A 72,089-nucleotide genomic window follows, 5' to 3' on the forward strand; every position below is an offset into this window, starting at 1 on the left:
CCAGTAAACTTGTTTGTGGAGGTCTGGGGAATTTCTTCAGGCCCCCAATAAAACTTGTTTGGGTCCTGTTAAGAATTCCTTCATTATCTTGTCATAGACCCATTTCAAGACCCAGGAAAGACCTGGGCAAAACTCTTGGTGGGCGTTTGTTACATTCCAGACTTTGTAAGGGCACTGGGTCTATCAGCTTTTAATATTTAACTTCACCACTCAGTCAATGCTAAAACAGTTGTTACAGAGGCCTGCATTAGTGAGACGTGACCTGCCACACTCATTCTTTCTTCATAGAATTGTTACAGGAAGTGACAAATATGTAAATCATGAAGCATTTATTAACTAATCAAAACCACTGACTAGTATTACTATTTTAAAAGGTTGTACTTCCAAGGCTGTAAAAGAGAAATTTATCTTCTTTATCTTCATTTCTTCACCTAATTTTTATTTATCTTTCAGTTCTCAGCTCAGCTATCATTTCCTCATTTGCTCTGCAATCTCTATCACCTAATATGCTTTAAGATCTTTTTTTTTTTTTTTGAGACGAAGTCTCACTCTGTCACCCAGGCTGGAGTGCAGTGGTGTGATCTCAGCTCACTGCAAGCTCTGCCTCCCGGGTTCATGCCATTCTCCTGCCTCAGTCTCCCGAGTAGCTGGGACTACAGGTGCCCGCCACCATGCCTGGCTAATTGTGTGTGTGTGTGTGTGTGTGTGTGTGTGTGTATTTTTAGTAGAGACAGAGTTTCACCGTGTTAGCCAGGATGGTCTCGATTTCCTGCCACTGTGATCTACCCACCTCGGCCTCCCAAAGTGATGCTGAGATTACAGGCATGAGCCACTGTGCCGGCCAGCTTTAATGTACTACACCTTCCCTTTCAGATTCTTTATCAAGCACATATCATACTGTATTAAAGTTACCTATTTACTGTCTATCTTTACAGCTAGTATATAAAACACCTTAGGTTACAGAATGTGTGTTAGTCACCATTATATCACCAGGAGATAGAACATCATGGCATGCAGTAGTGCCCAATAAGTACTTATAGACTAAATGAATGAACAAACTTCATAAAATACCACCTCACCTCAGAAAAAAATTATATTGGGAAATGTAGTTCCGTAAGAAAAATAGAAGCAAGTTCCATCTAAATGTCACTAATTATCACATTCTGGTTGAATTAAAACCACTATTTTCTCCTTCAGGAGTGTTTCTGATTAACTGTGTGACTTTAGCCCAGGAGTCACCAAGCAGAAAAGCAAAAGTTAAAGTAGGTTTGTAAACTTTATCTAACAGATGACAAAATTATTTGCTTTTGCTGTGTCTTCATTTTCAAGAGTAGCCAAGATTCCCACTAAGAAAGAGAATTCAGGAGTTTATATTTCACCTTTGTGAGCAACTTCCACCTCCTCCATCAAAGCTCCATGGTGTCACTGTAAATACCCACTTCCTGATGCAGGCAGCTTCTCACTCATTGTTTCTATTTTGTTAAGTTTAGAGGTCATGAAGTTCTCACTTGCGGGCTTTGTGTTGGGCATGCAAGGTGCAAGAAAAAACAGCAGACTTACTTCCACGAAGAGCTTTTTGCCATTTGTAAAAACCCTCTTTGTGAAGACCAACAAAAGAGGCCATGACTTTGAAGTGATGTTAGTCTTTTAAATATTCAATACCATATTTGTCCAACAGGAAGGCTATTAGAGGTTTTCTAGAAGTAAATGAGTAGAATGCTTCACTGACTCATACTCAAACTTTTCCCCAGCTACCTTACCTTAGGTTGAAATAACTTGCAAAATGGGGAGACAGAGTACTGGGCCAAAGACAATGGACAATGTATGTATTTCCTGGCCGGGCGCGGTGGCTCAAGCCTGTAATCCCAGCACTTTGGGAGGCCGAGACGGGCGGATCACGAGGTCAGGAGATCGAGACCATCCTGGCTAACACGATGAAACCCCGTCTCTACTAAAAAGATACAAAAAACTAGCCGGGCGTGGTGGCGGGCGCCTGTAGTCCCAGCTACTCCGGAGGCTGAGGCAGGAGAATGGCGTGAACCCGGGAGGCGGAGCTTGCAGTGAGCCGAGATCGGGCCACTGCAATCCAGCCTGGGCGACAGAGCGAGACTCCGTCTCAAAAAAAAAAAAAAAACAAGACAATGTATGTATTTCCTAATCAGGCATGCGGTAAAGATAGGACATGCTATAAAGATGGCCCGTAACGCTGCCTGATTACATGCACCCACCACTCATGCTAATTGTAGAGCAATCCATATCGCCACTATCAGGGTTAGTGGGCAGCAACAGCCCTACTACAAGGTCAGACTTTCTCAAGCATGTGCAGAGCTCAGTGTGAACTATAATTCTGACTTGTATTTTTATCTTTTCTCTTGGAAAAGACAGTCACGAAGCAGTTCCTATGACTTTGTCATCCCCATATCCTACTCAAAATGATTTAATAGACTGGTTATGCAAATACTAAAGGTTGGATTAAAATATATGAGAAGTGCTTTGCAGTCATTTCTATAACATTCATTGCTGGTGTTTTAAAATTCTTCTCTCTGAAGAATTCAAGCCATATTGCTGGCATTACCTAATTCAACCTGCCAGTGCTGAGGGAGATATCAGGTTAATATCATTCTTTTCTGTTTCATCTCAAGGGAAACTGAAGCATGGAACATTGTCCAGAATGTACATGAATCCATAATACACAAAAACTAAATCAGAGAAACCCTGGAACCCTACCCAGAAAGTTCAACTAGAATGCCTCATGTAAAATTGTTATCAATGTCCTAACTGAATGTTGCAACATTACAGCACAGAGCTTACACTACCCTCATAATATAAAATTGCAGCACCCTTATTTGGTAAATAAGAGAGGCTCTCAAAGCTCTCAAAGTAGGTTGCGAATCAGTTCTAGGGTTGAGGCAGTGCCTCAGGGCACAGCAATGTTATAATGCAGTGTTTTCCAGAGTGTGTTCTAGAAAAAAAACTCAAACGATATTTTACAAGAAAAGGTCAAATAAATATAGGAATTGCCACATGTATTACTCCCTTTGAATATTTACACTAGCATACAAAAGAACTTTGAGAAACCCTGCAGAAACCCTGCAGTACAAGAAATATGCCAATAAGATACGTATCATTTTTCTTTGTAAACAATGGAAGTAGGCTTTCGTTAACCAGAAAGAAATTTTTTGGAAGGATATTGGACAGATTGCTCATGGATTCTGCTTGGGAATGAAGAAGCCCTCTAGAAGGACAAGAACCAGTCAAGGCTCACATGGGCATTATAACCAAAATTTATGGATCTTCTTTAGGCCACGTCTGTCAAATAACATGACTCCAGATTTCTTCCCCCTTCCATGCCCGTGTTTATCGTTACTTTACTTTAGTTGACTAGAGAGTCTGGCTGGTTTATTGGGGAATGGGAAAAAAAAAACCCACCTTTGACAAGAATATGTCACTGAATTACAGTTTGACCTCAAGTAAATCACTAAATGAAGTGATTACTATGCATAATGCACAAAATTACTTCAACAATTGTTTATAGCTCCAATATTATCATCCAAGTTGAATTTTAAGCCTTTAACATGTCTTAATGGTCTTAAGAAACCTCCCGAATGTTTCTTTGGTTATTTTCCCAAACCTCTTTTTAAACTGTGCTGCACTGTGAGGCTCAAAGCAGTTTAGTTTTATTTTTCTTTTTAGTGTTTTCTCTGGGAAATCTGAAATGTGGTCAAAATAAAGCAAAGAGGGACCTGACCTCTAAAATGGAAACTTTTCACTAAAAATTCCTCTTACCATAAAAACCAGTAACAAAAAATAGGTGAAAAAACAAAGATGGAACTTTATTTTAGATTTTGATTCTAAGTTCCAAAACTATATGCTTCCATAAGATGGCCATGCCCCAACATTTGCTTGCTGTCACACATGATAAAAAGATTAGTTGCTTCTTTGGCCAGTTTAGGCTTAATATTCCCTATAAATCTCTAATGAAAATAAAATCGTAGTCAGAAAGAAGGAAGCTCTCTCTTCAACCTCTCCTTTTTACCCCCCAAAAAAGGAATATTTGTCATGTTTCAAGTCACCAGTTGAGAGGCATTTCCAAACTGTAGGTTATCAGTGCATTAAAAATGAAATAAATGGGCCGGGTGCAGTGGCTCACACCTGTAATCCCAGCAGTTTGGGAGGTCGAGGTGGGCGGATCACCTGAGGTCGGGAGTTCCAGACCAGCCTGACCAACAAGAAAAAACCCCGTCTCTACTAAAAATACAAAAATCAGCCAGGTGTGGTGGAGCATAACTGTAATCCCAGCTACTCGGGAGGCTAAGGCAGGAGAATCATTTGAACTCGGGAGATGGAGGCTGCAGTGAGCCGAGATCGTGCCATTGCACTCCAGCTTGGGCAACAGAGTAAAACTCAAAAATAAAAATTAAATAAATAAATAAATAAATAAATAAATAAATAAATGTGACACTTTTCTTTTCAACTTTTATCCACACAGTCATTGCAACAAAATGACCCATGACCTTTTTTTATTTGCAAGGAAGCTCAGCCATGCCTTTGATATTCTCTGTCTCCTGTACCCTTTGTGTATCTTATAAGTTTTTCCCTTTTGCCATAAACGTTCTTATCTCTTTCTTCTTTCTATGCAGATAAAGACAAAAGACGACCATGGCCTTTTCCCCTGAAAACAGGCTTAAAGTTACATAAGATTCTAATATTAGGATAAGTGGTAGAAATAGGTTGCCTCCAAGTCAAACAACCCACTCTAATTGAGTTTACGATATTTCTACTTGGAAGATTGGATTCAATGTACTAACAGTGAACTCTGAATTTGTTTCCCTTTGCTGTGATTTCTGTATGAAATATGATATACAGAATGGTGTCATTCTGGTTCAGAATTCTAAAATGGATTTGGGTAGCACTCATTCTAAGAAAGACTGCCTGCACAACCTGCAACCTTGAAAAAAAACAGTAACTTTGTTGAACCATTGAACTGGACCAAACTGCCACAACACCAACATCTGAAAAATAGCTGAATTTCAGCAGTGCTGCAACTCTTGAATAGCAAAAACCAACAAACTATGGACTTATGTTTAAGCCAGTTGCCTTCACCAATAACAGTTCTTTCAAAACAAGCTTATGCAATCACCCTCTGCTTCCTTTTAAAAATCCCTGCCCCATTCCCTCTCTTCAGAAAACAATTTGGCTTCCAGCCAAGTCTGTGCCTCCCAAATTGCAGTTCCTAACACCCCAATAAATGCCTTGTCTTATTCATTTGCAGTCTGTTCTTTCACCTCTTCTTAGTTGACACTTGTTTGTATATTCATTTCTTCAAAAATTCTTATTAATAAAGTACACTAATGTGAACTAGGAGATACAATAGTATAACAAAAACCTGACTATTGACCTTGGAGAGCTTGAAATTCTATAGACGATTCAAAAATCAACCATATGTGGAAAGATAATATTTTGCTAAACAACCAAGTTGATGTTTTTTTCTCAAAATTATCCTTTTTGTCCCAGGAGAGGATTAATCAGCTTGAAAAAAAATAGTAAGCTGAGTTTCTGAATGGCTTTTTTGAAAGCTAATTACAGGAATAATTGCCTTGAAAGCCAGTGAGAAGAGGCTTAAAATGAAAGCTTGACTCTGAATAGCAAGAGTAGGCAAAATATTAAGGAGGTGGGTGCAAAGTTTATCCATAACTTTCTATTAGAATGACATTCAATGAAGTTGATGGTCATAGCACCCTATATGCACCCCATCTTTTCTCATCTCAGACAAAAAGCATTTAATAAGTATTTCCACTTTTTTTGCCTGGAAATAGGAGCTTCAGAACTGAGAGAGAGAGCAAAAGAGTAAACCTGTCGTTAGTATGGATTGCACAGAAAGGGCCCCTTGACTCTGCTTCCTCTGAGGCAAAACCACAGAAAATTAGGCTAGAGCATGATCTCCCTGCCTTTGTTGCATCCTGGAAAGAAGGCAAGATTTGCAGGAAAGCCAGATTCTACATGGCACCACAACCCCGTGGCTAAGATGTCTAGGGAAATGGGCCTGCAGGCAGCCTCACAGAGTGCAGCAGACTCTAGTGGGATATTGTCTTAGTCCATTCTGGTTGCTTTAATGATGTACCACAGACTGGATAGCTTATAAACGACAGAAGTGTATTTCTTGCTATTCTGGAGGCTGTAAATTCCAAGATCAAGACAGATTCAATATCTGGAATTAAACCACTTCCTAGTTCATAGATGGTACTTTATCACTGTGTCCTCGCATGTTGGAAGGATTGAGAGGGGATTTCTCTTGAGCTTCTTTAATAAGGGAACAAATCTCATTTACATGGGCTCCACCCCATGACATAATCACCTCCCGAAGGCCTTACCTCCTAATACCATCACTTTAAGGGTTAGGATTTTGATATATTTTGTGGGGGCACCAACATTGACCATAGCAGGAATAGAAAATCAACTAAGTTTGAAAGCAACCTTCCTCACTCCCAGCCCTTGCCAACCAAAAGAAAATCAAGTCCTAAAATCAGTCCAGTAGGTCTCCAGGGTAGGATTGAAATGGGACAGAGAGCATGGATGTCCCTATAAGAGATCATTGCAGGATCAGGAGTAGCAGCAAGAAATTCCAGCATAGGTAGGAAAAAATTGATCTCAGCACAGGTTATAGAGACTAGAGAACCACTGTGAACAAGGTATCCCTTTCCCTCTCAGATCCAGGAACTCATATCCTCCCAGGAAAAGGGAAGGAGATGGGGGAGAGAAGGCCTTTAAATTGAAAGAATAGTATTTTTGTGAAAGGGACTAAAAAAAGTTGTAAGAAGATTGTAGTAAGATCTAATTGCACCACACATGGAAATGGAATCCTAGGAGCTAAATCCTGTTGGACAGAAGTGAAGGAAATTATGTCTTTGTAAACATTTGTACTTTGTGACTATGAACATTCATAATAGCACAATTTATAATTACCATATAAAAGTACTATAAAGAAAAAGTACAAAGTGTCATGCAAGTGTACAATAGGTCTTGTCTGGGGTCTATGAAGTGGTTTCATGGACTCTGTAGAATTGACATTTGGGATGAGACTTGAAGGATGTATGGCAGGTATGCAGGAAAATAGAAGAAGAACACTTCACACACATGGAACAGCAAGTGCAAAGTCCTCAAGAAGGAAGAAGTATGATATATCATCGGAAGAGAAAATCAGCCAAAGAGGCTGTAAGATAGAGAACATACAGAGGTGCAAGAAGAAAGCAAGATACAAGAGTTGGGGAGGAGGAGCAAGAACCAGATCCTGCAGGAACTCTTAAGCCTTATTATGCATCTTGCTCTTTGTGCTAAGGATGACCCCTTGAAATATTCTAAGTGTGAAACTGATCCAATTGCATTTATGTCTTGTAAGTAGTACTCTATCAAAATATGAGAAATGGATTATAGGTGGGTAATGATAAAGGCATGGCGACTGTTTGGGGGCAAGTGCAGTGGGGGAGGGATGAGATGATAGAAAAGGACAGGAATAGAGGTGAAATGCAGATACATGTGAACAAAATTAAATGTTAAAAATCAAAAGGACTAATTGAAATGAATTGCAAATAGGAGTGGGGAAAATGTAGAAGGATTCTGTCCTTGACATTAACATTGACAGCCATATTTGAACATTCTTAGAAATCTTAGTATTAATACTACCAAAATCCTATTATTCCTTTTCATGCATATGACATTAATCCTGAAAATAATAGAAAGAATATCTATAGATATTCTATTATAAATAATAGAAAGAATATCATTCATGAATTGTGCTTCATCTGACTTCCTAAAGATAATGGTTTATAGTTCAAAGTTTAAAAAGCAGTTTATCTAAAAGAATGCTTGAAAATTACTGAAGATAAAATTAACCAATCATCCTATACTTAAGCAAGCAATTTAAAAACTTGTTTTCAATTTCCAGGTTATTTTTAAGATGTAAAATGACAATTTCCATTGTACGTTTCTCTTCTACTAGGAGTAAAGTAGTCCACATGTGCACAAACAAACCTTCAAATATGCAGAGTTATCACACACAGAAGTAATTTATTGCCATTTTTCCCCTTAGCTTTCTCTTTGGTTTCCCTTAAACTTCTCATTTGTTTACTCAAACTTTAAGAATATAAATATGCTCAAATGGGGTAAAATACTGTACTTCTTTTCAGTGTTCAGGAAGTGGAATATGTACTTTCAGAACTTCTTTCTTTTCAAAGTGGTAAAGTAGACACATCTGTACATCTGTGGGGTAACAAAGAGACACACATTAAAAATTCTGTGCTTGTCTAGACTTAATCAAACCCATTTCACAGTAGGTGTTAAATGCTTCTAATTAAAGTATTTAAGAAATTTTTAAAAATTCAAGAATCGTAGCAAAATGTAAACATTCAAAAATCAAAATTTTTATTTTCTACAGGCTCCACTTTGGTCTCCATAGTAACAAGAATATTTACTGGCTTGATTCTCTAATTGATTTTATGTATATATATATATATATATATACACACACATATGTATTATATATAGAGAGAGAGAGAGAAAGAGAGAAAGAAGAGAAGTATTGGCAGAGAAACAGGCTGTGTAATCTATATTCTTTCTTCTCCATGCTTCCCCACATTTCTTGCTCATAGCCTCCTAACCAAAATAGATTGATCTTTTCCAGGTGGTATTAACACTTCCAGGGTACTCTTCAGTGGGTGTGATGGACTGGAATGAGAAAGCGAACCGCTTCTCACAAAGGGGATAGGCTACAGAATTTGACATATTATTATGTCACTTGCCAAAATGGGATAAATTGCAAGACTTCCCTTCCATTAGACCGGACAGACACCCTCCCTTTTATTTAAGCTAAAGTATTGCCACCTGAACACATTTATCTGAAGACCACACTGCACAGAAAGGCAAAGATGACTCCATAGAACTGGTCTGTCTGCTTTCTTTCGTGGATGGTAGTTAGGAATTAAAAATTAATCTCATTACAAAGGCTTTTTCCATCTCACTCCTTCAATTCTTTCTCATTGCTTCAGCTGTGCCTCACTGCAACTCCTTTTTATGGTTATTCAAAAGGCACACCCTTGTAAGTCCTCCTCAACTTCATTTTTCTTGATCTCAAACCAGGAAAAAAATTAAACAATTATTTTCTCAGTGTTCTATTTAGACAAAAACCACTATAGAAAAATGAAAAAAGAAAGATTCAAGAGACTTGAGAGTGAAACAAAGAAGTGAAATAAAAATCAAAGTTTGAAGCAATATGGTACAGAATTTTAATTCACCTTGAGGATTATTCATTTCAAAGCTCTAGTGAATTTTCTGACTGTCATATGTAGTTCTATTCTCCCACAACATTAGAATGCTAAATGCAATGCTATCATAGGAACTGATGACTCAGAGGATTTGTTCGTTTATATAAACTGTTTATCAGAGGAAGTATTTTGGAAGGTGTGTCTTACTCTCATCTGAACTCCAGATTATTATTTCACCAATCTCAGTTGTTATACAAACTTCTGATAGCAATGTATTGGGTGTTACAGAAGCAGCCACTTCCCTTCACAATTTTGTAGAAATATAAAAAGTACTTTGTTTTCACTGTTTAGTCATTTTAATTGCTCAAGTTTATTAATGATATATGACTTTATCTCATTCATCTATCATGTTAAGCTAGATTATAGTGTTATAATAAACAACTCCAAAATGTCAATCACTTAAAATAACACAAGCTAATTTATTGCTCATGGCACATATTTAGCTTGGTTTGGTAAGGAAGACTTTGCTCATGATAACCGTTCAGGGCCCCGGGATGATGGAGTTGACCACTTTAGGATGCTACCAGTGCAAAAAGAGGTTTGAGGGACTCCATGGTAAGGGAAAGAAGAGCTAGAGAATTAAGCACCAGCATTACATGGTTCATCCTGGAAGTGATACTGCATACTTTTGCTCATATTTCATTGGCTTTTAAGTGGTAGACAAGTAGAAATCAAGGAAACCCTAAAATTGACAAATATTGATAATGTCTACATCATCCCTTCTTCTCCATATTAAGCTATTTGGAGTTGTACCTCATAGCAACAGGTCCTAGGCGGCTCACATGATTCCTGCCCCCTGCTGTTGATGCCCTATATAACCCTTCAGGCTTTGTGTTTGGGCTGGACCTGCTGATATGATTTGGCTCTGTCCCCACCCAAATCTTGCCTTTAATTGTAATAACCCCCCCATGTCCAGGGTGGGGCCAGGTGGTGAAGATTGAATCATGGGGGTGGTTTCCCCCATACTGTTCTCGTGGTAGTGAATAAATCTCATGAGGTCTGATTGTTTTATAAATGGGAGTTCTCCAGCCTAAGCTCTCTCTTGCCTGCTGCCATGTAAGACATGTCTTGGTACCCCTTCACTTTCCTCCATGATTGTGAGGTCTCCCCATCCATGTGGAATTTTAAGTCAATTAAACCTCTTTCCTTTATAAATTACCCAGTCCCAGGTATGTCTTTATTAACAGCGTAAGAACAGATTAATATACCTGCATATTAGTTTGCCAGGGCTGCAGTACCAAAGTACCACAGAATGGACAATTTAAACAACAAAAATTAATTTTCTCGCAGTCTTGAAGGCTTGAGGTCTGAGATCAAAATGTCGGTAAGGTTAATTCCTTTTGAGACCTCTCTTTTTGGGTTATTAATATCCATATTCTCCTCGTGTCTTCACAGGGTTGTTCTTCTATATGTGGCTGTGCCTAATCTCTCCTCTTCTTATAAGGAGACCAGTCATATTGGATGAGGGCCTACTATAATAAACTCATTTAAGCTTACTTACCTCTCTAAAGGCACTATCTCCAAATTCAGTCACATTCTGAGGTACTGAGTGTTAGAGCTTCAACATGAATTTTGGGAAGTACACAACTCAGCACAACAACCTGTGACATGTCTCTATCCAGTAGAATATGGCAAAGGTGATGGGGTCTTGTGGATGTAATTAAGTCCCAAATCAGTTGATTTTCATTTAATCTAAGGGAAAATTATTCTGGATAACACTGAGTTAATCAGACCTAATCCATTAAAAGGAAGACTGAGCTTTTCCTAGGAAGAGAAACTCCCCTCATAGCCTTCATGAAGTAACCAGCCATGTGTCAAAGACCTGTAGATGACCTCTAGGACCTGATGCAACTACCAGTCAATAGCCAGCAAAATTCTGGGGCCCCCAGTCATACAGATGTAAGAAAATTAATGTTGCCAAAAACCTGAAATAGCTTGGAGATGAATTCTACCCCTGTTTGGCCTCCAGACAAGAATGCAACCCTGCCAGCACATTTATTATAGCTGTGTAAGATCCTGAGCACCAACTGAACTGTGTCCAGGATCCTGACCTATGGAAACTCTAAGATAATAAATATGTGTTTTTTAGCTGCTAAATCTGAGATAATTTGTTACATAGCAATATAAACTAATACATAGCAGTAGTGACTTTGTTCCCATTTGAGGTGTAGCAATCTGACAACTTGGAAATGTGATTTTAGGCAATAATTTACTCAACTTTAAAAAGTGTTTCAATGTGTGTGTGTGTGTCTGGTTTAGCAGTCTCATTCCTAGTTCCTGTGATGCCTCTAACATTATTTTCCCTTTGCCTCATTTTTCTTTCCTAATGTTCATTATCTTTCTTTTATAACTTTATTATTAATATTATTTTTGATTGACAAATATTAACTATATTCATTTATGGAGTACAATGTACTGCTTTGATATATGTGTACAGTGCAGAATGATTTAATCAAATTAGTTAACATGTTTATCACCTCATTTACCTATCATTTTTATAGTGAGACATTTTAAATTTGCTCTTAGTTATTTGAAATATGTAATACATTATTATTGACTATAGTCATCTTGCTGTGCATTAGATCTCAAAACCTATTTCTCTTGTTTCTTCAAAACTTTGTAGGCTTTGATCAATAACAACCTCCAATTCTCTCCTTCCCTACACTCTCAGCCTCTGGCAAGCATTGTTCTACTCTGTACTTCATAAATTAAACTTTATTTGATTCCACATATAAGGAGATCATGTAGTATTTCTTTTTCTGTGCCCAACTTATTTCACTTAGCATAATGTCCTCCAGCTTCATCCATCTTGTTGCAAATGACAAGACTTCTTTTTTTAAGGCCTAATAATATTCCATTGTGTAAATATAGTCATGCACTTCATAATGATGTTTTCATCAATGACAGACCACATATAAGATTGTGGCCCCACAAGATTAGAATGCTGTATTTGTGCTGTAACTTTTCTACAGTGAGATGTGATTAGATACACAAATACTTACCATTTTGTTACAATTGCCTAAAGTATTCAGTATAGTAACATTCTCTGAAGGTTTATAGCCAAGGAGACATAGACTATACCACACATCCCAGATGTGTAGTAGGCTATACTCTCTAGATATAAATACACTCTGTGATGTTTGCATAACAATGAAATTGCCTAACACCACATTTCTCAGAATGTATCTCTGTTGGTAAGTGAAAAATGTGACTGTATGTCACATTTTCTTTATCAATTTATACACTGATGAACACTTACGTCGTTCTCATATCTCGGTCATTGTGAACAACGTTGCAATGAACATGGAAATGCATGTATCTCAACATGTTGATTATATTTGTCATATATATTTATGTGCTCCACTATTGGGTACACATATATTTACAATTATTATGTCTTCTTGGTGAATTAGCCCCTTTATCATTACATAAGGACCTTCTTTATCTCTTTTTATAGTTTTTGACAGTCTATTTTGTGTGGTGTAAATATAGTTACCTCTCTTCTCTTTCAGTTTCAAATTATGTGGAATATCTTTTTCCATTTCTTCATGTGCACTCTTATGTGTGTCTTTATTAGTAAAGTGAATCTCTTGTAATTAGCATATGATTAGATATTGCTTTTAATCCATTCAGCCACTCTACATCTTTTTGTTAGAGAATTTAATCTATTTACATTCACAGTAATTATTGATATGTAAGGAACTGCTATCATCATTTTGTAATTTGTTTTCTGACTGTTTTCTGCATCTTTTGTTTCTTTCATCCTCTCTTACTCTCTTTCTTTGTGGCTTGATAGTTTCCTGTAGTGGTTTGCTTTGAATCCTTTCTTTTTGTATTTTGTGCACTGACTATAGGTTTTTTCTCTGTGGTAACTATGAGGCTTACATATCCTCAAAACAGGCTACCCTAAGCTGACAACAACTTCACTTGAATCACCTACAAAAAATTCTACCTGTTCACTCCCTCCCTCCCAATCTTGTATGATTTTGGTGTCAAATTTTACTTTTTGTGATTTGTATCTCTTAAAATGTGTTGTAACTATAGCTGTTTTTAAAAATCTTGCCTCTTATTTTTCCTAATAGGGATAAAAGTTATTTATACACAACTCTTAAGAGTATTAGAGAATTCTGCATGTTACTAGGTATTACTTATACTATTGACTTGTTTACTTTTATATGTATTTGATATTAATTAGCAGCCTTTCATTTCAGCTTGAAGAACTACCCTTAGCTATTCCTGTGAAACAGGCCTAGAGGTCATGGACTCCCTTAGGTTTAGTGTGTCTGTGCAAGTTTTATATCTCCCTCATTTCTGAAGGGCAGTGTTGCTTGGTAAATAACTTTACCAGAGTAAATACTTTGAATATATGATCCCACTCTCTCTCCTGGTCTGTAGGGTTTCTCTTGAGAAATCTCCCAAAAAGCAAATTAGGGCTGCTTTGAATGTGATATGTTTCTTATGCCTTGTTACTTTAAGTATTCATTGTCTTTAATTTTTTATAATTTGTGATATATCTGGTGAACTCCTCTTTATGTTGAATTTGATCAGTGATCTCTGAGCTCCTTGTTTCTTGATGTCATCTTTCCCCAAATTTGGGAAATTTTCAACTATTATTTCTAAAAATATGTTTTCTAGGCCTTTTCTTCTCTCTTTTCCTTCATTCATTCTTATTACGAGGAGGTTAATTTGTGATGGTATCCCATAATTCCTGTAGGCATTCTTTATTTATTCTTTATTTTATTTATTTATTCTTTATTATTTATTTATTCTTTATTCTTTTCTTTTCTTTTTTTTTTTTTTTGAAACAGAGTCTCACTCTGTGGCTCAGGCTGGAGTGTAGTGGTCTAATCGTAGCTCACTGCAACCTCCGTGTACCAAACTCAAGTGGTCCTCCCACCTCAGCCTCCCAAGTAACTGGGACTATAGGTATGCTCCACCACACATGGCTAATTTTTCTATTTTCAAATGAGTTTTTTCTTTTTTTCTTTTCTTTTTTTTTTTTTTTTTTTTGAGACAGAGTCTCGCTCTGTCACCCAGACCCAGGCTGGAGTGCAGTGGCACAATCTCCACTCACTGTAAGCACTGCCTCCGCGGTTCACGCCATTCTCCTACCTCAACCTCCCTAGTAGCTGGGACTACAGGCGCCCACCACCAGGCCCGACTAATTTTTTTGTGTTTTTAGTAGACATGGGGTTTCACCGTGTTAGCCAGGATGGTCTTGATCTCCTGACCTCGTGATCCGCCCGCCTCGGCCTCCCAAAGTCCTGGAATTACAGGTGTGATTACAGGTGTGAGAAAAAGCCTGGTCTCAGATGGGCTTTTTCTTCATGTTGCCCATGCTGATCTCCAACTTCTAAGTTCAAGCGATCCACCTGCCTCTGCCTCCCAAAGTGCTGGGATTACAGCCGTGATCCCCTTCACCTGGCCTACTCCTTTTTCTTTTTGCTTCTCTGATTGTATAATTTAAAATCTCCTGTCTTCCTACTCATAGGTTTTTTATTCTATTTGATTAGGTTTGTAGCTGAAGCTTTCTATTGAATTTTCATGTAACTTATTGTATTATTTATCTCTATGACTTCTATTTGTTTTTCTTATAATTATTGTTTTTATTTCTTTGTAAAACTATTGTTCATGAATCATTTTCCAAGTTTTATTTAATTTTCTACCCATATTTTCTCATAGTTCCCTGAAGTTCTTTAAGATCTTTATTGTAAATTATTTGTCAGTAATTTTATAGACCTCCATTTCTTCTTGGCAGATTAATAAGCTTTATTAGTTTATTTTGGTAGTGTCATATTTCCATGATTTTTCATAATTCTTGTGTCTTTATTTTTATACCCCTGCATTTGAGGGGATGGCCACCTCTTTTTGCCTTTGCAGGTGTTATCTGTTAGTAATAGACGTTTACAATATAGTCTACCTAGGGATTCTGGATGGACCAGCTGGTAGCAATCCCAGACATACAGTCCTTGGTGTCAGGTTCGCTAGTTAGGCTGGGTCACTTCCTATACTCAAGTCAAATGGTATGCCTGGCTGCTCTATGGTCCACTGAGACCACTGTCTGTACTCTACCATCAGGTGGGACTGCTGGCTGGACTCTGCAATGGTCTTTGACCAGGCGGGGCTACGGGTTGTTTTCCCTGGCTTAATGGTACTGTTATTTTGAATCTATACTTGGGCAAGACTGTGTGATGGGTTCCAAGGCTGGATGAGGTCTCTGAGGTTGCTGCTCAGCCACAAAAGATGGCCAAGACCAGAGGCCATTCTCCACAGATATGTTTAGACTTGGGCTTGCCTTCTGACCTAGGGTGGGCTTAAGCAGAACACCAAGGTTTTGTGGAGTCATTGCTCTTCAGCTTGGGTTGAGCAGGGCCAGATGCTCTCTTCATGGGTAATCACTGACCTGCAGTTGCATTCTGGCTTTGGGAAGACTTAACAGCATATGTGCTTACTTGGATTACCTCTCCTTCAGTAGATTTGGACAGAGCCAGATGCTCACTCTGTGGGTCATTGTGGACCAGCAATTGCTTTCCAATCTGGGGATGACCTAACGTGACCACCAGAACTTAGTTGGGTTATTTTTCCGTCATTAAGATTGGGCATTGGGCAGGACCAGATGCTCCACCCATGGGTAATCACAGACCTACAGTTGCCTCATGACCTGTGTGAGAGCACCACGGCTGTGTGGAGAAGATGGATAGGGATTTAACCCTAGAAAACCCATGGACCATGTTTCCTGTGACATAATACTGTGGCTGGCTTCTCTGGTGTGGCACCCCTGTTGGCTGGAATGCACACTAACCACCAATATCTATGTTTTGGTCAATGTGACTCCCACCCCTGTTCTTTGTTTCTAACTGAACCCAGGTGGCCTGGCCCTGCCAGATTCCCAATGTCTCCCATGGGACAAGAATGGAGTAAACCTCCTGTAAAGGTTCCCAGAATGGTGGAGAAGATGAATATCTGCTTCCAACTCACTTTTCCCACTGTAGAAACCATGGGTCCAGGGGAATCCTCTGTAGAGCTATGCGGGCTTGAGGTAGTGGTGACACGGTCAAAGAAACTCATTCTCTTATTGTTCAATCATAGGTTTTTGCTCTGTAGCCCAAGGGATTTTCTGAGTCTCATTCCCAAATTCTAGGCTATTCATAGTAGTATTCTTGCCTGTGGATAGTTGCTTGTTTGATTTGGGGGCCAGTGGGGAGGGGGTGAGGAGTAAGTGAAGCTGGAGAATTCCTATTCTGCCATCTTGCCGATGTCACTCTTATTATCTAAATTTCCGTGTGTGTGTGTGTGTGTGTGTGTGTAACAAAGTAGTCTGTGTATTCTTAAATAAACCCTGTCACTAGATTGTCGTGTAGCATTAGATAAGCAATTTGATTACAACTCCCTCTCTCTCTGTTTTTCCATACAGCTAGTGGAAGCTGTCAAACAATGCTTGTTGAGCTTCTGGAAAGAATCAGCTTTCAGAAATTGCATTTTGCTACCTAACTGCCATTTCAAGATGGCATGGAATCCAACATTCACTGGGCATTAGTAGAGGCTGTACTTCCAAGGAACTGGCTTTAGATTGTAAGGAGTTTCAGCAAATGATTAAATAATGTCACAACTGATGCTTTAGGAAAGTATAGACCTATAAAGTTTATGAGGTATTATTTATACATTTAATAAAAGGATTTTAGACTCTTAAAGCAATGCCTGGCATAATTAGTGACCAAATATGTTTTTTAAATAAATGAACGGGCTTTAAATATAATTATTTAGAATAGTCACCCACTTACTCAGTAAACATTTCTGAATGCCTATGACATGTAAGCCCTGAGCTGTGTGCTGAAAAAATGTCATGAAAGAAAGAAGGAAATAACTGTTTAAGGCTATGATGAAAATCAGGAAGTTTCAATTTTTAAAAAATAGATTTTAAAAAAATGAAGAGAAAGCTGTCAGTTGAAGTTGAGATGGGGAAAGGGAGTTGGGAAAGAAGGAAAAAAATATTCAATGCAGAGGACACCACGGGAGCAAAAATTGGGAGATGTGTGAATGACTGATTTGTCTGAGATGGGGAGTCATCCCATATGTTGGCAGAAGTGTTTAAAGGAAGGAGCCATAACCAGGAGCTTTCAGACCAGATTTTATTCGTAGACAGATTATGTTTTGACTATACAATGATTGCTACAATTTTGAATTAGCTGTCGCATTGAAAAGAGCTTGAAATAATGCATAGCCCTTATATATGTTATGTACATGTTTGCTGGTATTATGGAAAAAAATTACAGCAAAACTCTAAATTTCTGAAAGATCAAAACTATGGGAACAGTTTACTGGAACAGATCCTTCAAAGAGGACATGATGCCTCACAGTCACCACACACTATATGCACCATTCCTCAGTCATACTCCAAGTCATGTCAAACATTTACACCATTCATTTGGTCCCTGCAGGCGTTTGAGCTTTCAGAAACCTGGTCAAGCACTCAAGTTCAGGGTCTATCATTAACAGAGCATGTGCTTTTATGTCATGCTGAGGAGTTTAAACATTTTCATAAAGACAATAGAGAACTATAAAAATGATTGCAATTCAGGGAATAATACTATTTTATCTATGTTACATTAATACTAGGTTTAACCATATGAACTTGTCTCTTTTTTTACTAGTCAAAAATAATCAAATATCAGCAACTTGCTTTGGTTCTAACTAATAGAAGCATCATTTTAGTTACATGTAGTAAATGTACTAGAAAACAAAAGTGAGGAAAAATTGAAGGTAGAAAAACTAGATAAGAAGAAATTATAATGACCGATACAAAATAATGACAGCCCAGATTTGGCTAATGTGAGATAATGACAGTGGAAATGAAGCAACACCACAATTCCATTGGAGAGCTTTCCTATTACCTAGAATTTCATACATCATATTACATAAAATTATCTGAATAATCGAAGTCTGGAAGAGAAGACAAGTTTTGCCTTCATCCTTGTAGCTACTGAAAGGTACAAATAACAGCAATAAACCACATTATTTTAAAAACTGAGTTCAAATGACACTTTTCCCAAGGATGTCCAGATATTTATAAGCCATTAGCTCATAAGTGAGAGGATATCTTACGTACATTAGACAGCTATTTGCCCATTCTCTGCCTCATTTTTCTCATCTAAAAGAGAAATAATAGCATCTACTTAAAAATGTATTGTAAGGATTGAATGAACTAATAAATAAAAAGTGGTTCAAACATTGATTAGCATATAGCAAACACCCAATAAATTTGACCATATTATTATTACCATTATTTTTAGCAATTTCGTTAATTTACATATGAGAAAAAATAATGCACAGAGAAATAAAGTAATTGATTTGAGCTGTTCCAGGGAATCAATAATGAAGTCAAAACTAGGATGTAGTGAAGAAGTCCTGAGAGTAGTGAGAAACAAGAATATAGGATTGAAAGATGGAAAGTCCCCATGAATATGAAGTGTTGCTGTAGTTGGAGTTTACAAAGGGTAGTAAGCCATAGAGATATAAGTTGGTGGTGCTTAGACAGTATATAAACTTACACCTAAAAAGGAGCTACTGTTATTGGTAATGACAAGATGTAGGGTATGACCATGATAGTGTGTAAGGGAAGGCAGAATAAAATTATTAGAGAAGATTCCAAAAGACTGAAAAACCATGGTTTTGTGATGATCATTACTGTGTGTTTCACACACTACTGTGTGAAATTATTAAAGAAGTAATAAAGGGTTAGTGTTGGAAAGTGAAGATGATCCAGAAGCTAAAATCTCTGAGAAATGAGACGAAGTGACCCAAGAAATGGAATAATGAGTGGTATAGTCTGGAGTCATCTAGTGGTTTTGTGAAGGATAAAGGAAAAATGGTATGAAACTAGCAAAAAGAAATATGGATGCCATCTACTCTCTTTCCAGGGTCTATATAATAGGAAAGTTTTGGGAGATAGAACAGCCTGTGATTGTGAGGAATGTTGGGGAAACATCTGAGGAAAACCAGGTTTTTGTTAGAGTGAGAGGATAAAAGAAAGGCAATTCGAGGTAAAAGATTTGCTGGTGATTAGTTTTAGAGAGCCCCAAGAGAGTTTCAGGAGCCAGGGAGGTTTTGGAGATATGGAGGGTGTGGTGTTTTAAATGTTTGTGTCCCTTCAAAATTCATGTTGAAACTTAATCCCCAATGCAATAGTATTGCACTGGGGTCTTGAGTTGGTGATTAGGTCATAAGAGTCAACCCTCATGAATGCTGTTAGTGCTTTTATAAAAGGGCTTCAGGGATTCTATTTGGCCACTTTTTGGACTTCCACCATGTGTGAAGACACATAGAAGGTGTCATCCATAAGAAACAGTCCTCCTCAGACACCAAATTGGCTGGCATCTTGATCTTGGATTTCCCAGGTTCCAGAACTGTGAGTAATAAATTTCTATTATTTATAAATTACCCAGTCTAAGGTATTTTGTTATAGTAAACCAAATGGACTAATACAGAGGGTTAGAAAGTGACTCAGAACCACTGGGGATTAGAGTCTTGGGTAATGAGATTTGATTGTGGTTTTCTTGGGGTGACTGACCTGATTTGGGATAAAGGTCATAAGGAAATTAGTCCTGAAGATCCCAAGGAAGATAGTGATGAAGAAGCTATGAGTACATAGGAGACAGAAATATGGGATAGGGAAGATATTTTCCAGAGCAAGAAGAGTTCTTGGCCTTCCCTTGATTGCTAATAATAAATGTGAGGTATCCTGCTGAAGAATGGTCTTATTTCAAATAGAAGCACTCTTTTTCTCTCCAGTCATACGGCACTCTGCAAGACAATAGTTCTACCCCAAGCAAATTATGTCACTCTTGACTTTTAGGACAGCCTCCTTAAAATAAGGATCTGGACCACAATCCTATGCACATTCTCAATAGTGGCCATTTCTCATCTTCTGAAAAATTTTAGAAATGTCCAGGCCTTCAGAGTAAAGAGTGTACTAGTCCATTCTCATGCTGCTAATAAAGACTTACCTGAGATTGGGTAATTTATAAAGGAAAGAGGTTGTATTGACTCACAGTTCACCGTGGCAGCAGAGGCCCTACAATCATGGCAGAAGAGAAAACAAACAGGTCCTTCTTCGCATGGCAGCAGGAAGAAGAATGAGAGCTGAGTGATGGGTGGAGCCCCTTATAAAACCATCAGATCTCCTAAGAACTTACTCACTATCATGAGAATAGCATGGGGGAAACCACTCCCATGATTCAATTACTTCCCACTGGGTCCCTCCCACCAAACTTGGATATATTATGGAAACTGCAATTCAAAATGAGATTTGGATGCAGGCACACAGCCAAACCATATCATTCTGTCCCTGGACCCTCCCAAATCTCATGTCCTCACATTTGAAAGCACAATCATGCCTTCCCAACAGTCCCCCAAAGTCTTAGCTGATTCCAGAATAAACCCAAAAGTCCAAGTTCAAAGTCTCATCTGAGACCAGGCAGGTCTCTTCCACCTACAACTCTGTAAAATCAAAAGTAAGTTTTTACTTTCTACACACGATGGGGGTACAGCCATTGTGTAAATATACCCATTCCAAAAGGGATAATTTGTCCAAAACAAAGGGGCTATAGAACCCGCGGGAGTCTGGAATTCAATAGGGCAGTCATTAAACCTTAAAGTTTCAAAATGATCTCCTTTGAGTCGATATCTCACACCCAGGTCACACTGATGCAAGAGGTGGGTTCCCATAGCTTTGAGCAGCTCCACCTCTGTGACTTATCAGGGTAGAGCCCCCCATCCAGCTTTCACAGCTGGTGTTGAGTGTCTGTGGCTTCTCCAGGTGTATGGTGCAAGCTGTCTCCAGGTGTATGGTGCAAGATCTACCATTCTGCTGTCTAGAGGATGGTGACCCTCTTCTCAGAGCTCTACTACGCAATGCCCCAGTGGGAACTCTGTGTGGGGCCTCTGACCCCAAATTTCGTTTCCACACTGTCCTAGCAGAGGTTCTCAATGAGAACTCTAGCCCTGCAGCAAGTTACTGCCTGGACATTCAGGCCTTTCCATACACCCTCTGAAATCTAGGCAGAGGTTGCCAAACCTCAATTCTTGTCTTCTGTGCACCCGTGGGACCAACACCACATGGAAGTTGCCAAGGCTGGGGGCTTGCGCTCTCTGAAGCAATGTCCTGAGCGATACCTTTGCCAATTTTAGCCATAGCTAGAGCAACTAGGATGCAGTCTAAAGGCTGCACAAAGCAGAGGTGCCCTGGACCCAGCCCAGGAAACAATTTTTTCCTCCTCAGGGCCTGTGATGGGAGGGGCTGCTGTGATGGTCTCTGACATGCCCTGGAGACATTTTCCCCATTGTCTTGGTGATTAACATTTGGCTCCTCATGACTTATGTGAATTTCTGCAATCAGCTTGAATTTCTACCCAGAAAACGGGTTTTTCTTTTTCTATTGCATCATCAGGTTGACCTTTTTTTCAAACTTTTATGTTCTACTTCCTCTTGAATATTTAAAAATTTTTTTAGAAATTTCTTCCACCAGATACCCCAAATCATCTCTCTCAAGTTGAAAGTTCCACAGGTCTCCAGGGCAGGGGAAAATGCTACCAGTCTCTTTGCTAAAGCATACCAAGAGTCACCTTTGCTCCAGTTCCCAATACATTCCTCATCTTCATCTGAGACCACCTCAGCCTGTACTTCATTGTCCATATCACTATCAGCATTTTGGTCAAAGCCATTCAACAAGTCTCCAGGAAGTTCCAAACTTTCCTACAACTTCCTGTCTTCTGAGCCCTCCAAGTCTCTAGGACATTCCAAACTTTTCCACATTTTTCTGTCTTCTTCTGAGTCCTCTAAGCTGTTCCACCCTCTCCTTGTTACCCAGTTCCAAAGTCACTTCCACATTTTTGGGTATCCTTATAGCAGCACACCACTTCTGGTACTAATTTACTGTATTAGTCTGTTCTCATGCTACTAATAAAGAGATACTCGAGACTGGGTAATTTCTAAAGGAAAGATGTTTAATTGACTCATAATTCAACTTGACTCATAATTCAACATGACTGGGGAGGCCTCAGAAAGTTATAATCATGGCAGAAAGGGAAGCAAACATGTGCTTCACATGGCAGCAGGAAGGAGAAGAATGAGAGCTGAATGAAAGGGAAAGCTCCATATACAACCATCAGATCTTGTGAGAACTTACCATCACAAGAATAACATGGGGGAAACTGCTCCCATGATTCAATTACTTCCCACTAGGTCCCTTCCACACACTTGGAGATTATGGGAACTACAATTCAAGATAAGATTTTGGTGGGGATACAGCCAAACCATATCAAAAAGCACCCTTATCATTTGTTTGCACATCTATCTCTATGCTTGATTATGAACTACCTGCATTCAAAAAGCATATTGTAGTCATATCAATACCCCTAAGTAACTAACAGAATATTTTTGTTGAGATATTGTTGCTGAATATTTTAATATCTAAAAGGCTTTTACCATGTCTATGTAACTACCTGTTCTATCATTAAAAGTACTTATGTTTTAATGTTTTCTAATAAGGATAAATTTCTTCACAGAACTCAAGGCAATGAATATTCAATTAAATTCAATATATATTGAATACTTGTTTTATAAATGAAACACTGCTATGCACTAAAAGGAATATAACTATACAGAAAACATTGTTTCTCTCCTTGAGAAGCTAACTTTCTAAAAAGAGCATTAAAATTGTAATCCGAATTAATCAGTCTAGGCAATTATCATTTTGGAATTGTTTAACAGATTCATTGCCCATGAAAATTACAGCATCATTTATATCCATCCTTTGAAGATAAACTTGATTTTTGGAAATGCAGTAATACCAGGGTGATGATGTCTAGCAAGGCATTAAGAACCATCTCCATCTGCAGCAGTATCCCAGCAGCATGGTTGGTGAGCATTGTGCCAGGAAGGTTTTGGGAGCTATGTTATAACAGCACCAACAAAAAATCCCCTCTTACATTTAAATATTTCATATACATTTTTTAACAGAAAAGGAAAAGAGAGGCTCGGTTTCTCCTTATAATATACATGCTATTTATGGATTGTATTATACCTAAAAATACATATGCTCTAATAACATCCTCAGTAATATTTTGAGTCCTACTGAGAAGTGAGTGCTTTGAAAGCTTGACAAGAAGAAAAGAAAGGAGTTTGGCAAAAAAAAAAAAAGTTAACAGAAGTCACACCTCATCAGTGAGAGTCAAAATAATACAATTTACATGATCCTGGGAAACGGGGCAGGGGGGGCGGGGGGCGTTTCTAAGCAGCCACCAATAACACATATATTAGTCAACCTGCCAGCACCCTGGGAAACTATCAGTTTGTTGAAGGAAAAAAATAAAAATAAAAATAAAATCACTGCCTTGAAAGTAACTTAAAATTGCTGTGTGGGCAGGGTCATGAATGATCACCACAGATTCCTGCCCCCACACCTTTTAACAGGACTTTATAAAATGCAACTCCACGTACAAATATGCTTTATTTTAAAAATTCTCAGCCATGGGGAGGTCTTCATACTCCCGGAATGCAGATCCCACGTGCTGCCTCTGTCTGCCCTATTTATTGGACAGAGTTTGAGGCAAAAGTGATCAGTTCAGCAAAAGTATTAACTGTGTCAGGAAAGAGCACAGAAATGGATAAGCTTCTGGGGAGCTCATTTTGTGATGGACACTTGAAAGACGTGTATGTGGTTCTCAGGTCACTATGATCTGAGAGCAGGGTTACATGTCCATAGGAACAGTTTTGTCAACCAAAGCCTATTTCTTTCTAACAATGCTAGACTGGTCATTCTTCATTCAAACTATATTCTTCAAGCATCTATTATGTAACAGGCATGCAATACAGTGCCTCGGATAGTGCAATGCATGAGGCGGAAATGGTGTCTTCCTTACAGATCTTCCAGTCCTATAGTAACTCAAGGAACTGAAATATGGTTCAGTTCTGATAACTGAGCACTCTGATAATGGAAACACATGGTTTTACAAGAACTCAGAAGAGACTAACCCAGAAGTGAGGGTCAGAAAAAACATGAAAGAAGACAGTAAAATCTGGAACCAGAAGAATAAGTAAACATTAGCATAATATAATAGAGAAGAAAATAGGGAGAGGCACCATTTCCAGGAGAGAAAACTGCACGGACTTGTTAACTCAGTGCTGAGACAAGTTATATCACCTCTGGCATGGAGTAATCACTATAGAATGCTCATAAAAACAATTAGCACTTTGTATGGTTTTCTGGGTCAAAACCAACAGGCTTAATCCCCTTCTTATTAAGTTCTAACCATTGTATTAATTCCAAAAACCTAACATTTGAAAACTTGCATCCTTTCTTCTTTTGAACCTAAGAGAGTCCTATGTTATGACAACCTCACCACTTTCTTAACAAACCAATAGACATGGCCTTACAAGCGTTTTCCAGTAGAGTTCTCTGAATCAGGTATCTCTGACAAAGTACCATCATCACCCACTTTAGAAAAACCAGGATCTCTAAAGCCTTTGTGGCCAAAAGCTTCCCAGCCTTACTTGACAAATCTCTTGTTTCAACCTTTAGGTATCTGGTAGCCTTCAGCTGTCTCTGAAAGAATGCCCTTTAACAAACATTTACGAGGTATTCTTTCCAAATGAAGCACATTAAGCCTCTGGATCTAATCACCTATTTACAGGAAATATAGGGGATAGAGTAATATTTTATATGACATCATGAGAATCCAATCTTGAAGATCTAGAATGTGGGAAAGTACAGGACGAATGATCCCATTTCTTTGCTAAATAAATGTTTAAGAAAAATAAAGGAGGAGAAATCTATAGATCAAAACAATCTTAAGAGACATATCGACCAATTCAATGTGGCAGCTTTTCATAGGACCCCAATTTAAACAACAAAAACAACTGCTAAAAACGGACAACAAAAAAGACAATCATGAAAATTCAAATGCTGAATACTTGATGATTTTAAGAAGCAATCAATTTAAGGGGTGTGAGAGAATCAGATTGTTGCTACAAGCCTTATGACTTCTAATATTTTAGAGATAATTACCAAATTATTTATAAATAAAATGATATATGGATTGTCTTTAAAACATCTAGTGGCAGAAGGTTTATAGAGAAATAATACTAGCCATAAATTAATAATTGTCAACTTGGTATCATGGCTAAGTGAGAGTTGTTTTTTTTTTTTTTTACTTTTTTCTATATTTGAAGTTTTCTATAATAAAAAGTCAGAATTCCCTCAAATGTAAAAATGTCTTTAAAAAATCGGTTGTTCATTCCCTCAAAATATATTGAACCAACATCACAGTCTTTCTCAGAGATGTCGCAAGTCAATGGTTGTTAAATGTTTTTGCAGGAATAATGAAATTGATGGCATTTCAGTAGTCTGAACACGTGGAATTAAACTGGGTATCTGCAAGGGTAGCACCATCATCACTTGGGAGCTTGTTAGAAATGTACAATCTCAGGTCCCACCTCAGACCTACTGCATCAGAATCTCTACATTTTAATAACCTTCCTTATGGTAGATATGCCCATTAAACTTTGGGGCTCAGTAGGCTGGAGGTCAGGAAGAATTCCATAGCATTGCTTTAAACTAAAGTCACAGTGCATGGGTAAAAGAGGAAGAGAAAAGAAGCCATTATATATGAAATCGTGCAATTTCCATAAGAGATGTTATTTTATTTGTTTATTCAACATATATTTATTGAGCACGTGCCATGCGTAGGGTACTGTTTTATGTGCTGAGGATATTACAGTATATAAACAGACAAAAATCCTCAACCTCATAGAGTTTGCAGTATAATTCTAACTAGCTAACTCATACTGAGTGCATAATAAGTATTAAGAACTGTTCTAAGTCCTTGATAGTCATAGCTCACAAGAAAAAAAGAGGTTAGTAACTGAAGAAAATGTTCAAAAATCATGATGTTAAAACATGTTATTAAACATTGAGCAGGTCAACCTAACCTTATAAGCAGAGTGGACTAGCATTTCAAATCTATTATGCTCTGTACCTCTTCCCTTATGCTTGGCATAGTAGCCCAGGACATCTTAACTTCTACACACTACACTCATGGCGCTCTGTTCATTCTTGTTCCCCAATTCCTTGAATTTTCCCTGTGGCCCAGTTTCACCAGAAGTCACACAAAAGTGGAAGGACAAGAGAAGACATGGTTTGAAATATACTCTGTGACTGGTACTTTATAAATAAATAGAAAACAAAAATACACTCACTCAAATTCTCAAAACAATGCCAAGAAGTGAATAACTCTAACATTTTGCTGAAAAAATAAATCATCACTCAGAAAAATTAAGTAACTTGTCCAAAGTCACAAAGCCTCAAGGGTTAAGCCCCTCTAGACTCAAAGTCCAGTGGTTCTCAAACTTGATGTATATCAAAATCACCCGGAGGACCTATAAAAACACAGACCTCCAGGCCCATCCCCAAGGTTTCTGAGTCTGTAGGTCTGGACTAGAGCCTGAGAATGTGCATTTTTAACAAGCCCCCAGGGGATGGTGGAGCTACTGCCCCACTTTGAGAACCACTGAGTTAGTATATATTTGACCTACTTCAAAGTAAGTTCGTTCTCTCCACCATGAAATAGTCCTTTAAATATTTTAAGCAGCCATTATTTTTAATTTGTGTAATTTTAAGAGGTACAAGTACAGTCTTCTTACAGGATCTGTTGCATAGTGGTAAAGTCTAAGCTTTTAGTGTTACCATCACACTATGACGCATGTTGTAGTCCTTAAGTATTTTCTCATCCTTCTCTGGTTTTCCACCCACCCACCCTTCTGAATCTGCCATGTCTATTATTTCACAATTTATGTCCACATATACACATTATTTAGCTTTCACTTATATATGAGAACATGCAGTATTTGACTTTTGTTTCTGAATTGTTTTACTTAAGATAATGGCCTCCAGTTCTATCCATGTTACTGCAAAAGATGTGATTTCAATCTTTTTATGGCTGAGTAGTATTCTATTGTATGGGTATGTACATCACACTTTATCCATTCATCTGCTGATGAACACTTAGGGTGATTTCAAATCTTTGCTATTGTGAACACTGTGATAAACACACTAGTGCAAGTATCTTTTTGATATAATTATTTCATTTTTTTTTTTCTTTTTTGAGATGGAGTCTCACTCTGTCTCCCAGGCTGGAGTGTAGTGGCGCAATCTCAGCTCACTGCAAGCTCTGCCTCCTGGATTCATGCCATTCTCCTGCCTCAGCCTCCCAAGTAGCTGGGACTACAGGCACTCGCCACCACGCCTGGCTAATTTTTTGTATTTTTAGTAGAGATGGGGTTTTGCCATGTTAGCCAGGATGGTCTCGATCTCTTGACCTCATGATCCATAACTATTTCATTTTTTAGAAGATATCCAGTAGTAGGATTACTAGATTGAACAGTAGTTTTATTTTTAATTCTTTGAGAAACCTCCATACTATTTTCCAAAGAGATCATACTAGTTTACATTCCCCCAACAGTATATAAGCATTCCTTTTTCTCTGAATCCTTGCCAATATCTGTTATGGTTTGACTTTCTAAAAATAGCCATTCTGACTGGGATAAGATGATATCTCATTGTGGTCTCAATTTGTACTTTTCTGATATGCTTAGTAATGTTAAACACTTTTTCGTATACTTCTTGGCCATTTGTATGTCTTCTTTTAAAAAAAGTCTATTCATGGCCTTTGCCCACTTTCAGTGGGGTTATTTTGTTGTTCTTATTGTTGTTGAGTTATCTGAGATTTTTGTGGATTCTATATATCAGTCCCCTATCACGTGTATAGTCTCCACATGTTTTCTCCCATTCTGCAGGTTGTCTGCTTACTTTGTTGATTCTTTTGCTGTGCAGAGGCTTTTTCATTTAATTAAGTCCCATTTGTCTATTTTTGTTTTTGTTCCTCATGCTTTTGAGATCTTAGTCATTTTATTGGTTAGCATAACAATAAGAGTTGCAACCAATATACCCCACAATGTAGAATGCCTCAAACACTAGAAGGGTTTATTTCCCACTCATGTGTCAGTCCAATTCAGATGTTCCAGGTCAGCATACAGGTGCAGCTCCTCTCCAAGTGGACATTCAGGGACTTCAGCTAAAGGAACCACTGAAAATTTCAACATGTGGTTTCCAAGATCTGTGATCATCTCCATTTCAGCCAACCAGAAGGGAGAAAAAGTATGGAGACAAATTAATAGGAATTCTGTGTGAAAGAGGCCCAGAAGAGCACAGGGTACACATTACTTTTGCAAAACAAAATCACATGGTCATACCTAGGTGCATGTGAGGTGTAACATGTACCATAGCCTTGTGCCCCAAAAGAAGACAACATGGATTGTGGTGAGCATCTTTCACTCTTTGTCACACAACTCAGTTCATTTCTCTGTCTCCTTTCTCTATTCTCTTTGCCTGAAGTGAAAGAGCCTAAATTTCTTGGGCAACAGATATTTATTAATACATATATGGTAGTCACTATGTTGGATCCCAGGGGTTTTTACAGCAGTAAATGCAATATGGTTTCCTGAAGCTTACCATGTACCTGAGAATTTACATTAAATGATAAGTACAATTATTATAACAGCAATAAAGAAGCAATATAAGTAGTAATGGGGTCCTGACATAGTCAGGGACCAGGGTAGGGGTAGGTGTAAAGGCATACAATACAAGATTTTCCTGAGGAAAATCTGTTTAAAGGAGACGCCTGAAGAAAGAATAGGCATTTGCTGGGCAAAGATTGGAGTGGGAGGAAGCCAGGAAAACATTCTGTTCCAAGTAGAGGAAATAGCATGTGAAAAAGTCCCAAAAAAACAAAAAGCATGAAACCTTTAAGGAACTGAGAAAAGGCCAATGTGGTTGTAACAGGAGAGTGATGAGGAGGATGGCTCAAATGGGGCTGCTAATGCAGGCAGAACTGTGTAGGCAATGCTAAAGTTGATTCATTCATCTAAGAAACATTGAGTGAGTGCCTCTCATGGTTTATGTTTTTGGTTAGGTGCTAGAAATACAGAAGTGTACAACACAAACAGAGTCCCTAACCTCATAGAGCTTACAGCTTAATAAGCAAGACTTTAAACAAATAATTACCTGTAAAATGAAATAGCATAATTTATTTTAACGACCATATATTAGGTTGGTGCAAATGTAATTGTGGTTTTGCATTGTTGAAATTTGCTGTTTGATATTGGAATACAATCTTAAACAAATGTGGTTATGTTATACATAATTTTAATGCACATTTTATACTATGTTTTTTGCTAATGACATTATGGGCTACTTATTGTATATTTATTTTAGACTATGAAAATAATGTTGGACAAAAAGCAAATTCAAACGAATTCCTTATTTGAGTTCAAAATGGGTCCTAAAGCAGTGGAGACAACTTGCAACATCAACAAGACATTTGGCCCAGGAACTGCTAATGAACGTACAGTGCAGGGGTGTTCAAGAAATTCTGCAAAGGATACGAGAGCCTTGAAGATAAGGAGCAAAGTGGCTGGCCATCGGAAGTTGACAATAACCAATTGAGAGCAATTACCAAAGCTTCTTCTCTTACAACTACACAAGGAGTTGGTGAAGAACTCAGCGTCGACCATTCTGTGGTCACTCAGCACTTGAAGCAAATTGGAAAGGTGAAAAAGCTCAGTAAATGAGTGCCTCATGAGCTGACTAAAAAAAAAAAAAAAAAAAAAAAAAAAAAATTGTTGTTTTGAAGTGTTGTCTTCTCTTATTCTACACAACAACAAGGACCCATTTCTCAACTGGATTGTGACATGCAATGAAAAGTGGATTTTCTACAACAACCGACAATGAGCTAGTGGTTGGACTGAGAAGAAGCTCCAAAGCATTCCCCGAAGCCAAACTTGTACCAAAAAAAGGTCATGGTCACTCTTTGGTGGTCTGCTGTCATTCTGATCCACTACAGGTTTCTGAATCCCAGCGAAACCATTACATCTGAGAAGTATGCTCAGCAAATCAATGAGATGCACCAAAAACTGTAACAACTACAGCCAGCATTGGTCAACAGAAAGGGCCCAATTCTTCACGACAATGCCCAACTGCACGTCACAGAACCACCATTTCAATAGTTGAACAAATTGGGCTACAAAGTTTTGCTTCATCCGCCATATTCACCTGACCTCTTACCAACCAACTACTGCTTCTTCAAGTATCTCAACAACTTATTGCAGGGAAAATGTTTTCACAAACAGCAGTATGCAGAAAATGTTTTCCAAGAGTTTGTCAAATCCTAAAGCATAGACTTTTACACCACAGGAATAGACAAACTTATTTCTCATTGGCAAAAATGTGTTGATTGTAATGGTTCCTATTTTGATAAATACAGATGTGTCTAGTTATAACGATTTAAAATTCACAGTCCAAAACTGCAATTACTTTTGCACCAAACTAATATGATAAGGACCTGGTGGTCTGAGAGCATTTTAATAAGGGAGCTAACATCGTCTGAAGCTTCAAGGACAGTTTCCCTGAGAAGTTGATCAGAAACTAGACATGAAGAATGATTATGTTTATAAGGGAAAAGTTGTTCTTGTCCCCAGTTTACACCTGAGGGATAAAACAAATGCTTAGTACATGACTAGTTCATGGCAGAGCAGATAGTTGATCTGAGCCTGTCTGAGTCTAGGTTCTCTGATCTTTCCATTATCCCAAGCATGTAAAGGTGCCATAGAAGACAAAATAATGAGACACATGCCCTATTTTAAAGAACTTTATGGATCATAAAACTAACACACATGAATCAAACAAAAATAGTTCTAATACTATTTTTCAATTCTTTTGTGATACAGACTGAAATAGTCAATGCTGGCCCCGAATGTGAGAAATGCCTCAGTAGACCCAGAAAGAGTGAGAGGAAGAATGAATGCATTTATTCTGGGAGCAGAAATTCTATTGTGTAGATTGTTTAGGTACAACTATTCAACTGGCTACTAATCCAATGAATACTACCTTTATCCAGCCAGTGTTTCTCCATCTGGTCCAACAGCCCATCATAAGAATCTGTCAAATGCCTTGCTGAAATGCAGATAAATGTCAGGATAGATTTTACATTTCCCTTTATGTGAACCTGCTTCACTATTCCTCCAGTGCTATGGGAACCCCATGGAGAACAAGAAAAGTCAACCATTAAGGTTAAGCAACTGAGCAAACAAAGATATGTTCCTCTAAGACTGGCTGTTTGTCAAAAGTGTTGTTAAAATGTTGCCTTGTCACAACTAACCAAGTGTGGTCTAGCAAAAAGACACGTGGGGCTGGATACAGTGGCACTGTGAATTCCCATATGAGCTCTGTCACTGCTAACTCAATCATTTACTGGACTCATTCTTAACAACACAGAAACGGTGAGGAAATCAATCAGTGAATTTTATTCATTCAATCAGCCAGCATTTACTGGGAACATACTCACAGTCAGTCATTGACATTTATTAAGGATACAGAGCAGAATAAGTCAAGGTACTTTCTCTTGAGGGACTCATATATTCTAGCAAGAAGGGCAGACATGAAGCAGAGAATTGTCTGTGAAAAGCTAAATTCATGGAGAAAGAAGAATATCATTGATCCTGCACAAAGGAATCAGAAAAGCTTTCACATAGGGGATAACATTTACCAGGTCTTAATCAAAGAGTGTGAGTCTGAAAGTGGATGGAGGGTGTAAAGAGGGCTATAAGAACATTCCAGGTAGAGTATACAATGAGCGGAGGTGTGAAAACCTGATAGGCCTTTGCCATATTCAAGAAATGGTGAGAAGACTGGTGTGGCTGGAATAGGTTGGGGTTAGGGTAACTGTCCAGAGATATAGTTGGAAGGGAAGGCTGTGCTGATATACTCAAATATCATGCTAAAGTGTTCATATATGGTATGATTTGGCTCTGTGTCCCCACCCAAATCTCATCTTGTATTGTAGTCCCATAATTCCCACATGTTTTAGGAGGGACCTGGTGGGAGATAATTGAATCATGGGGTCAGTTTCCCCCATCCTGTTCTCCTGGTAGTGAAAAAGTCTCATGACATCTGGTTTCATTAGGGGTTTCTGCTTTTGTGTCTTCTCTCATTCTCTCTTTGCCTGCCGCCATCCATTTAAGATGTGACTTGCTCTTCCTTGCCTCCCACCATGATTGCGATGTTTCCCCAGCCACAGGCAACTGTAAGTCCAATTAAACCTTTTCTTTTGTAAATTGCCCAGTCTTGGGTATGACTTTTTCAGCAGCATGAAAATGGATTAGTACAATGTCCTACCCTGAAAGCAGTGGAGGAGTATTGAAGATTTTTATGGCAGAAGTGACATGCTAGGATTACATTAACTTTGACAATGAGATTCCCATATGTTTGAATCAATCCAAATATAATCAGTAACTCATCAAACTGGCATACAATAACAAAAGAACTTGACTGCTCTATCACTTATTAGCAATGTGACCTTGAGTAATTAACTTAGCCTCTCTGTAAGGCTTCTTAAGCATAAAATGGGTATAACAATAGTTTGCATTTTATGTACACCTAGAATCAAGTATGATTTCTGTAAGTATTCATTGTGGTGGTTTTCTAAATCTAAAGCTATTATTATTATGATTCATGGGCACTTGCTTTCTATTACTATTAATAACAGTAACACCAACAATAATAATAGTTATGTTTATTGGGGGCCTACCATATGCCAGGTAATATTTTCATTATTAATATTTTAATTTTTATAATGTCTTTAAGGGACAGATATTGTAATTCCTATTTTATAAATAAGGAAAATGAGGTTCAGAGACACTAAATACTTTGGCCCACAGTCAACAGAGTCAGTATTTAGTGAAGCCTGAAATGAAAGTACTTGTTCCATTCTACCATGCTATTTCTTGGCTTAGATAAATGACATATTCCTCCAATTACCTGAGCCAAAGATATTTTTGAGGTCATACTTTAATTAGAAGACAGGAACGCTGTGCCGTGAGGGCTAAAGGTAATGCTATCTTTTCTTCTTTTATTTGCTACTGTATGGACCAGTAAAAAGGCAAAGATTCTTTACTGTAAAAGTTGGTTCATATCTTATTCTGACCTGTTTACCTCCTGACCAGATGTTCAGTGTCCATATTTCTACCGCCTTTTGCATTTTTTCCTCTTTCATGTAGCAAGCACACAGCACAAATCTAACACCTTGGACCATGTTGTGTTTTGGGTGAATGTAATTTGGGTGAATAAAAGTCTTACGACCCTCCACCCACTTCTCATGTCTTCTGTTGGAACTTGATATTCAGGCACACATGAGAATGTCTGTCCATATTTGGGGAGAGTCAGGAAAGAAATTCTTCTGGGGCCCCTATTACTGAGACTTATAGCTATATACCATGAAATTTTAGGTTCCTGAGCTATTAAAAATACCTATTTGCTCATCATTTCAGAATCATTTCTATCAAGACTTCTCAGTAGGAACCTTCAGAGAGGAATAGAGTGAGTGGCAGGATGAAGGCATTATGAATATCCCACTCTGAATCCACAAAAATTAGTGCCAGGAAGATGACCAAGAACTCTAAACTTCCGTCTTTCCGATGATGCTCATTTGTCAAGTGGCAGTGCGGCACAGTGGTGACAAGAGCATTGGACATTGTGGCTAAAGGCACTGGTCTGGAGTCAGGCGGGATTTGAGTTTTACTTCTTTTTTTTTTAACTGCATGATCTGGGGCCAGTTATTTAACTTTTTAAAATTAATTTTTGTTTTCTTCATTTTAAATTGGAAGAATTAATACTTACTTTGCAGGATTGTTACAATAACTAAGTGAAATAGGAGATATGAAGTGCCTAGAATAGTGCCTTACACCCAGAAGGTACCCAATAAGTGGACGCATCCTGCCCTAATTATTACATATTAATTACATATCTTCTCTGACTACAGTGTTCAGATTTAATCCAAGAGTGGGCAAATCTCCATTCCACAAGCTGCTGCTATGAAGACAGACACAACTTAATGATTTGAAAGTATTATTTATGAAAGACAAATATAACATGAGTTATCCATTGTTTTCCTTTTGAATTATTTATGAGGTGTTTGATAATAGGAATTCAGATCAGTCCGAATAAAAGCTGTGAGTTGGTGTTTGCTGCATCATACTTAAAAAAATTGACTAGCTTGAGAAAACATTATTTCACAAACTGCATTCTCGCTTAATGATTTAATCACTAAGGATACATGTTAACAATCACTCTAAATAAGCTCTTGAAAGAAAAATATACTGCTTCTCACTACCCACCCAACAATCTGTGGCTTGGCTTTTTGGAAGTAAGTGATCATTTAGGAAAAAAAAATCAACTTGTAGCAAAAGCCCAGGAAATATGGAAAAGTAAAAGAAAAGAGCCTCAAGTAATGAACTGAAATTAGGGACCCAAATATAGAGTGGATTCCCCTTCCTAGATGTCTGTAACATCCTTAGGAAAAAAAATACTGTCAGGGGAACTATGAGCAGATTTATTTCAAATTTAACAAATATCATAGACTTTTATCCACCATTACCCCCAATACACAAAAGGTAATTAAGGCCCAGAAATATTAAATAACTTGCTTAAGGCTATGCAACTAAAGATGGTGAAGAGGAAACTCTGAAGAAAGCCTCAACTATGATTTTTTGGTTTTGTTTTGTTTTTTTGTTATGCTGCTGCTTTTACTAGTCCTACACAGGAGCTGACATTTAGCGTCATTTCCATTCTAGCTGGAGAAGAATATTTAAACAGCAATAATGTTACCTATCAGTTCATAGTTCCCATAAATTGTATCAATACTCTTAGAGAATTTTCTAAGATTCTGATCTTGAAAAAGGGAATAAGGGAATTGTGGCAGAAAGTATTGCTCGACTGTGTATTAATAATAGCCACCTGACCCTACCAACGAAGCCTTGAGTTTCTTCAGAAGATGAGTTGCAAGTACCCAAGGGTAAGTGAGTTTACAGTGAAGCTAGTAAAGGTTACATTGAAGCTAGTCAGGGCCCCTCCCTTGTGTGACTACAAGGAAGCTACTAGCCATGACTCCAGTGAAGCTAGTCAGAGACTCTTCCTAGCATGGCTGCTTGCAAGAGTGTATGTGGGGAGGCCCTAACAAGTTGATGTTTGGAATTTTGTATTCTTCTACTTAAAGAACCTTCAAGTTTTACAAAGACTGGATCCCCCCATATGCTTAGGAATGGTGGACTCTTACCCCAGATCTAAGAGATGAAACATGATTGACATAAGCCATTCAGAGAAAGATTATTTTTCTTTGCCAGTAGTTTGCTCTAGAGAAAGTCTGTTGGCAGCTTACGGAGATAACATTGCTTCAGGATAAAATAAAGAACTATATAAAGAAAAGGCTTTTCACACCCTCTACCCCAACATCATCCTCTCTCTTCTTTCAGACCTTATTGTGTGATGCTCTGAGCTATGTAAACTATCTTAAAACCATAAAAAAAAGACAAGATACTAACACACAAGCCAAGTGATCACCCTGATATAATTGGGTTGCTGAAACAATCCTGGGACTTCTCATCACCAAATTCCCTGTAAATAATGGATATAGCTATTCCTTATGAATATAACCACAATTTGTTTGTTGTCCATTTACCATTTGATGTATATTTGGGTGATTTCCAGTTTATGGCTATTATGAAAAAAAGCCACTATGAGCTAGTCTGTGTGTAGGCCTATGTCTTAATTTCTGTCAGGTAAATAACTCTGTGGTAGAATCAATGGGCCCTATGGTAAGTGTATGTTCAACTGTATAAGAAACTACCAAACTGTTTTCCAAAGTGGTTGTACCATTTTGCATTCCTACAGCAATGTATGAGGGTTCCAGTTGCTCCATTTCCTTGCCAATACTTAATACTGTCAGTCTTTTTAACTTTAGCCATTCTGTGGTATGATGGTGATTCCACTCATTATGGTTTTAATTAGTCTCTCCCTAATTACTAATGATGCTGAGCATTTTTCTTGGGCTTATTTGCCCTTCCTATAGCCTTCTAAATATTCAGGTTCTATTCTTTTTAGAAACATAAAAGTTGTTTATATAGCCTGATTACAAATTATTTGTCAGATATATGTTTTGCAAATATTTTCTCTTGGTATACATTTACCTTTTCATATTCTTTTTGTCACTATCAATGTTTATTTATTTATTTATTTATTTAATTTCAATAGTTTTGGGGGAACAGATGGTATTTGGTTACAAGGATAAGTTCTTTAGCAGTGATTTCTGAGATTTTGGTACACCCACCCAGGCAGTGTAAACTACACCCAATGTGTAGTCCTTTATCCCTCATTCCCACTCCCACCCTTCCCCCCAGGTCCCCAGAGTCCATTAGATCATTCTTATTCCTTTATGTCCTCAGAGCTTATCTCCTACTTATAAGTGAGAACATACAATGTTTGGCTTTCCATTCTTGAGTTACTTCACTTGGAATAATGCTCTCCAATTCCATCCAGGTTGCTGCAAATGTCATTATTTCATTCTTCTTTATGGCTGAGTAGTATTACACTGCTATTTGATTATATAATTATATACATATATACACAATATATATGTGATTATATAGGTATATACAATCAAATGTAAATCAAAACCAGAATGTTTTGCAATACAATTCAAAACCACAAGGTGATACCACCTTACTCCTGCAAGAATGACCAAAATTCAAAAATCAAAAAGTGTTGCCAAGGATGTGGTGAAAAGGAACACTTTTACACTACTGATGTGAATGTAAACTAGTCCAACCACTATGGAAAAAAGTGTGGAGATTCCTTAAAGAACTAAAAGTAGAACTACCATTTCATCCAGAAATCCCGCTACTGGGTATCTACCCAAAGGAAAATAAGTTATATGAAAAAGACACTTGTACAAGCATATTTACAGCAATACAACTTACAATTGCAGAAATATGGAACCAGCCTCAATGCCCATCAACCAGTGAGTGAGTAAAGAAATGTGATATATATAATATATATACCACATAATATATAAAATGTAATAATAGTTCATTGTATCGTTCTTATGCCTTTGCATCCTCATAGCTTAGCTCCTACATATCAGTGAGAACATACGATACTTGGTTTTCCATTCCTGAGTTACATCACTTAGAAAAATAGTCTCAAATCTCATCCAGGTCACTGCAAATGCTGTTAATTAATTTCTTTTTATGGCTTGTGTAGTATTCCATCATATATATATACACACATATATATCACAGTATCTCTATCCACTCGGTTTTTGATGGGCATTCTGGTTGTTTCCACAATTTTGCAGTTGTGAATTGTGCTGCTATAAACATGGGTCTACAAGTGTCTTTTTCATATGATGACTTATTTTCCTCTGGGTAGATACCCGGTAGTGGGATTTCTGGATCAGATGATACTTCTACTTTAATTCTTTAAAGAGTCTCCACCTCCACACTTTTTCCATAGTGGTTGTACTAGTTTACATTTCCACCAGCAGTATAAAAGAATATCCTTTTCACCACATCTTTGCCAACATTTTATAATTTTTTTAATTTGGCCATTCTTGTAGGAGTAAGGTGTTATTGCACTGTGGCTTTGATTTGCAATTCCCTGATCATTAGTGATGTTGAACTTTTTTTAATACGTTTGTTGGCCATTTATCTGTCTCCTTTTGAGAATTGTCTGTGCATCTCCTTAGCCCACTTTTTTATGGGATTATTATTATTATTTGTTGTTGTTGTTGTTGTTGTTGTTGCTGATTTGAGTTCCTTGCAGATTGTGTATATTAGACCTTCATCAGATGAATAGTTAGTGAATAATTTCTCCCACTCTATGAGTTGTCTGTTTACTCTTATTATTATTATTGTTATTATTATTTTGCTGCACAGAAACATTTTAGTTTAATTAAGTACCATCTATTTATCTTTGCTTTTGTTATATTTTCTTTCGGCTTCTTGGTCATGAACTCTACCTAAGCCAAAGTCTAGAAGAGCTTTTCTGATGTTATCTGCTAGAATTTGTATGGTTTCAGATATTAGATTTAAGTCTTTGATCCATCTTGAGGTGATTTTTGTGCACAGTGAAACATGAGGATCCAGTTACATTCTTCTACATGTGGCTTGCCAATTATCCCAGCATCATTTGTTGAATAGGGTGTCCTTTCCCCACTTTATGTTTTTGTTCGCTTTGTCAAAAATCAGTTGGCTGTTGGTATTTGGCTTTATTTCTGGGTTCTCTATTTGGTTCCATTGGCCTATGTGCCTATTTTTATACCACTATCATGCTGTTTGGTAACTAAAGCCTTGTAGTTAGTTTGAAGTTGGGTAAGGCAATACCTTCAAATTTATCCTTTTTGCTTAGTGTTGCTTTGGCCATGTGGGCTCTTTTTTGGTTCCACACGAATTTCTGGATTCTTTTTTTTAGTTCTGTGAAGAATGATGATGGTATTTTTTATGGGAATTTCATTGAATTTATAGACTGCCTTTGTCAGTATGGCCATTTTCACAATATCGACTCTACTTATCCATGAGCATGGCATATGTTTCTATTTGTTTGTGACATCTATGATTTCTTTCAGCAATGTGTTGTAGTTTTACTTGTAGAATCTTTCACTTCCTTGGTTAGGTATATTTGTAAGTATTTTAATTTATTTTATTTTTGCAGCTTTTGTAAAAGAGTTTGAGTTCTTGATTTGATCCTCAGTTTGGTCACTATTAGTGTATAGCAGTGCTACTAATTTGTGTACATTAATTTTGTATCTGAAACTTTACTGAATTCATTTATCAGATATAGGAGCTTTTTGGAAGAGGTTTTCCTAGGTATACGATCATGTCATGTCATGGTGAGCAGTGACAATTTAACTTCCTCTTTACTGATTTGAATGCCATCTATTTCTTTCTCTTGTCTGATTGCTCTGGCTAGGACTTCCAATACTATGTTGAATAGGAGTGGTGAAAGTGGGCATCCGTGTCTTCTTCCAGTTCTCAGGGGAAATGCTTTCAACTATTTCTCATTCAGTATAACATTGGCTGTGGGTTTTTCATGCATGGCTTTTATCACCTTAGTATGTCCTTTCTATACCAATTTTGCTGAGGGTTTTAATCATAAAGTGATGCTGGATTTTGTCAAATGCTTTTTCTGCATCTATTGAGATGACAGTATTAGTTTTGTTTTTAATTCTGTTTACATGGTGTATCAAATTTATTGGCTTGCATATGTTAAACCAACTCTGTATCCCTGAAATGAAACCCACTTAATTATGGTATATTATATTTTTGATATGCTGTTGGATTCAGTTAGCTAGTGTTTTGTTGAGGATTTTTACCTCTATGTTCTTCAGAGATATTGGTCTGTAGTTTTCTTTTTTTATATATCCTTTCCTGGTTTTGGCATTAGGATAACACTGGCTTCATAGATTGATTTAGGAAGAATCCCCTCTTTCCCTGTCTTTTGGAATAGCTTTAGTGAGGTTGGTACTAGTTCTTTCTTGAATGTCTGATAGAACTCAGCTGAGAATCTGGACTTTTTTGTTGACATTTTTAAAAAAAATTACTGTTTTAATCTCAATACTTGTTGCTGATCTATTCAGACTTTCTATTATTTCCTGGTTTAATCTAGGAGGCTTGTATATTTCCAGGAATGTATCCATCTCCTCTAGGTTTTCTAGTTTGTGTATATAAAGGTGTTCATAGTAGCCTTGAATGATCTCTTGTATTTCTGTGGTATCAGTTGTAATATCTCCCATTTAGTTTTTAACTGGGCTTATTTTCCTGGTTAATCTCAGTAATGGTCTGTCTATTTTGTTTATTTTTTCAAAGAACCAGCTTTTTATTTCACTTATATTTTGTGTTTTTTTTGTTCTAATTTCATTTATTTCTGGTCTGATCTTTGTTATCTCTTTTCTTCTGCTGTGTTTGGGTTTGATATGTTCTTCTGTCTCTAGTTCCTTGAGGTGTGAGCTTAGATTGTCTATCTGTGCTTTTTCAGACTTTTTGATGTAGGCATTTGATACTATGAACATTCCTCTTAGTACTTCTTTTGCTGTATCCCAGAGTTTTTCATAGGTTGAGTCACTATTATCATTCAGTGTAAAAAATTTTAAATTTCCATCTTCATTTTATTATTGACCTAAAGATTATTTGGGAGCAGATTATTTAATTTTCATGTATTTGTATAGTTTCAAGTTTCCCTTTTGGAGTTAATTTCTAATTTTATTCCACGGCAGTCTGAGAGAGTACCTGATACAATTTCTATTTTCTTAAATTTATTGAGGCTTGTTTTGTGGCCTATCATATGGTTTATCTTAGAGAATGTTCTATATATTAATAAATAGAATTCATATTCTGCAGTTGTTGGGCAGAATATTCTGTAAATATCTGTTAAGTTCATTTGTTCTAGGATATAGTTTAAATCCACTGTTTCTTTGTCGACTTTCTGTCTTGATGTCCTGTCCAGTGCTGTCAGTGGAGTACTGAGGTCCACCACTATTATTGTGTTGTCATCTACTGCATTTCTTAGGACTAGTAGTAATTGTTTTATAAATTTGAGAGCTCCAGTGTTAGTTGCATATATATTTAGGACTGTGATATTTTCTTGTTGGACTAATTGTTTTATAATTATATAATGTCCCTCTTTTTCTTTTTTAACTGTTTTGCTTTAAAGTCTGTTTTGTCTGATATAAAAATAGCTATTCCTGCTCGCTTTTGGTTTCCATTTGCATGCAAAATCCTTTTTCCACCCCTTTACCTTAAGTTTATGTGAGTCCTTATGTGTAAGGTGAGTCTCTTGAAGACAGTGAATACTTGGTTAGTGAATTTGTATCCATTCTGCCATTCTGTATCTCTTATGTGGAGGATTTCATCCATTTACATTCTATGTTAGTATTGAGATGTGAAGTACTCTTCTCTTTATCATGCTAGTTGTTGCCTGAATACTGTGGGTGATTTTTTTTTTTTTTCATTGTGTTATTGTTTTATAGGCTCGGTGAGATTTATACTTTAAGCAGATTCTATTTTGGTGTATTTTGAATATTGTTTCAAGAGATAGAATTCCTTTTAGCCTTTCTTCTAGTGCTAACTTGGTAGGGGTGAATTCTCTCAGCAATTGTTTGTCTAAAAGAGACTCTCTCTCAGCTGGGTGTGGTGGCTCATGCCTATAATCCCAGCACTTTAGGAGGCCAAGGCAGGTGGATCCCGAGTTCAGGAGATTGAGACCATCCTGGCTAACATGGTGAAGCCCAGTCTCTACTGAAAAGTAAAATACAAAAAATTAGCTGGGTGTGGTGGCGGTTGCCTGTAGTCCCAGCTACTTGGGAGGCTGAGGCAGGAGAATGGTGTGAACCCAGAAAACAGAGCTTGCAGTGAACCGAGATTGCACCACTGCACTCCGGCCTGGGTGACAGAGAGAGACTCTGTCTCCACAAAAAAAAAAAAAAAAAAAAAAAAAAGACTATCTCTCGTTCATTTATGAAGTTTAGTTTCTCTGGATACAAAATTCTTCACAAAACAAAATAATTATTTTATTTAAGGAGGCTAAAGATAGGACCCTAATCCCTTCTGGATTGTAGAGTTTCTGCGGAGAAATCTGCTGTTAATCTGACAGGTTTTCCTTTATAGGTTACCTGATGCTTTTGCCTCAAAGCTCTTAGGATTCTTTTCTTTGTCTTGACTTTAGATAACCTGATGACTATGTGCCTAGGTGATGATCTTTTTTGCAATAAATTTCCCTGGTGTTCTTTGAGCTTCTTATATTTGGATGTCTAGATCTCTAGCAAAACCAGATAAGTTTTCCTCAGTTATTCCCTCAAATATGTTTTCCAAACTTTTAGATTTATCTTCTTCCTCAGGAACACCAATTATTCTTAGCTTTGGTCATTTAACATAATCCCAAACTTTTTGGAGGTTTTGTTCATTTTTTAAAAATTATCTCTTTGTCTTTGGTGAATGGAGTAAATTCAAAAGCATTGTCTTCAAGCTCTGATGTTGTTTATCCTACTTCTTCAAGTCTATTGTTGAAACTTTCCAGTGTATCTTGCATTTCTCTAAGTGTGTCTTTCATTTCCAGGAGTTGTGATTGTCTTTTCTTTATGATATCTATTTCTCTGGAGGCTTTTTCATCCATATCCTTTATTTAAAAAAAAATTTCTTTAAGTTGATTTTCACCTTTCTCTGGTACCTCCTTAAGTAGCTTAATAATCAACCTTCTAAATTCTTTATCTGGCACTTCAGAGATTTTGTCTTCTTTTGGATCCATTGCTGGAGAGCTAGTGTGATATTTTGGTGGTGTTATACAACCTTGGTTTATCATATTACAAGAATTACTTTTCTGGTTCTGTCTCATTTGGGTAGACTGTTTCAGTGGAAAAATCTGGAACATAAGAGCTGCTATTCAGATTCTTTTGTGCCACTGGGTGATCCCTTGATGTGGTGCTTTCCCCCTTACTCTAGGGATGGGGCTTCTTGAGAGCCAGACTGCAGTGATGGTTATTGCTCTTCTGAGTCTAGCCACAAAGCAGGGCTACTGGGCTCCATGCTGGTGTTGGGGAATGTCTGCAAAAAGTTCTGTGATGTGATCTATCTTCAGGTCTCTCAGCCATGGATACCAGCACCTGCTCTGGTGGACGTGGCAGGGGAGTGAAGCAGACTCTGTGGGAGTCCTTGGTTGTAGATTTGTTTTGTGTACTGGTTTTTTCAAATGCTGGTTTGCACATGAAAATCAATTGTTTTGGTATCATTTATTGGGTCTTTTCAACAAGTCCATTAATTACCTTGGCAGTTTTGTGAAAAATCAAGTGAAGTTGTCACATGGACAGACTTAGGACCTCTGGTTAGCCAGGATGTTGCGGGTGATGGAATTGGCTGTTGTTTTCTCCTTCTTTAGAGCAGGGTTCTGTTATGAGTTACTTGAATGGCTTGAGTTGGTTGGCCTCCAGCCAGGAGGTGATGCTTTCAAGAGAGCATCAGCTGTAGTAGTAGAAGGGGGATATAATATTGCCCTACATTGGCCAGGATAAGTACCCAGGTTTCTCAGGCAATGGGCAGGACCATAGAGCTCCCAGGAATTTATGACTTTTGTCTTCAGCTACCAGGGTGGTTAGAGAAAAACCATCAGGCGGGGGCAGGGTTAGGCAGGTCTGAGCTCAAATTCTCCTTGGGCAGAGCTTGCTGTGTCCACTGTGGGGGATGGGAGGGTGGTTCTCAGACCAATGGAGTTATGTTCCTAGGTGGATTATGGCTGTCTCTGCTGCATCATACAGGTTGCCAGGGCAGTGGTGGAACACCGGCAGTGACAAGCCTCACCCAGCTATCATGCAGCCAGCAAGTTCAGTCTCACTCCCACCGTGCCCCACCAACAGTACCCAGTTTATATCCAGGCAGCCAGCAACCAGAGCTGAGATCTTGCCCCAGGCTACAAGCCTCTCCACTGAGAAAGCAAGCAGGGATCTCAGGTCTTGCCCCTTCCCACCTGCCCTCATCTTTGGCTGTGGCTTCTGTGCTGATATCTCCACTTCACCTCCCCCCACCCAGGAATTCTGCTCAGGAAAATTCAAGCTCAGTTGAAATTATTACAAAGTTCTGCTAGACGTTTCCTTAACCCTGTGACCCCTCCCCAATTCCACTGGCTGCTTTCCCCAAGGACTCCATGAAATATGTCCAGGAATGGGTTCCTTGGGCATGAGCTGGGTAGTGACTTCAGGGCTCTTCCCACTGCTGCTTCTACTTTTATATTTCGCTTGGCTCTCTAAGTCCATTTCAGTTCTAGGTAAGGTTAAATCCTTCTCCCATGATCTGGATTTTTAGATATCCCAGTGAAGATGTGTGTTTTGAGGCAGACTTTTCTCCCTGTCACTTTGGGGACTCACAGTGTTTTGGCTCTCTTGTGGAGTTTGCAGTGGCAAGTCACATTTTTCAAAGGGTCTGTGAAAGGGTCACTCAGTTTTTCCAGTATGTTCTTGTGGTGGTTGTTAGAGCAAAAGTTCACAATGTGAGTCTCCACATGCTTTTCTGTCCATCAAACTGGGAGCTGCATGTTAGTCCTGTCTCCTATTTCCCGTTTTTCCTAAACTCCCACCTTTTCATACTCTGAATGGGATCTTTTGGAGAGTAAAGTTTTAATTTTAAAGAAGTTCAATATATTATTATTTTTCTGTTGTGCTTTGTGTTTTTAGTGTCCTATTTAAGAAATCTGTGCCTAACCTAAAGATATAATCTTTTTTCTGCTATAGGTTATTCTATAAATGTCATAGTATTTGCTCTTAAATTTGTGTCTATAATCTATTTCAAGTTCACTTTTATAAAGTGTTAATAAAAGGTTAAAATTTGTTTACACATGAAAATCCAATTGTTTTGGTATTATTTATTGAGTATTCTCAACAAGTTCATTAATTACCTTGACAGTTTTGTAAAATATCAATTGACCTTATAAGCATTGTCTAATTTCAGACTTTCTAGTTTGTTCCATTGACCTACATGCCTGCCTTTCCCCATACCACACTGCCTTGTTTGCTGTACCTTTATAATAAGTTTTGCACTCACTTAGTAAATGTCCTCCAACTTTGCTTTTTTTGTTGTTGTTTTCTATTTTAATTCCTTTGCATGAATTTTAGACTAAGCTTGTCAATTTTCATGAAGAAAGCTTGCTGGAATTTTGGTTAGTACTGAATCAAATCTACAGAATACTTAAGGTAAAATTGACATCTTAAAAATACTTTGTTTTCTGATACATGAACATGTGATGTATCTCTACTTAGGTCATCTTGAGTTTCTCACAGTTGGTTTTCAATGGAGAAGTCTAATAGATGTTTACCCCCAAAATATTTCATATTGTTCAATGCTGTAGCAAATAATATTTTTACTTTAATTTCCAATTGTTTCTTTTTACTATATAAAAATACAATTGATGTTTGTATATTGATCTTATGTCCTACAAATGGGCTAAACATAATTATTAGTTCTAGTAGCATTTTTGAAAATGCCTTCAGATTTTTGGCAGAGACCATGATATCATCTGCAAATTAAGACAGTTTTTATTTCTCCTTTTCCAATCTCAATGCCATTTATTTCTTGTGTTTTGTTTTTAATACATTAGCTAGGACCACCAATACAATATTAAATACAAGTGGGGAAAGAGAATATTCTTGCCTCATATGAGAAATAATTTATATTTGTTTATTTATTTATTTGTTTATTGAGATAGATTCTCACTTTGTCACCCAGGCTGTAGTGCAGTGGCACAATCACAGCTCACTGCAACCTTGACCTCCAGGGCTCAAGTGATCATTCCACCTCAGCCCCCCAAGTAGTGGGCACCGCAGGCACACATCACTATGCCCGGCTAATTTTTAGTAGAGATGGGATTTTGCCATGTTGCCCAGGCTGGTCTTGAACTCCTGAGCTCAAATGATCCAATGGCCTTGACCTCCCAAAATGCTGGGATTCCAGGCATTAACCATCGTGCGCAGGCAGAACTTAGTCTTTCATCATAATATTGGCTATAAGTTTTTCAGAAATTTTCTTTTTCAGGTTGAAGTAGTACTTTTCTATACCAAGTATTCTGAGGATTTTCATTGTGAAAAGTGTTGAATCTTTTAAGTGCTTTTTTTGCATCTATTGAGATTATACTAATTTCCCTTTCTGTCTATTAGCATAGCAAGTTCCAGTGACTGATTTCTGAGTGTTAAACCAATCATGTATTTTGGTGAGAAATTCTACTTGGTTATAAAATATTATCTTTTGATACATTTGTGAATTATATTTGCTAAAATCTTGTTAGGAAATTTGCATCTATATTCATTAAAGCTATATATTGTTGCTATGTCTTTGGTTTTAGTATCAAAGTAATACTGGCTTCAAAGAATGAGATAGAATTTATTCCCACCTTATTTTGGTTGCACTGATATTTGTCTATTGATTTTTTGTTTTCTATTTCACCATTTTCTGTGCTGATTATTTATTTCATCTGCTTAGTTGGATTCCATTTCTTTAAAGTGGAAGCTAAGATCATTGACTTGAGAACTTTCTTCTTTCCTAGTATAGACATTTTGTGCTATAAATTTCCCTCTTAATTCAGCTTTGGTGGCATCCACAAATTTTGATATGTTTTATTTTTATTTTCATTCAGTTCAAAGTATTTTTTAATTATGCTTTTGATTACTTTTTAGTTCATGGGGTATTTAGAATTGTGTTATTTCGTTTCCAAATATTTGGGATATTTCCAGATGTTTTTACATTATTGATTTCTAGTTTAATTTCACTGTGGTCAAAGAACATAGTTTGTACGACTTAAATAATTTAAAAATTTATATAGACTTGCTTTACGGCCAACAATATGGTCTATGTGGGTAAACATTCTATGTTAACTTGATAAAACTATCTATTTTGCTGTTGTTGGGGGGAACATTTTATAAATGTCAATTAGGTCAAATTGATTGACAGTGTTGTACAGATTTTATACACCTTTACTGATTTTTGTCCACTTGGTCTATCAATTATTGAGAAAAGGGCATTGAAATATTCAAGTATAACTGTTGATGTGTCTACTTCTCTTTGCAGTTCCATCAGGTTTTGCTCTGTGTATTTCAGTATCTAGGATTGTTGCATAAATCTTTAGGGTTGTTAAGTCCTCTAGATGAACTGATCCCTTTATTATTAAGAAATGATCTTTTCGTCCCTGGTAATATACTTTGCTTTCAAATTGACTTTGATATTAATAGAGCTACATAAGCTTTCTTTTGATTAGTGTTGGCAAATGTATTTTTTACCATCTTTTACTTTTTTTTTTTTTTTTGAGACCGAGTTTGGCCCTGTCGCCCAGGCTGGAGTGCAGTGTGGCGCGATCTCGGCTCATGGCAAGTTCCACCTCCTGGGTTCATGCCTTCCAAGTTGCTGGGACTATAGGCGCCGCCCCCTCCAACCCCCCCCCCCCCCCCCCCCCGCCAATTTTTTTTTTTTTTTTTTTTTTTTGTATTTTCAGTAGAGACGGGGTTTCACCGTGTTAGCCAGGATGATCTCGATCTCCTGGCCTCGTGATCCGCCCGCCTGGGTCTCCCAAAGTGCTGGGATTACATGCGTAAGCCACTGCGCCCGGCCCCATCTTTTACTTTTAATTTATGTCAGTCTTTCTGCTTAAAGTGTTTTGCTGACAGCATATAATTAGGTCTTTCTAGTTTATCCAAATGCCAATCTCTACCTTTTAATCAGGATATTAAGCCATTCATATTTAATGATAATATTGATATGATGATGTTTAAACCTATTTTAATTTAACTATCATAATTTCTTACTATATAACAAGAACCTCCCGCTTTGCCATCTCTGAACAACAAGCCTAGCTTAGTAGAAGATGCTGAAATGGCAAAGGTTCCTGTTACAGGTCAGCTATTCCAAGAATCTGAGACAGCAGCCCCAATCTTCAATGAACTTGAGGTATCTGAGAGTAAAAATATCCCAGATAAAATCATAGAATGAGAATAAAAATAACTAATCAGAAGCCAAGATATAGTCCCATAAATTACCAGTCTTTACTTACTGTCTACCTTAAATATGTATTCTGGGAATAAAATAAATTTTATCAGTAGAGTACATTGTGAAACACAGAATTTGCATCTTCATTTAGAATTTTTTCGTAAAATTCCAAGTACTTTGAATCTGGTTTCCTTGCTTCTGATTAAACTTTCCTATACACACAAACATATAAAATGTGCGTATGTCTTTGGAAGAAAAAAACATGACTAAATATCACCCACAAATAAATAAAATTCAGTAAGACAAAAATAACTGGGAACAAATTTAGAATAGCCCTAAACTTTTATTTTTTCTAAAGATAGGAACCAAATAATGCTTTTGAAATGATTTCCTAGTACATTAGGTATTCTCTTATAATTAATGAGAGGAATATTCCAGCTGCCAGGAGCTTCGAGTATTAGTAGAGGGTCCTAGGTCAGATGGAAAAGGATACAGTGTCTTTAAGATACTGAGAATTTTCTCTAGGGAGCTAGTAATTTTGAAAATATAAAACCAATACTCTTCTCAGGATGTATAGTGAGTCTTGTAATGTATCTCATATCTTCAGAGGACTAAAAGTGGATTAAAAAAATAAAAATTCCAGACAAAGCAGGAAAGACTTATTGAAATCTATGATATCACATGACAGTGTGGATTGATTAACTTTCCTCAATGAATTGATTTGGTACAAGCAAAAATCTTATGGATCAAACTCATTATATTTTATCATAAATAGATACAAATGTGTATATTCTGTTATTTTAAAAAGTAATACTGATAATTCAGAGAAGTTATCAGATATAATTCAGAAAATGTCCTTGCAGAAAAACTGAGAATAGATGTGGATGGGGAGTATGAGTGTGGCAGGATAGGGGAACCCAAATATCATATTATCTCTGATGGGAGACAGACAGAAAGAGAGAGAGAGACAGAGAGACAGGGAGAGACCTGGAGAAAATCAGCTGTAACTGGCTCCATCCTGAAGCTGTCATCTTTTGGCAAGGTTGCAAGGATGTCTTTTCATCGCAATGTACAACAGAAAAAAAGAGTTATCTGTTAATAACCGTGGTGACAGTGATCTAATGAAACACATAGAAGCAGCAGCTTGCAAAGGAAACAGTCACCAAAAAAAGAAGACTCTATCTTCCTTTGTTATTAAATAGATAATACATGCACAGAATGGCACAGCCAATTAACTTCCTTTAATAAACAAAATCTATTTGATGGGTTATGGTAAGGCAATGTATAAGGTCAGATAAAGCAGCACCAGATGAAAATAAACCCAAAAGTTGCTATTATGATATAATTTCTGCCCAGGACATTTCATACAGCCACAGGTCACTTATGACTCATTGTTTTATACTATGTACATCCTCTCCAATGCATCTTATTAATTCCTCTTTTGAAAATTTAACCCCTATCTTGGAGATTACAAACCACTGTCATGGTAGTTTACCAAAAAGGTATCAGACAAAATAGCACCACCAAAGGTTAGAGGAGATAGAGCTCTTCTAGTACCCAAGAGTCACCATGACTCTGAGGGCATGTTTCTAATCACTCTGGAAATAAGAAGGAACTACACAATACAAAGCTCTACTCAATACTACTCAATAGTTCTGCTTTGTTGTTCCCAACAACCCTGTGTTTCAGATCTGCCACAATACCAGCCAATCCCTAAATATACTGCAAATATACTTTCCAGCTTCTCTGCCTATATAGATATTATTCTCTTTATAAGAAGCCCTTTGTCTTATCCTTCAGCATGCAGCTCACCTGTTAGATCCTCTCTGAATCTTCCATTTTTCCCCAACTCACACCACTGAATTCTTCTGAGCTGCTGAGTTTGTACTTAGCTCTCACAGAAACTTACATTGCAATTGCTTGCTTTGATAGCAAGTGTTTCACTTTTAAAGTGGTTCTTGTTTAATATATTTATGTTTATTATATGCATACATCTTTCCACAAAGATCTTGAGGTGGCTTATAATAAAAGAAACTGACATCAAATATTTACATAAAAATAGAAAACTAGGACCAGAGAAAAGAAGAATATAAAAATGTCAAATCTAAGAACAACAAAGTTGTCCTGCTGAGGTTTCAACTATTTCTGTGAGCTTCTTAGAATCTGCTGTAAAAAGATTCTCATCAGAAAGGAAAGGAGGAAACTGTTATTTCCATTGGTTCTTCAAGGGAAACAAAATCATCCCCAACAAGCATATAAAATAAAATTCACTGTAGATGATTATATGTAAAAGAGATCTTTGTCTTAGTCTATTTTCTGCTGCTATAACAGAATAACTGAAAGTGAGTAATTTATCAAGAAGAAAAATGTACTTTACTTGTGGCTCTGGAGGCTGGGAAGTCCAAGCCGCAGCTAGTGAGAGCCTCCTTGCTGCATCATCATGTGATGAACGGTGGAAGGGCAAGGGAACACTCAAGCAAGATCAAGAGAGAAAGGAGCTAAGCTTATCCCCAATTTTTTTAATCAAGAATCCACCCCTAAGGTAACTAAGCTCCTCCCATAATAATTTATCTCATCAATAATTAATCCACTGATGAGACCAGAGCCATTGTGACCTAGCACCTTTTATAGGTTCCAGCAGTGTCGCATGGGGGATTAAGTATCCAATACCTAAACTTTGGGGGGCATATTCAAGCCATAGTGACTTTAGTCCACAGCAAAGGCAATGTTCTCGACATGATGGAGCACAATATCTCAAATGAATTTCAAATTACTGTTTCTTATCTCTATATTCAGCATAAATAGAGCTCATAAGTTTAAAATGCAACATGGTGTTGGTGATTCTGCAATACTCTGAATCAAGATAAGCTAACAACTCTGAATCAAGATAAACTAACAATTAGCCTTCTGATAATTTAGTTTGCTACAAAAATAGAAATCCTATAGGGTCAATATTTAAAACAGGTTTTCCTAAGGACTTTCTTCAGGCATTCTCTTACTAACAAAAGTCAGAGCTCACTAGACAAGTATTGTCAACACTGTGTGGATATTTTCTTAATAAATAGAAGGGTGAATTGGGAAAATAATTTAGGAAGCACTATTTTAAACAAAATTAAACTCATTCATTTTCTCTTAGAATTCTCAGGGAAGTAAATTTGCTCATATTTATTATAAATTCCCAAGCAGATATTATAGGTTATTGCAGTTCCCAAGTTTATGTGGCACACAAATGACACAAACGTATATGACTTGAAAAGAATCTTTTTAACACTTTTGCCAAAGGAGTCTAAGGAACATTAGACCAAGTTACAGTGCAATGTACATTTAAGGAAAGAAGGTATCAAGCTGTTATCTGTCTGCCTAGGTAACTAACACTGTACCTGAAACCACAAAAATAAAATGTTTAAAGATGGCAACTGAAGGTTAGGAAAGAAAACCATAATTATATGTCATACATTGAATGAGTTTAGAGAGGGAACATCATGCTGAGACCTCACAACCCAGACTACTATATAACCAACACAGATATAGCTCTTACCATGTTCCAAGCAGTGTTCTAAGTGCTTTGATTAAAACAACTCACTTAATTTTCCCGACAACCTTCACATGGGTACTATTATCTCCATCTTACCAATGAGAAAACAGACATACTGAAGTTAAGTAACTTGCTCAAGGCCACACAGTTATGAGCTATGAAGCTGGAATCTGAACCTGGGCATTCTAGTTCTAAAGTCTATAGTCTTTAGTCTAAAGTCTGTAGTCTAATTCTAAAGTCTATAGTCTTTAGTCTAAAGTCTAGTAGTCTCTTAACTACTACCATGGAAAGTATGAAAAGCCTGGACCAAATGATAGGATAACTTGGCAACTTGGCTTTAAAGACTAGAGCTGTAAAAAGAAATAGGTGGGTCAAAGGACAGAGTCCAATAGGTGAAGGAAACTCATAAGTGGTTTACACTGTCATCAACCATAGAGGTAGATTACAGGCAATATTTGAAACCTAGTGGAAAGCACTGTCATATTCCACAAGACCATCCCTTTGTGGCCACAGACATCTGGGTTCAAAACCTGTCTGACTTCAAAAGCTAGAGAAACTTCTATGGGTCTCAGTGTCCTAATATATACAAATGATGATATAACAGCCTACTCTGGAGAGCTGCTTTGAAGATGGGAAAATTTGGGTAAAGCACTTTACATGGTGTCTAACATAAGCTGGCACTCACTGGAGCATGGCTATCATCATCAGTCAGTCCTCGTGAGGTAAGCTTGCTTGGCTCCATTTTGTAGATTAGTAAAGTATAGAGACAGGTTTCAAATAACTTGTCCAAGGTCACAGAGCTGGTGAGAAGAGAACAGACTAATACCCTGCTCACTTGACTTGAAATCACTGGACCACAAAAAACAAATGATGCTGCAGTTCCTAGTCGATTTGCTGCAATAACCTAAAAAACAGACAGCATTAGCAAAAGGCCAATGAAAGAAAAAATATACTAAGGAGACATGATCAATCTGTTAGAGAGAAAAAGGTGTGCATGGCAAGAGAGAAAACTCTAGAGCTGACAAAGAATTCATGTCCATGATGAAAGATTTACAGAAACTCATGCAGAAGGCCTTGTGAGGGTTCAGAGAGAATCCTGATGTGATAAATCATTCCTCAGCTCCTGATGTGAGTCTCTACCCAGGTGCCTACACGCTGATATTCAGATTCAGGAACCATTCTTTGTGTAAATGATTATAGTTCACTTCCAAGACTTTCCAGAAAAACTTTTACATATGTGGCAATAGACTGGAAATAGCCAAATGATTCTCCTTGCAGGAATTCATCACTCCATTGCAACAATAGCAGCAGTGCTACAATTTAGGGAAGAATGATGGTCTTTTCCACTTGACCCAGGATTTCAAAAGTAGCTGAAGGATTTTCCCCTAACATCTCTCCATGCAAGTGCCACTGAAAGTACTAATTTAGAAAGAAGTGCTTTTGAATTTAGCCTAAAAGATAGCTGCTTCCTCATAGCCATACATTTCTTGTTTTCCTTTTTCATTTATTTATTTATTTATTTATTTATTTATTTATTTATTTATTTATTTTGAGATGGTGTTTCACTCTTGTTGCCCAGGCTGGAGTGCAATCTCTCGGCTCACCACAACCTCTGCCTCTCAGGTTCAAAGAATTCTACTGCCCCAGCCTCCCGAGTAGCTGGGATTACAGGCATGCACCACCACGCCTGGCTAATTTTGCAATTTTTAGTAGAGACGTGGTTTCTCCATGTTGGTCAGGCTGGTCTTGAACTCCCGACCTCACATGATCCACCCTCCTCGGCCTCCCAGTGTTGGGATTACAGGCATGAGCCACCATGCCTGATCCTAGCCATACATTTTTTTCTAAACTGTTGCTGGGCTGCTCTAGCTTCAATCCGCTAGCCACAAGCTAGAACGCGGAAATGTTCCTGAAGCATGCATTTCTTTAGGCTGGAAATATTTTGATGGAAATGGATGATTCTTTGAAAAATCTCTAGGGTGCTTAAAATGTTCCTAAAGAATTACACTGTGGTGCTATTCTATACATTTTCAAAATCACATTTACAGAAAAGTGGAGGAAGAGACTGATAATAATAATACAATTAACAAGCCTAAACTGGGTAATCAACATTTTTTTAAAAATCAGACAGTTGAAATCAAATAGCTTAGAATTAGTAAATGTCAATGTTTTTCCTTTCCAGAGTGATAAAGAAAGGGAAATTTCTAGCTTCAAAAATGCATAAATCATTTTGTTGATAGATATATCATGATGACGATGGAGGATTTACAGAGCCTACTCAATTAAACCGTATTTATTGTTTCAATAATGTTGCTAATAAAATAACCTAAGCTTCAGTTACCTGTCTATAAAGGTGATGGAGGATAAGAGGAGGTTGGCTCTCCAGTTCTAAAAGTCCATCATTCAATCTCAACTGACAGACAAAAAGGAACCCTATAAAATTAATTGGCATCTGGAGGAACACCCAAAATAAACCTGGGAAAAAATATTATAAAGAAACAGTTTACTTTTTCTTTAGCCAAATCTAATCACTCTTATTTTTCTTTAATACAACTTCATTTCCACTGTAAAAGTATTTGTAGGCCAGGCACGGTGGCTCACGCCTGTAATCCCAGCACTTTGGGTGGCTGAGGTGGGCGGATCACAAGGTCAGGAGATCAAGACCATCCTGTCTAACACAGTGAAACCCCGCCTCTACTAAAAATACAAAAAAATTAGCCGGACATGGTGGCAGGTGCCTGTAGTCCCAGGTACTCGGGAGGTTGAGGCAGGAGAATGACGTGAACCCAGGAGGTGGAGCTTGCTGTGAGCCAAGATCGCACCACTGCACTCCAGCCTGGCTAACAGAGTAAGACTCCATTGCAAACAAAAAAAGAAAAAAAAGTATTTGTAAATATTCAGCTCATTAAAAAATAAACATGTCAATGAAAATTAAATTCATTGAGTTTTGCTAAACATATTAATATTTTTATTTTGTTTTTTATTTTCAAAAATAAATTTAACATTTGGGTTAAATTTTTTCCTCAACATTTTTATATGATTTCATCTGTGAGTAAAAAAAACTTTTAAACAAAGCCATATTTATCAAAGTACAAAAAACGATTGTTAATATTAGCACAACTCAATTAATGCCTTCAGTATAAATACCAATGACATTATTAATCTTATAAAATAGCCATGTTAAAATGACATACTCTTTTGTGTTTCTCAAGGGGAAGGGTGGAAACAGTCTCCAACTCTCAGGAAACTCTAGGATAAAAAGTGAGGAAAGGAGGGAATATTCATTCAAGATTTTTCACTGATGGCATTCTTCAAGCAAAATATGTCAGACTTCTCCCTTTTCTGTTTAGAGCCCATTGTCTAAAATGAGAAGAGAAGGAGGTAGGCCAGGACTGAACTGTAGACACCACCATGTGGAGACCATCTTCCTAGGCCTGAGTAATAAATCTAAAGTGCAATTTCCAAGGTCAGATTTCTCTACTCATTCCTTCAGCAAAGATACCTTCCTTCCACTAGACCCCCATAATGGGCAGATATCTCAAATCCCTAGGCAACTATTTGCATTTCAAGAGAAAGTAAAACCCCTCCCACCCAAAGTTCTCTCCTACATACACAGCCCTGCTATGGGTAGTACAGGTACATACTTTGACACCCTATGACATTAAATAGTAAGTCACCTCTTTAAACTTTAATTTTGTCAAATAATAGTAAGAATTGCATAGAGGCAAAGTGAAAGTTAAATGAGGTCATCCATGTGCTTGACACAATGTTGGGTACATAATAAGAACTCAGTTAAATATTAGCTACTATTACTGATAACATTTGTGTAGGAAAGCACTTTCTAAACTCTACTTTATAAAAATCTATACGTGTAAATCATGATGGCAACATCCTCGTGAGGTAGAGCTTGTCATTTAAACCCCATTTTATTGATAAGGAATTAGAGGCTCAGAGAGAGGTTATATAAATTATTAAATTTAATATAGAAAAAGAAAAGGCAAAGAGGTGACACAGCAGGAATCCAAACCCAGGTGTTTTAGTCTATAGGCCCCAAATCCATCTCATTACCTGATTTTGTGAGATCTCTTTGTCTGTCATTGACTTGGAGCTATCTTACAACTCTGAAAATTATACATAACCAGTAACAATGCAAATAATACTTATCAATAAAACCCAAATGGATTTTGACTGGTAGAGGTGCATTTACTTTTCTTCTCTCCTGGCAGAAGAAACCAGTTTGGCATTTATTAAGCAAATTCATTTAAGCATTCTAATTGCCTATAAATATTTCTGCTCTTTGGATTCTCCTTTGAACCAGTTGTAACATCTTACTGGTTTCCTCACTAATTAATCAGTTAAATAAAATCATTGGCATATGTTCATTTTATTTTTATGGAAGAGGAGAAGTCATGCTTTTAATTTTTGTTTGTTTGGTTTTTAATTAAACTTTAATACACGGGAGATTTTGTCCAATTCTCATACCCTCCTTGGAGCACAGGGGAAGCTTTCCTGGGAAGTCACCAATGTGCAAACTTTGGTAGCAGAAAGATGACAAATATTAAGCTTGATTCTCACAATGTGTAAACTGTTCTGTTAGTCACTCTAGAAACTACAGTAACTTTTACTCTTACAGGTCTCTGTTGAGAAACAAGTTTAGGCTGTTGTTCTACAGGTTCAGAGAGAAATAGCAGCGAGACAATCGGAACAACTTAATGAGGTCCCATTGACCTTCTCTCTTAACTTCTCTCCTTTCAATCCCACAGCATTTACGGAAAACAGAATGGTCGCTGCATTACCATTCACCTCTACCTTGGCTCTTAACTGACCCTACTCACAGCCAATCAGTTGGAGTTGCTTTGCCTTTTCTAAAGTCTAGCAGCCTGGATACAAACAGAACAGAGCACCCACTGTAGATTCATGCTCCCTTGCAAACCAAGGACAGAAAATGCTGAGCCCTCAGAAGGCAGCCCTTCTCTTTTCAACCTTGCAGTAGGAAAGGAAACCCTGCTCTCTCCCCACTTCCATGGTGCTCCACTCCATCTTTCATGTTGTCCACATTCCAGGAGGGGTGTGGAGCCCTTGTACTCATTTATAAGGTAGGGAAACAGATGGGGCTGGCTTAATTTGCAAAGACAACTAGTTATCTTATAAGTACAGATGGAGTAAGTAGCATAATTATTACCGAAGAACTGGGCTCTGAGGCTGCCAGATGGTTTGGTTAAAAAAAAAAAAGAAGGCTGGCTGCCAGATTCACAGCAGGGACCATCCTGCTCCCGGGATATTGAAAATCATACAAATTTAAATCACCCTGGCTACTTCTCTAGTACTCTGTTTCTCCACAAATCTAACCCTTCTCTGTGGCTGCATAAGAAACAGGAAAAAGTCTGATTACCAGCTGATCAGAATGGCACATGAACAGGCTTCCCAAAGGTGAACATGAGAAAAGGGAAAGATTGCTTGTCCATAATAGAGGTAGTTTCAGAAATCTGCTTTTTCAAAAATAAGAACTAAACTCTAAAAGGGGCACCCTGGTGCAAGGTAAAGAGATTGTGTTCTTTGTGTGTTTCCCAAGTCCAGTGCTTACATTTAGAGCTCTTCCTTTCTTGGCAGTCTCCCTCAAATGAGATCTTCCTGACTCTCTACTGAGGCTCAGCACTGAAAACCGTGTCGTTGGTATCTCCTGGTTAAGTTCACTCAAAGTACTAAGCTAATTAGTCTGGCAAAGTAAAGAAACATTTTTTAAAAAGAGAAAGTTAGTCTGCACAAACTCCAGATGGTTGATTAAGCAATCTGAGTCCTGTGGCTAATTTTATCATTTCCAGGGAGGACAGCCGTCTTCATCCTGCACCAGTTCCTCTGTGGATCACATCCGTTAATGGTGATGATGGAGAAAGGCTTCTGAACACCAACTGAGCCCTGCAAGTTAATAATCCCATAGTACTTTTTTCTTAATATTGTAGGTGCTATTCCTTTCTTGAGTTTGTTGTCCCAAAGGGTTAGCTGTGGTTATTTGAGGGTCTGAAACTATATACCTGCACTGTGGGTGGAAGCCATGAACACCAGAATCTTCTAGGATCATGTTCTTGTGAGACTGGAATCTGGAAGGCTTTATGATGTGGCAGGGCTGGAACTTGATGCAGACATTACAGAATGATTGCCAAAGATGTTTTACACGTCTCAAAGCCTTTCATTCTTGTCTTTGTTTTCTAATCTTAGGTTCATTTGGGGAAAGCATTTAAAAATTATTAAGTGAGCAACTACTTCTTTTTCATAAACCTCTGCATACTGGCTTTTGCATTCAACAAGTGTTTATCAAATAGTATTCCTGTACCAGGGACCTCTGCCATGATAGAAATACAGTGTAGCCATGCAATTCGATTCTAAAAGCAGAAAGATCAGGGTTTAAATCCCATCTACCTATTTACAGGACAAATAAGCAAGTTAGTTTACATCTCTAGTCTTTAGTTTCCTCAGTTTTGAAGTGAGAATAATAATAGTACCTACTCCCTCTTGCTGTTATTATAACATTCAAGACCGAGATACAGCATAAATATAGTGAACAAAGTACCTAGCAGGCAGAAGTCACTCAGTCATCAAATAAAAGATTTCTTTACTATATGTAAAAACATTACATTCTATTCTAAGCTCCATCTGGCCTCCTTCCATCTTTCTGGCTTCAAAGAATCATAAAGTAAATGTCTTGAGGGTCTGTTTAGCCCAGTATTTTTAAAGTTATTTGAGGTCATTATTAGACCAAGAGAATACACTTAACCAATGTATTAGTCCATATTCATGCTGCTGATAAAGACATACTTTTGACTAGGAAGAAAAATAGGTTTAATAGACTCACAGTTCCATGTGGCTGGGGAGGCCTCACAATCATGGCAGAAGGTAAAAGGCACTTCTTACATGGTGGTGCCAAGGGAGAATGAGAGAGAAGCGAAAACAGAAACCCCTTATCAAACCACCAGAACTTGTGAGACTTATTCACTACCATGAGAACAGTATGGGGAAAATCACATCCATGATTCAATTATCTCCCACTGGGTCCCTCCCACAACATGTGGGGATTATGGGAGTACAATTCAAAATGAGACTTGGGTAGGGACACAGAGCCAAACCATATCACTTCCCCCCAGCACCTGCCAAATCTCATGTACTCACATTTCAAACCAATCATACCTCCCAACAGTCCCCTAAAGTCTTAACTCATTTCAGCATTAACTCAAAAGTCCACAGTCCAAGTCTCATATGAGACAAGGCAAGTTGTTTCTGCCTATGAACCCATAAAATCAAAAGCAAGTTAGTTACTTCCTAGATACAATGGGCCTAAAGGCATTAGGTAAATGCCATTCCACATGGGGAAAAAAATGGCCAAAACAAAGGAGCTACAGGCCCCATGCAAGTCTGAAATCCAGCAGGGTAGCCAAATCTTAAAGCTCCAAAATGATCTCCTTTGATTTCATGACTCACATCCAGGTCATGCTATGCAAAAGATGAGTCCCCATGGTATTGGGCAGTTCCATCCCTGTGGCTTTGCAGGGTACAGCCTCCCTCCCAGCTGCTTTCACAGACTGATATTAGGTGTTTGTGGCTTTTCCAGGTGCACCATGCAAGATATCAGTGGATCTACCATCCTGGGGTCTGGAGGACAGTGGCCCTTTTCTCACAGCTCCATAAGGCCCCAGTAGGTCCTCTGTATGAGGGCTTCTGACCCCACATTTTTCTTCTCCACTACTGTAGTAGAGGTTCTCCATGAGGGCTCCACCCCTGCAGCAAACTTCTGCCTAGGCATCCAAGCATCTCCATACATCCTCTGAAATCTAGGCAGAGGTACCCAAACCTCAATTCTTGACTTCTGTGTACCTGCAGGCTCAATACCAGGTGGAAGTTGCCAAGGCCTGGGGCTTACACCCTCTGAGGCCATGTCCCAAGCTGCACCTTGGCTCCTTTTAGCCATGGCTAGAGCAGCTGAGATGCAGGGCAACAAGTCCCTAGGCTGCACACAGCAGGGGAGCCCTGGGCCTCACCCATGAAACCAGTTTTTTCTCCTAGGACTCTGAGCCTGTGATGAGAGGGGCTGCCATTGAAGATCTCTGACATGTCCTGGAGACTTTTCCCCATTTGGTTCCTCCTTACTTATCCAAATTTCTGCAGCTTGAATTTCTCTGCAGAGAATGGGTTTTTCTTTTCTACTGCATTGTCAGGCTGCACATTTTCTGAACTTTGATGCTGTGTTTCCCTTTTAAAATTGAATGCCTTTAACACACCCAAGTAACCTCTTGAATGCTTTGCTGCTTAGAAATTTCTTCCACCAGAAACCCTAAATAGTTTCTCTCAAGTTCAAAGTTCCACAAATCTCTAGGTCAGGGGCAAAATGCTGCCAGTCTTTTTGCTAAAATGTAACAAGAATCACCTTTGCTCTAGTTCCCAACAAGTTCCTCATCTCCATCTGAGACCACTTCATCCTGAATTTCATTTTCTATATCATTTTCAGCATTTTGGTCAAAGCCATTCAACAAGTTTCTAGGGAGTTACAAACTTTCCCACATTTTCCTTTCTTCTTCTGAGCCCTCCAAACTGTTCCAACTTCTGCCTGTTAGCTAGTTCCAAAGCTGCTTCCACATTTCCGGGTATCTTTTCAGCAATACCCTACTTTTGGTACCAACTTACTGTATGAGTCCGTTTTCATGCTGCTGATAAAGACAGGCCCGAGACTTGGAAGAAAAAATAGGTTTAATGGACTCACAGTTCCACGTGGCTGGGGGAGGTCTCACAATCATGGCAGAAGACAAAAGGCACTTCTTATGTGGCAGTGCCAAGATAGAATGAAAGAGAAGTGAAAGTCAAAACCCCTTATCAAACCATCAGATCTCATGAGACTTACTACCATGAGAATAGTATGGGGAAAACTTCACCCATGATTTAATTATCTCCCACTGAGTCCCTCCCATAAGATGTGGGAATTATGGGAGTATAATTTAAGATGAGATTTTGGTGGAAACATGGAGCCAAGTCACAGCAACCAGTAATTGTCAAGGAAGGAGGCATGATTTTAAAATTTGGCAGAACAATTTTGCTGTTCTAATGTGATCTTTCAAAAAAATATAGACATTGAAATATATTGATTTTCTATCATTTACTTTGTTAATACTTCTTTATATTTATTGTAACTGTTAAGGTAAAATATTGATTTTATAAGAATACACAAAATTAAGTTATATTACTTAAATTTCATTTAAGAATAATAAAGAGAACATTAAATATATTTGTTATAAAGAGGATGCCATAAGCCTGGTAAAACCGAAAACAGTTAAACCATATGTTTCATAGCTAAATTCTTTTCATTGTTCCTGCTTTTGTATCTGTACCCATGTTTTCTAATGTCCTTACCACATTTCAACTTTGTTATCCAGAAACCATGATTCTTGAATTAATTTTTCTGATCCTTCCCAGCACTCAAACTGGACCTTTGCATTCCCTGGGAAGCTGAAGGGCAATCTCACCCTGCCTCACACTTGTTCCAGTTATGATCACAGCACAAAATACTCAGGGTCTACCTTCCACAGAACTCTACTCCAGGTTATTTGTGCCTCCTCCTCCTTGGCTAATTTTTCCTCTGCTAACTACATGCCCCAATATTTTTATACCATATATGCCAAAATATTAACAAATTTCTTACACTTTCTGTGGTTCTTAATGGGGCACTTCCGGCACCCATTCCTCCCCTCTTCCATGATGACAGTTCCTTCTCCTTATACCATACAATCCATCAGTCACATGATTATTCTCCTAGCTCCTCAATGCTAATCTCACCCTCTTAAAATTTCACCCTCTTTTGGAGTTGATGTTGTCCCAGTAGATCACCTTCACTCTTTGTTAGTGCTGTCACCTAATGTTGGCCCTGGCATATCTCACACGTTCTTTGTGTAGCAAGATAATTATCTTCCTTATTTCCATTATTTTTTTCCCGCCATTCATAATTTTCTATATAGTTTACACAAGGACAAAACAGATATAGACCAAATGAAAAAGTTAATTGAAATGTCTAAAAGGAGACATAAAGTCTTAAAAGTGATAGCTTTTCCAGCCAGGCTCTTGAGAAAGAGAAATGTTATTGAATTCTAAAAGCTTCCTTTAAATATGAAGAGCCATACTGTGGTCAACATAAAGCATAGAGTTTATAACACAAACCAGAGCCTAAACGTAAGGAAATTAAAGAAATAAAGATGTCTTATGCACAAGTGCTATGAAGGAAAACAACAGGGTTCTATGGAATAACAGACTTTCCTAATTTAGATTGGAGGGACAGGGAAAACTACTTAGAGGAAGTAACCCGAGATGAGAAAGATTTATTAGTATTATTCTAACTAAAATTTATGTAGAAAAGCCTAAGTTATAAGCTAAGTGGACACTGGAGAGTGTTGAATGAAAGGGATGTGAGATTGAAGAGTCAGTGGGAATTTGAGGACCATTTATTCATTTACTCAACAAATACTTCTAGGTGATTTCTATATGCCATGGATTGGTCTATGTATTAAAGATCCAGTAGTGAGCAAAACAGATAAAAATCCATGCTCTCACAAAGCCTATATTTTGTTGACAAGAGATGGCCAATATACAAAATAAATTAGTAAATTATAGAAAATATAATTCTAAGGAGATAAATGAGTTCAGGAAGAGACAAAGAGAGTATGGGTCACTGTTTTAAATAGGGCAACTAAAGAATACCTCATTAAGAAAGAACACTTTGAACAAAGACCTTAAGGCAAGGGAGTTAATAACAGGGGAAATCTGAGGAGCTATGTCCTAGGAAGATAAAGCAGCAAGTAAAAGACTAGGAGTCGAAGGAAGATTCTGTGTGCTCTGTGAAGCAAAGAAGCCAGTAAGGCTAGAAAAGATGCACATGGAGGAAAGAGGGGATGAAGTTAGGGAGATAATGGAAGAAAAATCATGCAAAGCCTTATAGACTGCTGTGAGGACTTCATTTTTCTTTTTCTATGAGTGAAATGGCAAGCCATTGGAGAGTTCAGAGCACAGAAGTGCCATGATCTGACTTATGTTTAGACAAATCATCTTGGCTCTGTTTTGAGAGAATGGATTTTGGGTACAGGTAGGAAAATCATGTAAAAGATTATTGCAACAATGCAGGTGAGAAATTGATGGTAGCTTGGATCTGGGTGGTAGTAAAAGAGATGGTAAAAACTAGACAGATTTTGAAACATGATTTTGTGATATGGTAGATATATTTTGTGAGGAAAAGAGAGAAGTTTAATGACTCCAAAGTGGCTTTGTTTGCTCCCTCTAAACAACTAGAAAAACAAGATCACTATTTTAAGAATGGAATTGTAATTCATTCAGTTTGGGAAGACTTGGTTGGAAGGGGTTTAACAAGCAAGAGTAGTATTAGGCATGCCAAGCTAACTATGACAAGTAAACATCCAGTGGAGATGTTGTGACAGCAGTTAGATGAAGCAGTCTGGGGTTGAGATGAGAAGACAAGATTGTAGCTTTAAATTTGGGAGTCATCTAGATGATATTTAAATATATGATATTCAGTGAGATCCCTAAGGAAGTGAACACGTGAAGGCAGGAAGGGCTGAAACTTGGGACATTCCAAAAAGAGACCCCCAAAGGAATCAGCAAAAGTGGTTGATGCTGCAGAAGAAACGGACAGTGTGTTGCACTAGAAGCAAAGTGGAGAAAATGTTTCAAGATGGAGGGAATGAATTACTGTTCAATTGCTTAAGACTACTTAAGTAAGAAGACTGAAAACCAATCATTGGTTCTACAACATGGAGATGATCTTTTACCTTACGGGAGTAATTCTGTTGAAATGATGGGTGCAGAAATTTCAATGAAATGGACTTCAGAGAGAGTGGGAGGAGGAACATAGCTGACAGAAAGCTTAGAGAACTCTTTTAAGAAGTATCCCTGTGAATAGGGGATCTGAAAAGTGAGACTAGCTAATAGGGATCTAAAAAAATGAGGCTATAGAGAAAAATGGGGACAAAAATAATAGCATTGATGCCAACTAATTAGAATGAATCAGTTAAAGAAGAAAAACTGATGATGCAGGAGAAACAACAGAGAACTGATGGGGAAGTGTTCTTAAAAAGAGAGTTTGTGTAGACAGTTGGTGGAAGTGTCGACCTCTGGGTGGAGGATAGACAATTCATCTGTGGGAAAACGAAAAGATTGAGCATATGGGTGAGGATACTGCAGGTGTGAAGGTGGGAACTTGGGGAAGAGCATATATCTTATGTTTCCTTAAAAATGTGTCAGTATCTCATGAGCAGGACCGCTATGGATTCACCCTTCATAGTGCCAAAACGTCACATAATAGAACCCCGACAAACTGATCTTTAAGAAGAATAAAATGCTACACACTATATATACATAATGAACACACACATGCACACACACACACTACATATGTGTGTACACAATTCATCCTTCCCACAACTTCAGGAAAAAACAATGTCCTAAACTGCCCTATGATTGTTAAACACCAAGTCCAAGTGTGAAAAAGAACTCTGAAAACGTTACATAGCTTTCTCCCTATGTCCTCATATTTTAATGACTTGACACTTTAAGCTTGCCTCTTACACAAAGTTATTTTTATTTATGAAATAACTTTGGAAAGCAGACTCCAAATCTTGTCACATGTAATGATAGCTCTACCTTGTTTTAAGATAATCAAAACTGAGTCCACATAATTACTTATTTATTTAGCATTTGCACTATCTATTGTCAGTTGAAAATTGATTGGATACTTTTTAATTGCTTGACCAACCAAGTAGGAAAATTAAATTAAATATATTGGCTCAATCTATTTAGGAAAAATATCTAATTTTCTGAATGAATAGGTTGACTTCTGTTTCTGGAAGTCTGGCAGCTGGATACCCTGATGGACACTCCCACTATAAAGAACTAAAAATGCTGGATGAAATATATTTTAAAATCTGTCATGTATCAGTGAACTAGCAAGTAGGAAAACTCACACATAACCAAAAGCAAAGTGAAATCAGCTAAGCTGAGCTACAGAACCTGAGCTTTGTCCATGAACTTTGTTTTTCATGGACACAGAGATTGGAAGACAAGACTTGGGGTCAATCTATAATGTAATAGGAGACCATGTCATTAAATCAGGGATCCTCATGTAAATTAGCATTTCCAGGGAAAGGAAAACTAGAGATTACCCTCAGGGTCTTAAAAGGAAAACTAATTCCCTTGAACTTTTGCACTCAGTGAATGGGGATAAAAATTTCTCTTGATAATTTGAGACCTCAAACTGGTCTTTAGAGACTGATATCACACTATGGATAATGTGAAAAATCTTACGCTAAGAATTTAATTATAAGTGATCTCATATTTGTATTGTCTTAAGGTGCCTGAAATAAGCAAACACAAATCTTCTTTGAGGAACATACTTCCATCACAGATCTCAAAGAATTATTAGGAATAAAGTTTTAAGAAATATTACTATAGTCTAAAATCATCTAACTGACAAGAAATAAGATACTATGAGAGTGAACCAACAAAGACAAAAGACAACAAAATCAGAATGGAAAAAATTGTAAATTGAAAATATCAAATTTAGACAATAAAGTAAGTAGATATTCTATATGTAAAAAATAACATAACAAATAAAAAATATGAAAAAAAGTAAGAGGCTAGGTCAATGTGGTGGACTAAATACTCTGAAGGGCTCTCCCACTACAAAATAAAAAGTCCTCCATTAGCTGTAATTTTTATACATTACAGGCTTGCAGAAGATAAAGGAAATTCCCAAGCAAAAACAGTATCAAAAATATTAGTTAAAGTAACAGTAATAAGTGTTAAATACATGCATAATGCAGAGTGGTCATCAGTGCAACTGCCAGTTATTGAAAGACTAATCTTTGAGATAGCAGCAAGTTGCTGGAGCTGAATCTGAGTCATCAGGAAAATCAATGGAAAGGATCAAAGAAGTTCAAGGACAGAACTTTGTTGTTGTTAAATGAAGCAAACATTAAATCTCTGAATGAAGCAATAATTAATTTTAGCTCCTATTGTTTAGCACAGATTCAAATCAACTAAGACTGGGCTCAAAATCAAAGAATAGCAAGAACATATGAAAACATGATAGAAGGGTAATAGCTCATAACTCAGTGATCATCAAAAGTAGATCTTAGAGAGGCATATAATGTTTAATAAGTATGTATGATATATTTTAAAAAATAAACAGTGGAATAAAAATGACGAGTAAGCAATAGGGATTATCCCACATAATTAGGTAGATTTAAAAATTAATAGCTAGAACAATTGTGTTAGTCTGTTCTCTAATTGCTATAACAAAATAACTGAGACTAGGCAATTTATAAAGAAAGGAGGTTTAATTTAGCTCCTGGTTCTGCAGGCTGTATAGGAAGCATAGTGGCTTCTACTTGGCTCCTGGGGAGGCCTCAGGAAATTAACAATCATGGCAGAAGATGAAGCGATAGCAAGATGTCTCACATGGAGTAAGAAGGAGCAAGGAAGTGAGGGGAGAGGTGCTACACACTTTTAAACAACCAGATCTCAGGATAACTCACTATCACAAGAACAGCACCTAGGGGATGGTGCTAACCCATTCATGAGAACACCACTTCTATAAGCCAGTCACCTGCCACCAGGCCCCAACACTGGGGATTACAATTCAACATGAGATTTGGGTAGGAACACAGACCCAAACCATATCAACAGTATATAATCATTATTTTTTTAAGTGTAATGGTTGGGGTTGAAAAGCACATTATCTACAGCTGAAGAGATAGTTAGAAGCAGTCGAACTGAAAAATGCAAAACTGACAGGGTATAGAAGCCAATAAAGAGAGATTAAGATATATGGAAGACAGAATGAAAAGGTCTAACATGAAGCTAACTTCAGGTCCAGAAAGAAAGAATAGAGAAAATAAAGACACGTGTGGCTTTAATGGCTTATAGCTTTCCAGAACTGACAAAGGGTGTGAATTAATGATACATGAATCCCACTTACTACGATGAATTAATAAAGGGAAATCCACATCTAAAAACATTGTACTGAAACTGCAGAAAATCAAAAACATAGAGAAGATATAAAAAGAGTGAGAAATAAAACACAGTTTATCTAGAAAGGAAAGACAATTAGGCTGATACTATGCTTCTTACTATCAACAATGGAAACTAAAAAATAACAAAATAATACATTCAAATTGCTGAGACAATGGCTATCAAGTCCTACTTTTGCACCCAGAAAATCATAATTTTTAAGAATAACGGACAAATAAATCCAGTACATGATTTTTTTAAGTGTTTTTATGCAACACTCTTATGTTAAAGGATATCTAATGTATGTATTTTACTAGAAAAGGAAATTATCCCAGGAAGAACTTCTCAGATCTAAAAAAAAATGATAAGCAAATAAATTTATAAGCTTGTATATAAATCTCAAACACAAAATAACATATATATCGGGACAGTAATAAAGTGTGTTAGGGCCCTTGAATTACTTGGAGGAGGAGTTAAAGTACTAACTCCTGAGTTTGTTAGGTAAAGCATGCACAGAAACATTTTAATGTTAACCATGAAAAAGTAGTAATAGGCTATATAATTTCCACACTAGTAGAATGGAGAAAAAAAAGGACAGAAAAACAAACAAACAAAAATGACAACAAAACTCAATGATTAAAAAAAAAAAAAAAAAGAAAACAAAGGCCAGAAAATAAAAACAAAGATACTGGGAATAAATTAAAATAAGTGAATACTCATAATAAATACAAATGAATTGCAGATGTCATTTAAAAGAACCAGACTGCAGAATTTAAGTTAAAAAAAAAAAAAAAACACTTTATGCTGCTTAAGAGAAGTACCAAGAACATAAGGACAAAAACATTTGGAAATGTAAACATTTAAAAAGATACCAGACAACTCTAAACAAAAAGCACAATAATATAATATTAACAGACAAAAAAGGCTTTTAAAATGCTTTTATGAGTTCAACAAATTACTACATAAAAGTAGGTGATTCAATTCTCTAGGAAGATATAATAACATTAACCCAATTCATATAATAAATAATTCTCAAATTATGCAAATAAATTTTGATGAAGGAAGAATGGACAAATACATCATTAAAATGGAAAGTTCCAATACAACTCTCTCAATTGAATAAACAACCAAAAAATAGTGAAGATTTTGAATATTTGAAAAACACAGTAAGTTTGAATTATTGGATATAAGTTCTTATTTACATATCATTGATTAAAGAATATTTATACAAATTGTGGCATAAAGCAAGTATCAAAGAATTTGCATCATATAAACTATCTGCTCATACATCACAAATATCTTAAAAGTTAATTTTAAAATTCTTAAATTCTATGTTGGAATTCAAAATCACACTTTTAAATAGCTTATGAATTAAAGAAGAAATTATAAATAAATCATAAATGTACAAGAATTAGACAAAAATGAAGATATGATATTGAAATTTATGAAATGCAAATAATCTATTACTTAGAAATTTGTAGACTTAAATGCTTACATTAGAAAAGTAGAAGTTGTTTTAGAACAAAAGATGAAATAAATTTGGGTGCTCTGTCTTTTGATAAAGGACAATTTAGGCCAAAAATGACAGAAAAAATAATGAAAGATTCTATTACAGAATTTATTAATTTTTATCTGTTGTACGTTATGGAAGAATTGAGCCAAAGGCATTTAGGACATTTTCTATAGACACTAAAAAAAAAAGTCAAAAATCTCACAAATCTCAATTGAAATTAACAATCCATTATGTGTGTATTAATATTAAAGGCAGTTGGCCATAAAACAATATAGATTTTATAAAGTATCAGGACTCACTTAACTGCATAAATATTGTTTGTCTCAAAGGAGTTATACCTAATATAAGGAACAATGAGATAGTGATTGCTTTCAAAAATAATGTGATGGGTTTCAGCTTCTGGAAATAGCTGAATACATCCCAACAAACCAAACTTCCTGCCAATAACAACTATAAATTCTGGGCAAAACATAATTTCAGTATCCATAAAAAAGAATGAGATCATGCCTTTTGTGGGAACATGGATGGAGCTGGAGGCTATTATCCTCAGCAAACTAATGCAGAAACAGAAAACCAAATACCACATGTTCTCAGATATATGTGGGAGCTAAATGATTAGAACACAAGGACACATAGTGGGGAGCAACACACTGGGGTTTGCGGGAGGGCCTGGAGATGGGAGCAGGGAGAGGAGCAAAAAAAATAACTATTAGGTACTGAGATTAACACTTGCGTCACTAAATAATCTGTACAACAAACCCCCCTGAAATGAGTTTACCTATGTAACAAACCTTCACACATAACCTTGAACCTGAAATAAAAGTTTTCCAAAAAACTTCCTGGAGGCACTGGAGAATGAACAAAAGAAGCAAGCAGATAATGGGTATGAGGAGGGGCAAATTGTTGGAAGAAGGAAATAGCATGAGCGAGTTTCCCTTTTTAATAGAAATTTAGGAAACTGAGGGCAGGCCCTAGTCAGTTTAAATGGGGATATTAAAAAAATACACTGTCTTACCGACATGATGAACCAGGAATATGATGCTTATAGCATAATATACAGAGAACACTCAAAGATTGCAGAATTCATGGATATTTTTAAAGGGAATATGTTGATGAAATAATTATTCAAAAGTAGCATTGATTGTTGTGGACCTACCGAATATTAAGCATTGTGAAAAAATACCAAGTTAAATCTGGCACTGGTTCTACCCTCAAGTAGCTTATGGTAGATAATAGATTACTGATCAGTCCTATCAATAAGGTACAGATTAAATTCTGTGAGCTTTCAGAGGAATAGATCAAACAAGGCTTGGATAGATGAAAATCTGAGATGTCCTAAAGGATGAAAAGTTTTGGATTTTGTAGAGAAAAGGGGAAGGGCATTGCAGGAGGAAGGACCAGCATAAGGAAAAGTTGAAGCAGTAAAAAGCAGCTGGGAGACTGGGAATAGTAGGTAGTAAAATAGAATAGCTAGACTTGAAGATCAGTGAATGTTAGTAATAGGAAATTGTTTTGATAAGGTGCCCTTAGTTCATATCACTAAGAGCTTCTAATACCAACAACAAAAAGTGACCAAGATGCCCCCATCTCTTGATGTCCTAACGTGCTTAAAAATTAACCACTAGAAGGGAATCTTTAATTATTATGATTTTGAAGGTACTCATATCTCTAAACAGAGAAAAAGGTAATAAAGCGGCTATGGTTTAAGTAAAGATGTAAAAGAAAAAATTGTTATCAGATTTAAATCATACAAAACTATAGTCTAGTGATGAGTGACATTAGGAAGAAAAAGCTACATATATAAAGAGGAAAATGTTTAAAAGAGAATAAATAGGAGATATGAACTAGAGGGCACAGACCTCTTCCAAAATCTTGACCAGAAACATCAGACAAAGAGAAACATTGTCCACTCAAGTCTGAGAGCATGTGATAGGTTTGTTCAACATGCGCCTTATATCTACAGACGTGAGCCGAGGAGAGAGGGAAAGAAAGCAGGAGAAAGAAATATTCCAGTGTACCAGGAAATGAATCATTCCAGAGAAAATAATCAAATAGTATAGAAAAAAAAAAATTCCCTCAGAAGACTTACAAGATAGTGCATAATTTAGATCACCTAAACAGCCTAAATAATCCACGTCTGATGTTTTCAGGTGCTTTCTAGTTATTGCTGCAGATCTGATTCCTGAATTAAAAGCACAATAATATGTTTATGTGTGGGGTGCCTACATTTTAATGCTGCCTACTCAGTCTCTTTCTTTTTTATGTTCATTACTACAGAGAAGATACCTCTTCTGTAAGTCATCTCAGGCAGTTTTGTTTTGTTTTTACACACACACACACACACACACACAGAGTATTGTTCTGGAGGTGTTACTACTACTGAACAGTGGAGTCATGACAAGCAAAGCATATGATGACTGATAAAGACTGTCTAATGGAATTACCTCTCGAGAAACTGTGGGTAATCTAATGAAACTGTCTGTTACACACAGTCCAGGCACCTCCGTGCTGGCACGATGCCCAGTTTCTCCACTGCCAAGAAACATCCATTCTCAGGGGTCGGGGAAGGAAGGGATCTGCTGATTTTCTCTGTCTCAAATGTCTTCTCTTTGACATAGATATTACTGTACCTTCAAGGATGCCATTAGGACATAACAGATATATATCAGCAAAAGAAACTGTGATCACCTTTTTCTGAAGACTAAATCAAACAAAAATCAACAACATACACAAAGAACCCCAAAAAAACAGACATGTAGTCTGTGCCTCTCTAAGTTACACAGAGATCTCCGTCTAGAGAAGGCAGCCTGGTGGGTCTCTGCCTTCCCCTTCCCCTTTATGTGCTAACATAAAATGATTGCCTTTTATTTTGTATTTAATTTTAGAAATATTTTCTTAGCTTGCAAGATTTAATTCAAGAGTCTCCTCCTCTATTAAGCCATTCTAAATCTGTGTGTGTCCATCTATGGGCAGATGGACATATCCCCCAATTTGTGCCCTCTACAGATACATTCACTCTTACTGACAGACTTTATTTTATTTTATTTATTTATTTTTTATTTTATTTATTTTTTTTGAGACAGAGTCTTGCCCTGTTGCCCAGGCTGGAATGCAATGGCGCCACCTCGGCTCACTGCAACCTCCGCCTCCCAGGTTCAAGCAATTCTCCTGCCTCTGCCTCCCAAGTAGCTGGGATTACAGGCACGCACCACCACGTCTGACAAATTTTTGTATTTTTAGTAGAGATGGGGTTTCATCATGTTGGCCAGGCTGGTCTTGAACTCCTGACCTCATGATCCACCCGCCTTGGCCTCCCAAAATGCTGGGATTACAGGTGTGAGGCACTGTGCTCGGCCTTGACAGACTTTTAATGTCAATTACCTACCTGCCTCCTTGGATATCTCAATGTTACTCACATTTTGACAACATGAAACAAATAAATACAATAGGAAACCATAGAGATCATGGTTCACATGTAAACAGAACACCACTTGAATCCCTTTTACTTGCTTTGTCCATGTGTCAGAACATATCATTAATCAATGTTAGTGAGTTCAACCTTAATTTAACATTTATTGAGTGCTGCAGTCCTGGGCACAGTTGCTAGCAGTAGAGATTCACCAATGAGTGAAACACAATTTCTACCCTAAATGAGCTTAACAGCAAGTGGAGAGTTATAAGACAGAGAGGTAACACTATAAAGGCAGAGACTTTGTTATTGTTAAGGTAGTTCACTGATCCATTCTCCAAACCTAGAATAATGTCTGGCACATACAAGGTGAATGAATGAATAAATGAGGAAAGTACAGGAGGCTATGGCAGTGCATTGGAGAGGCAGTAGTGGACGGCTCACCACTGCTATACCTTCAGAATGTCACTCTGCCTGCTGGACTGGCCTTGCTATGTGTCCCTGAAACCATAGTCTCCTCACCTTGCACCATATACTAGCATTCAGTATTTTTAGACACCTGCCCTGTCTGCTTTGCCCCTGAACACTAAGCATGACTATGCCTACCATGTTACTGAAGGTACAGTACCAAGATGACAAAGATTATCAGGGAAAATGTGATAAGTAAGTATCAGCTTGAAAACAAAAGGCAGCATGACACAATGGTTTCTACCACCTCTTCGTTATGTGCCAGGCTTGAGTCATAGCCAAAAGTTTCAGTACCAAAGAATTAGAACATTTCATCATGTCTACCTATGAGCTCTGTTTATCATTTTA

The 72,089-nt window shown here is 37.3% G+C and overlaps 1 long non-coding RNA gene across 1 annotated transcript; it reads right to left on the reverse strand.

Moving 5' to 3' along the window:
- Positions 1-8,044: 8,044 nt before the first annotated feature.
- Positions 8,045-58,350, reverse strand: LOC103885944. Its single transcript, XR_649299.4, has 2 exons — positions 56,885-58,350; positions 8,045-8,256 (listed from the first exon to the last, which is right to left on the reverse strand). It is a non-coding gene; the product is annotated as an uncharacterized LOC103885944 (long non-coding RNA).
- Positions 58,351-72,089: the final 13,739 nt, after the last annotated feature.

Source organism: Papio anubis, unplaced genomic scaffold (assembly GCF_008728515.1).
Source record: "Papio anubis isolate 15944 unplaced genomic scaffold, Panubis1.0 scaffold196, whole genome shotgun sequence".
NCBI lineage: Eukaryota > Metazoa > Chordata > Mammalia > Primates > Cercopithecidae > Papio > Papio anubis.